This window comes from Parasteatoda tepidariorum, chromosome 2 (assembly GCF_982258835.1).
Source record: "Parasteatoda tepidariorum strain Cologne lab strain chromosome 2, Ptep-v5.0, whole genome shotgun sequence".
Lineage (NCBI taxonomy): Eukaryota > Metazoa > Arthropoda > Arachnida > Araneae > Theridiidae > Parasteatoda > Parasteatoda tepidariorum.
The window spans coordinates 98285257-98346204 of NC_141756.1; the positions used below are offsets into that span (position 1 = coordinate 98285257).

Here is a 60948-nt window from a genome sequence, read left to right on the forward strand (position 1 = left end):
CAGGTACCTAATATATAGGAAACTTTTATAATTATAATACTTCCTTATAGAAAGTGTCCCTTAAAATCAGAACAAAAAAAATTACAAAATATCAACAAGCATTTTTAGAACTTATATATAGATATTTTAAGAAAAATGTCACTTTTAGAATAAACTGATCTTACAAAAATCAATATAAGTAAACATTTTTCTTTTAAAAACTTTAGCTTTGATATTGAGTGTGATGGGAAAGAGCTGACAGTGGCAGCTAATGATTTATTTAATGATGATGGTGACGATAAGTCAGAAAGGTATAATCATTCAATTTGTTCATAAATATTTTGATAATAATTATTTTAAATGTTTAATATAATTTTCTATGCATCTGAATTGCGAAATTGCAAAAAGTTCATTCTTTTAAGCTTTTTTTCAGAAATTATTTGCCTGATTTTGTTTCAATTTTAGATCTTGCTGTTATTGTTTAACATCAGCAAAAATTTGCAAATCTTTATATTCAATATTTTTTGGACTCTTATAGAACTAAAAAAACTATAATTAATGCAATTAAATATTAGGAAATAGCTTTGATTAAATCAGTTTTACAAATCTGTGTAATTTTTCGATTCGCGTAAATGGCTTGAAAGATAGACAAATATGCAAAACAAAAAATTAAATTGACATTAAGTGATCCAATGCTTCAGCCGCTCTTCTGAAAAAATTATTGAGACGCTATTTTTGAGTTTGATGTTCACCACCTCATGCTCTGGGGGTTAAGAATTCTTTAAAAAAACTGTTTTTTTTAGAAAATGTACGTTTATCTGTCTATATTTAAACTTTAAAATATCGTCTGCGAAAATAATTTATTAGCCTATTTTATGCCAATCCTGCAAACCTTAAAGACTGTATATGATACGAAAAGATCTGGCCATAAGATCAAGCGTTGTTCAAGCATTCCGTTCTGTTTTGTCTGTAAACTAAAAGAAACTCTGATTATTAGTTTCAAAAACTAACTTCTGTAACAAAAAAATGTACTTTTTGCATAGAAGTTGGCTTCAATTAAATTCACCCTATTCAGAACCCGAATTCTGATTGCATTACTGCATTCGTGTGGGCTCACTTATACTTGGACCTTTTATCTTTGAAACCCTCTTCTCAAGATCCTAAAACAAAACGTGCTCTGTTATAAGTGCATGGTACGGTGAGCTCTTTCGATGACAGATCATTCACGGAAATGTTTGCGTTAACGGCACGGAACGGTTAGCAGATGACTGTCTTTATGCAAGATGGAGCAACTCTTCACATAGGAAGCCAAGTTAATGAACTGTTTCGTGTTAACTTTGGCGAGGATCGTGTAATATACAGAATTTTTTCATCTGTCTGGCCTCCTCGTTCACGTGACTTAAATCCTTGGGATTTTCGGCTGTAGGGATTCCTATCCCTATACCTAATTTTACGTTTTGGGACCGTGTTTAAGGCGGAGGAATTTAGAACCCTACACATGAGTTTAAAGCCATTATTGCATGTCATGTTGCTGAAATCCCTCGAAAGTCTCTTCGCGCTGTCAATGAGCACACTATAATGCACTTTCAACACGTAACACTGAGCGCAAGTTGAGCACATTCTACATTTGAATAAAATTCCATGATTCTGAGAAGTTTTTAAGTGTAGTTAAAGTTTGAGCTGTCCTTTTGTTGCAGAAATCATTTCCCCATATTCGGTCCATAAATACCAAGTTTCATCAAAGTTTAACGGGTTCCAGAGGGTTCTGAATGTGGTCACTTCATGTGTCTGCACCCTGTATTTAAGAGAATATTTTTCGTTTCTTATTTTAGTGATGAAGAATGTATGACGGAGTTAAAGGCTGAATTGCCTTTGTTTGATGAGGAAGATGAAAGTGATGATGAAGTGTTTGACTGTGAAGTCGTAAATGATGTAGTAGTCGATGAAAAAGTTGAAGACGACTTCACAAGGTATAGTCATTAAAAAATTTTTATAGTAATTTAATATCTGTAAAAATAAGTTTTAGTGATTGAGTTATTTTTCAACGTATCTCTAATTGTACTTTCGTTGTTACTTTAGAATTAAAGTTTATAAATATTTAAATGAATACACTTGTGCTTAATACAAAAATGTACAGTACCGCTCAAAAGTATCAGTACACCTAGAAACTTATAAAAAAATGGCAAAATTCAAAGTGTCATAACTTCTTTAAAAATGATCAAAAATGCTTCTGCTTTAGCTCATTTTGAAGCTTAAAATCTCTACTTTTATGTATTCTAATTGTTTTTAATTGATATATTTTGCAACTATGTACAATTACACTCTAAACAATCATAGAAAATTGTATTAATTTTTTGTGAAGTTTGACGCGATGTACGGGCACAAAGGGGCCGGATATTGTTAATTTTTATTATACCATTAAAAAATTTGGACTTTTAGCTTTCATTTAAAAAAAAAATTCCAAAAAAACATGTTTTTTGACGAAGTTATTGTCAAATAAAAAAAAAGTTTTTTTTTCAGAATTTAATGATTTTTCAGCAATTATAATGAATTTTAGTGTAATTATAATATGATATGAAAATTTTTTAATTGAAATAAAATAAAATTTAATATTTCACGATAATATTATTTCATAATTTATTATAACAATTTTAACTTTTTTTTTCGGAAAATATAATAATGAAATAAGAATCAACGTTTACAACGTTGTGTGCTGCAATTATAAAAGCACGGGGAGGATATTTTGAAGAAAGCAAAATATGATGTAAAATATTTTTTCATTATTACATTTTTGTTTTCAAATTTTTTCTGAGAAAAATACGAAAAAATCAATTTCAAAATATTAAATTATAAACGTTGATTCTTATTTCATTATTATATTTTCCAAAAAAAATTTTAAAATTGTTGTAATAAATTATGAAATAATATTATCAAGAAATATTAAATTTTAATTTATTTTAATTAAAAAATTTTCATATCATATTATAATTACACTAAAATTCATTATAATTGCTGAAAAATCATTAAATTCTGGAAAAAAACTTATTTTTTTATTTGACAATAACTTCGTCAAAAAACATTTTTTTTGGGAATTTTTTTTTTAAATGAAAGCTAAAAGTCCAAATTTTTCAATGGCATAATAAAAATTAACAATATCTAACCCCTTTGTGCCCGTACATCGCGTCAAACTTCACAAAAAATTTATACAATTTTCTATGATTGTTTAGAGTGTAATTGTACATAGTTGCAAAATATATTAATCAAAAACAATTAGAGTACATAAAAGTAGAGATTTTAAGCTTCAAAATGAGCTAAAGCAGAAGCATTTTTATCATTTTTAAAGAAGTTATGACACTTTGAATTTTGCCATTTTTTTATAAGTTTCTAGGTGTACTGATACTTTTGAGCGGTACTGTAGCTTATTATTTTATGAATCTTGTATCAACGGCACAGACTAACACACATGATCTTATTACACATGTAGAGAATAGATGTATACAATATATTGAAAAATAGAATTTCTTGCTTTGGCAGAAAAAATGGATGATTAAATTATTAACTTAACGATACTTTGTTTAATAAGGAAATTATAAGTGTTAATACTATTAGAATCACAAACACAGCTGCTAAAAGAATTTGTAAAATATTTAGAAAATTCTTTTAGAAGATTTTCAGAAGCAAACAAGGAAAAGGCTGGCATAAAGAGTGGGTAAAATACCTTCATATTTCCTTCAGAATTTTTTTTTATTTTTATCTTCAGGATTTTTAGAGAATCTTCAGGTTATCTTTAGTGGGACACTAACTTAAGCTACTAATTTATTTAACAAAAACATTGTATTTTACTAGTAAATTTAATTTGTTTTTTCCTTCTTTTTTATCTTTAGTGATGCATGTGTTTATCCAACTTACCTATTCACTGAAGAAATGATAGCGAAATTGTACAAGTTGGATAAAGTGCATGAAAAGGATTCCATCGCATATGGTATTCCGGACAACAGGTATTTTTTTCTTCAAAACTTTTGATTATGCACAGTGATTCAGAACAGAATCAGAACAGAACTCGGTTACTTACAAACTTAAAAAGCATATCATTAGGATTGAGAATTGCATAGTGACCCATTGCCGGAAATGCCGCCGCAAATGGTGCCTCCTTATTATGAATGGGCTGTAAATGTGTATTTGAAATGGCAATTTTGTTTTAATTTTATGTTTTGTTGTAATTATGCTAAAAATTTTGATCAAATAAGCCCAGGAACAGGTGTTTTGTTATAATGTTTGGGCTACCAACTTTGTGAATTTAGCGTGTTCGTCCCCACATTATTAAATTAAGATGAAAAGGTATTTTGGGACCAATTTTTGATAGTCTTAGCAAGAAACGTATAATAAATATTGAATTAAGTTTATTTATATAAAAAAATACCGTTATGGATGAACATGGCAAACAGCATGAAATATATTTTTGTTAGTTGTATGAGAAATCAATTTAATTTCAAAATCCATTAAATCTAAAAAAAAAAAAATTTCGCGGTAAGTGTCATGACTGCGAATTTAAGTTCATTTTTATTATGTAAATTAGTTGGCAACACAATGTTGTGTATTTCGCAATATTTTGCAAAATAAATTATAAATCTGCCTTACTTCCCCAAATCGACTGTCGAATTAAAAGAAATTATAATCGACATGCAATTGCTGACGTCTTAAATTTTACATTGAGAATTGATCTGATGGTTTATTTTTCAATTTATATGTAATGAAAACTTTTTTCTAAATAAGCTCTGGATGTAAAAAACTATCATGATTCCGTTTCAAAGGACTGATCAGTTATAATTTAAAGAACTGACAAATTAAACAATGAAATAAAATTAAATTAAAAGGACAGATTAATGTAAAATTAACCTAAATAACACTTTAAAATACAGTCTATAAGTATTGGTGAGCAAACCAACTGCAATTGCACTTACAAGATAAATTTGAATACCTCATAATTTAAATAAAAATCTATATATCAATTTTAAAAACGTTAGAAAATTAAAAAAGAATGTAACAATTACTTGATGTCTAAGTAATATACCTAATGCAAGTAATGTTCCCAAGTTTTAGAAATTGAAATGGACATTTTCATTTAAAAACATTTAGAATTATGTGTTTTAGAAATTTAACTGAATTAATTCATTGTTCTTCAACAACTAATTAATTGTATTTCAACAACAAAATTATTTCAACAACAAAATTTTTGACAAGCTGCTGTATAAAATGAATATTTTTTTTAAATTTCAGATTGGAAAAGCATGATGGTTTCTTCATAAGACACATAAGGGATTATTATGACATCAGTGATATTGATCTTAACATCACAGATTATACTGAAAGGAAAATCAAGAAAAAAGGATGCTTCAATTTTTTCTCGAGAATTTTCAGCCGAGTTTTTAAAAAACAATAAAAGAGATCAATCTGATGTCACACCGTTAACCATCTTCAGAAAGTTGCACATGCTATTTCCGACAGAATGTGACATATTATTGTGATACTTGGAAGCATGTAAATTATTTTTCCCGAAAATGACTTTTAAATAATTATATTGCTGAGAGTCTGGAACATCTGCAGAGTCCTGCAATTGACATTCTAATAATTATATTGCTGTGATTGTGTAATATCTGTAAATTATCTTTCGCAGAAAATATAATATTTGGCAAGATTAAAGTGTCTTTTATTTATATTTAGAGTAAGAAAACATGTGTCTTATTTACAAGTCATCACTTAATCATAAAAAATACTTCTTATTTCGAATATATTATTCCAGGATTTAACACATGGATAGTTAGTGTAATACATTTAAATGTTTGTTTTTTTTCAATTACCTCAACATGCATTTCATTTCAAATAAGATCAATAGAAACTTGCATACCAGCAGTCATAGCCAGCTAGTTGTTGAAGAGTTAACAGCCACGAGAAAGGAAAGAAAAATGACTATTAATTACAATACAACTTTTACTAAATAATCAACTCAAGAAGTTTAATTTGACTTCATAATATAACATACCCTCGAATAACTACGGAATTCAGAAACGTTTTTTATAGTGATAGAAAATGTTATATTAATATGAGGTTTTAATAAATTTAAATTTTTAAATTAATATAATAAATTAAGATTTTTGTCCATCACTGCAAATAAATAATTTAAACGAATATGTAAAAGGTAAAGTGAACAAATGGTGATGATCAAATGTTCCGTTAAGAAATCAAGAATAATTTGGTTTGCTTAATTTTTTTTTGTTTTAACTAATTACCACACGAAATAATATTATGTAGAAACCTTAATTGTTACAGAGTATGAAACAGAGCAAAACCTGTAAAGTTGACTACACCTTGAGTTGATCACCTGTCTAAGTTCATCTTAATGATCAATTACAAAACAGAAAAAAAAATTCCTCCTTCATAAGTTGACCACTTGTCTAAGAAAGTCACCAAGTTGTTGATCCACAAGCAATCAACTTACACAGGTTTTACTCTAATGCATAACATAAGTATCCTTATTATATGAAATTATCATCCACATAAATTTGCTCAGAGCTAGCTGCTAATTTTTATATCTATTCGAGCTTATCTCTTGCTACTTATTTTTTTTAATAACTATTCGAAAGGGAAATATTCCTCAATGGGGCTAGTCGAATTTCTTTTTCAATTGTTATTTTCTGAAAGCGATGTTTAAGAGTTTTAGAAGAGCAACGGCTAAAACCCCTAAATCGCTCAAGGACGAAATTGCGCATATAAGTACACTCACACCTTTTTTCTCCGTACTCAGGATACGCATTTCTTATTGATATCCAAAATTATCAATTTACATTGAAATATTGTTGTTTTTTAATAGCATAGATTAACAGTGAAGTCTGTTAAGTCAACCATTTCTGTTAATTGATGACCTTTCTAAGTTGATCTTAATGATCTATTTCAAAACTGGCACAGACAATTAAATTTCTCTTTTGTAAGTTGATCACCAAATAATTGTCCCACGAGTGGTCAACTTACACAGGTTTTGGTGTACAATTAAAAGTTGTAGTATTTCAAGTCATGGAAATCTCACTGCAACCCATGATGCAGCGGCACACAGTTTAGGAATCAATTCAAGTCTCTTCTTTTGCTCTGATCAAACAGAACAAAATTCTTTTTTTTTTTCAAACTGGAAAAAGATGCGAAGTTTTTAGAACGTAATCTCAACAAGCGCGCCGAAAACAAAAACTAGCACTAGCTCGTGATCTACAGGATCTATGGGAGAGCAGTTAAACCTGTTAATGTTGACCGCTTGTGAGACAACAATTGGGTAATCTATTTAGATAAGTGGTCAACTTATAAAGAGGGATTTAATTGTTCCGCCACAAATTTTATAATTGGTTATTGAAGAGTCGTGATGGCTCAGGGGTTAGAACGTTCGCTTTCCAATCAGGAGAAACAGTGTTCAAATCCCAGCGATGGCTTTTTGATACGAATTCCGCATCCGGCTTGCACCGACCACAGTGCTGACGTAAAGTATCCTCAGTGGTAGACAGATCATGGATTAGAGTCCCCTTGTCGTCAGACTAACCGTGGGTAGTTTTCGTGGTTTTTCTCCCCATGCAATACGAATGCGAGTTAATTCCATTAAAAAGTCTTCCTGAAAGCAAATTTCTTGCAATACTTTATTCAGGTGTTCCCGATGTCTTTTGAATTGGGTTCGAAATTACAAGACTACGGAGTTGAACACTAATAGCCGTAAACTCAAAATTGGGTCTGCAGAGGTGGTCAAATTAATAAGTTTCACCGTAATTTGAAGCAGAAATTTTACAGCGCTATTTTCTTTCTCTTTTTTTTGGGGGGGGGGGGCAGAACGCGTGAACATTTTTCCTTTGTTATAAAAATACCTATTTAATTTTTAAACAGTTTAACAAAACAACACAGAAACAATGCCTCCCTTGTATAGATAGCAACCCCTCATAGATAGACAAGAAAAAGACAAAAATGGTGTTTTTATGCAGGTAATCTACACATTTCTAACTTATGCATAAATTCAAGTTCTGAACTTTTAGTTTTATCGTTTCGTGAATTTGGACACTTTTGATTAAGCAACAAAAAGACTACATCGAGTACAATACTTCATTTGACTACGTAGCAATAGCAATATTTAAGTTTCTTCCCATTTATTTCTCAGCAAACACCAGAAGTGCGAGGTCGTGCAACTTTTTTTCCACTTACTTAGAGGAGGGTAAAACTTAACAATCTGTAAGTCAGATAGATTTTTTTGATGTTTGGATAATTTTACCGTGATATATTAATTATTCACAGAGAAAGAATACACAGCTAAAAGTGGTATGATAAGTATTTTTAATTCAAAAATTTTATTACTGAAACATAAAAAAATAAAAGTAATACAAAGTTGTAAATTCGGTTTGGACGTTTTAAAGTGTAGATGATGTGTTTAAACTTGTGTGGAATGTTAATCACAAGTATCAAAAGTTTTGGTAGAATTAACCCAACTGGGAAAATTATTTAGATCAAACAAAAAAACTCCTAAAGTGTTGATCATTGAAACTTGTACTGCACAGCATACTATGCTCATAACATTCCTGATTTGGTCTGAAATGAAATAAAGAGTAATAAGTGTTAATTTTTGAAGTAATTTTGTGCAATTCTTGCTGATGTGTTTTAATATAAGCAGGAAAGGTGTAATTTAAATTTCAATTATAATTTAAAATTATAGCTTAAATTATAACTTAAAATACAAGTTTCATAACAAAATTAAAACAATAAAATCGATGCACAAGGTGTACCGTGAAACTTTTGCACAAGCTTCAAAAAAAATTTTTATTTCGGTAACCAATTTTCTAATTGAAGCAATTTTTTTCTTAAAAATGTAGAGATTTGTTGAATTGCTTTTTACTCTTCTGACACAAGAAAAATAAAATAGTAAATATTTCGCAGAATAAGAAAGTAAGTAGTAAGATTAACTTTTCATTAATTTACAGTTTACAGTTAAATCTTTAATAAAAGTAGTGTCACTCCTCATTAACAAAAATGTATATTTTGTACTATACTTTTTTTATGAAAAATATTTAGTCATTTAGGAAACGAGTTTTGACGATAATAGAAGAATTTACATGAAATTTCTGTGAAAATGCTTCAGTTTCTTTCAATTTCTGAATACTGGACTGAAAAGTAGTTCGATATTCGCAATATGAATCCGTCACTTTATTTCAAAAAGAAAAGCAGATGAAAAGACGGATAAATTCAAAGAATATAAAAGCATGAATTAGAAATCGTAAATTCAGTTTATTAAACAAACTGAAGACTCTTCAAACAGTTATGCTTACAACGAGCATTATTCATGTTGGCAGTATCGACGACTTATATTGAAATGATCTCTTCAAAAAAAATAATAACTTAGATGAAAAAAAAATTTAAAATACATTAAATTGTATAAATAACATTTTAATGAAGACATTTTCATAGCAGTTTAATCATAAGTTTAAAATAATAAAATTAAAGGATAAATTTTCATATGAAAACTCATTGTATACTTGCCCAATCTTTAATATTTTTTTTTATTTTTATATTAGAGGTCAAGAAAAAGCTAATATTTCAAGTTGACTCTATGGCTATGAAGTATTTCGAACAGAAGAGGTTCTCAGAGTGGAAAAATTTAAGTGACAAAATTATTCATGAGTGTCATGTTCTAGATTGTATCAGTATTTCATTAAAAGTATTATTATATTGATTTTAACTGGATGATTATAAATATACTCTTGGAGCCGTGGTTGCTCAGGGAATAGAGCGTTTGCCAACCGATGAGGTGGCCCGGATTCGAATCCCAGGAATGGCTGGTCGATACGAATTCCGTACCCGGTTTGCACCAACCTGAGGGATGACGTAAATTATCCTCAGTGGTAAACGGATCATGTTTTAATGCCGCAAGGCTAACCCTTGGAGGTTTTCGTTGTTTTCTTCTCCATGTAATGCAAATGCGGGTTAGTTCTATCAAAAGTCCGCTACGAAGCCAAATTTCTCCCAATACTTCATCCAGGAGTTGCCTTGTCTTCTGGTTTGGGTTCAAAATTACAAGGCTACGGAGTAGAACATTAGTAGTCTTAAACCCAAAGTTGGGTCAACATTTTAACGACGGTTGTGAAATATAAAATAAAATGTATTCTTGGGTATGTATAAAATGTATTCGCTGCTACGATGAAGCAGCGTGGAAAGTTCGCAGGAGGGCGGTGCTGTAGGCGAAATTTGAATGAAAAGAAAGCCTTGAAGTTTGAACTGCGTCAAGGTAAGTATAAATAATTACTGGGCAACGAACGTTAAGTCAAGTTATAAGCCAATATTATTTCAAATGAAAACCGATTGAAAATAACTAACCAGTTTGGCTTATTTCTGAACACATGATAGAGTTTATTCAGGCTTAATATGTGTTAGGGATATCTCTGCCCACAATAGATAGTAATGTTAAGCTGATTTCTGCCTACACTACGAAATTTTGTTCGTCTGATTTCTGGCCGCTATACGGAATAATGTACGACTCAAATGAACCTCCAATAACGAATAAGTATAGTTTCTACTATTTCCTACCAAGTTAATTTAACTGGGGAAATATAGTTAAGCATGTAACGTTACAGTGATGTTAATTTCTAATGTAAGGAAAATGAGCTTATAAAGACTAATTTTGGCTTAAATAAGTCTCTAACCTATAATATTAACGGGTAAATACAGTGCATAGCTAAGAAAGTTCAAAAGCGAAGCATAAATTGCAAAACTAAACCTAGCAAAACTATCTATCTTAGACAGAACGATATGTGCAAAGTCGAATTCGGGAGAACAAAAATTCAAGAAACTCAAATAATCTAACTTACTAAGAAACATAAATTGAGTTATCGCTGTATATTTAAGTAGAGAAATTACTACATATCAAGAAAAAAAAACTGAGTAATCTTTTTGATATATATTTTTACACAAGTTAGACTTGTTGTTTGTAAGAAAAACTATTCTTTAAGCTTAAATGATTTAGTAATATTAGTCATGTAGTTACATGGTCTTTGCCAGCTCGATACCTTAATCTAATTATTAATTTGATGACTTTAATTATCAAGTATCTATTTATCAATACATTGGGATCATCTTTAGTGATAATAAGAATTATAAAAATATTTTATTTGATTGCTTAATATGGCAAAACGTTTTATTCAAGCCGATTGTTTACCATTCTTTCCAAATTTCGGTCACCCAACATGCTAACACTTTTCGAATCAAACTAACTATCTTCTATAATATCTAGCTAAATATGCAAAAAACATTTTGTGGCACATTTGTGAAATTGCCAATAAGTGAGGAGAATCATATAATACATTAATTATTTTATATCATGGACTTAGATAACACAATTATTTTGATAAATTCATCAAGTATTATAATATCTTTCATCATCCAGCATTTTTTTCCAGTCAAAGGTAAACTCATTCAACACCGAGATGAAATCCAATAATGGGGGCAGAAACTACTCAAACTATACCATGTAATTTGAGCAGAATTCAGAAGAGCAAAATTTGATGATATGAGCAAAAAGTAGAAGGACAAAATTTTGTCATGGGTGCAGAAATCAACCAAACAAAACTATATAATGAAGGCAGAATTCAGCCGAAAAAAACATGAGGGCAGAAATCGGCCAACAAGTCTTTGTCAATGGGGGAGAAATCAGCACATCACAACTTTATCATGCGTGCAAAATAAGCCAAACAAAACTTTGTCATGTGTTCAGAAATCAGTCGAACAAACCCTTATTTTGGGGGCAGAAATCAGCCATTTATTCTCTCTTTAGCAAAGAAAAATAATTCTTTATTCCCTTTGAAACATTAAAAAGAAGTTAAAATAATAATATAAAGTAAAATAAATAAATAAATAAAAATTATCCTAAATTTATCCGTTTATTAGCTACTATTCGCTGTTTCTCAAAGAAAAAATAGTTATTTTTATATACAGAACAGTTTATTCACGTTAAAATATCGAAAAATATATTTAAAAAATAATATTAAAAAAATTAAAAGCATTTAAAAGTCGATCCTCGCAGGGATTCGAACCCAGGGTCTCCGGGACAGCAAATCTAACTTGCCCAAAGCGTTACATGCCATCCCCACGAATATTTAGCTTAAAACACCTCCTCCCGGTTAGTCAACAAAACATATTTTGGATCATTGCGGGCCCACTAATTAGTCTATAAAAAATTGCTTTAGTATTATTGTTTGTTACATTAAACTCTAAGTTCATGCTGAGTTTGCAGTTTATAGGTTAATATTATAGGGAGTTACGGGGTTTCATGTGTGCGTGCCTCCTGATACGAATTTTGTCCCTTTTTCAGCCATTATTCGCTCTTCAGCAGAGAAAAATAATTATTTTTATATATAGAACACTTTATTCAATTTAAAATATTGAAAAAGAAGTTAAAATATTAACATTAAATAAAATAAATAAATAAAAATTATTCCAAATTTATCCGTTTATTAGCTACGATTCGCAGTTTTCCAAAGAAAAAATAGTTATTTTTATATGCAGAGCACTTTATTCACATTAAAATATCGAAAAATATATTTAAAAAATAATATAAAAAAAATTAAAAGCATTTAAAAGTCGACCCTCTCAGGGATTCGAACCCAGGGTCTCCGGGACAGCAAATCTAACTTGCCCAAAGCATTACCAACTTCGCCACGCTTTACATGCCATCTCCACGAATATTTAGCTTAAAATACCTCCTCCCGGTTAGTCAACAAAACATATCTTGGGTCATTGTGGGCCCACTAATTAGTCTATAAAAAATTGCTTTAGTATAATTGTTTGTTACATTAAACTCTAAGTTCATGCTGAGTTTGAAGTTTATAGGTTAATATTATAGGGAGTTACGGGGCTTGATGTGTGCGTGCCTCCTGATATGAATTTTGTCCCTTTTTCAGCCATTATTCGCTCTTCAGCAGAGAAAAATAATTCTTTTTATATATAGAACACTTTATTCAATTTAAAATATTGAAAAAGAAGTTAAAATATTAACATTAAATAAAATAAATAAATAAAAATTATCCCAAATTTATCCATTTATTGGCTACTATTCGCTGTTTTCCAAAGAAAAAATAGTTATTTTTATATACAGAACACTTTATTCACATTAAAATATCGAAAAATATATTTAAAAAATAATATAAAAAAATTAGAAGCATTTAAAAGTCGACCCTCGCGGGGAATCGAACCCAGGGCCTCCGGGACAGCAAATCTAATTTGCCCAAAGCGTTACCAACTTCGCCACGCTTCGCATTCATTTTTATTGAAATAGAAGTTAAATAAAATATATAAAATAAAATATATGAATAAAAATTATCCAAAATTTATCCGTTAATTAGCTACTATTCACTATTTTCCATAGAAAAAATAGTTATTTTTATGTACAGAACACACTATTCCAGTTAAAATATCGAAATATATAATAAATGGCTGATTGGGCTGATTCAAAGACTTGTCATGTGGGTCGAAATCAGCCGAACAAAACTTTCTCGTGTGGGTAGAAATCAACCGTACTAAATTTTGTCAAGTGGGAAGAAACCAACTAGACGAAACTTTGTCATGTGGGCGGGAATCAGCCAGAAAAAAACTTTGTCTTTTGGCCATAAATTAGGGCGGTAAAAATTAGTCATAGGGGCATAAATCGGCCGAACAAAACTTTGTCATGTGAGAAGATATCAGCTTCTCAGAACTTTATAGATTAATTTATTCTTCTTGACAAAACGCTCTTTTCACACTTTTAAATTCGCATTCTGTCGTTTAACCTATTTTCAGCTCCAAATGATGCGTTAATTAACATTTTTGACTTCCTCCTCTTTTATGGAAGAGTGAGAAATATTTTTCCTCGACCTACTTAATAGACCAATTATAATTATTAAGATTTCCCTTATTCCATAAAACGAAACCTTTTTTCGGATTTCAAGATTTTCCCTAAATTTTATTGAGGAGCACTTCAATTTTGTGTATTTGATATTTATTCTCAATTTATAATGGATAAATAAATTTAATTGACCCTTTTTAAAATCCTGTGCCTGTTTTTCCTGCCCGCACGATTGTCACCTTATAAATGCTTAGGGTATTTAGTAATTACCCCGCCACTTTACATATAAAATAATTTTTAAAGTTCTTATCTATATTGAAGTCTAAAAAGTAATCAGTTTGACTGACCTAATCTTGCGTTCTTCTTCAATGATTCATTTAGAATTTTTAGCAATTTTTCAAACATGAATAATGATTTGGAAAAAAAAAGGGTATATTTCATTTAATTTTTATTTTTGATATAGATTCGAAGGGCTTATCATCGATCGATCATCGAGCTTACGATCATCGCTTAAGTCACAAAAAGTGATCAATTTGATCTAATCTTGCCTTCTTCTTCAATGATTCATCGGGTGATATAGCAATATTTTAGAGATGAATAGTGCAAATTCTTGTCATGTGGGTAAATAAAAAACGGGAATATTTTATTTAATTATGATTTTTCTATTTTTGATATGAATTCTAAAGACTTACAACAGGCGGGGTTTACGATCGTCATGTAAGTCGCATATTTAAGCCTAAAAACTTTCATACGTCGCATATTTTAGCCGAAATATAGGAAGAAAAAAATTATGATGACAAAAAATAACTTGGACACATGCAATACAAAATTTCAAATTTCATTAAAATCTTACAAACTTAAAAAGAAAAAAAAATTCAAAGGAACTTGAAAACACCTCTACTAGTAATATGTTTAAAAATCCCAAGTTCTTATGAACTTAAGCTCGAAACTTAGTCTCTAAGATGGATTAACGGATATTGGACTTAGATATGGAAATAAAAGGGTAACAAAAATCTTCCTCAAAGCGGAATTCTGAAAAAAAAAACTTCTCACAGCATTAAGTGACTTTAACTGTGTGTCATGTAGCACAATCCTGTTGGAAGATCATGTTCTTGTTTAAAAGAAAACAGAATATACTATTTATCGAAAAGACTAATTAACGCAAACCTTGAAATGAATTTTAACACTAAATAAAAGAAGAAAAAGATTTCCTTCGTTGTCCCATAACAATATTAATTAAATTTGACGCTTCATTTTATAACTCTGTGAACTATAACTCTGCGAAGATTTATTACGCTGTGGAATATAAAAGTGGTAATACCTTTCTATTCTAATTTAATTATGAAAAACTAGAAATTAAGGGGAAAAAAACAAATTTGTTTTATGCTTTTTTTTAGCAAATAACCGAACACTGAAATAAGTGCTGTATTTTAGCTATAAGATAGAGCAAAGAAATTTGGGAGCAATAACTTAAGTCTTCTTTGTTATTCTATATATTGTAGGGTATCTACCACTACAAAAATACAATTACAATTCACTAGTATATAAGACGTGTTAACTCGATTCTATGATAGAGTACCTTTTCATAGATGAAGGTTGACATTGTCGATAACAACTCTCTCCCTATATTGGTGACCCGGACGTGATGTGAACACGCCTACCTTGACAGTTACGCCTACTTCGATTTGAACACGCCTACTTCGACGGATGGTCCACATTGAACAATGGACTTGCTACTTGTGACTGCGACATTAACCACCTCCTCGCACTGTTGCTACTCAGTCTCGATTAAACGCAACGTCGGTCGGCATACACTCGACTTCTAAAGGCAACATAGGAGCAACCACGACCGTGAACTTAATACAGCGCTTACGAACAGCAAAAGTACGGTGATGTTAATACAGCTCTCCCGGCTTCTCACAAAACTGCAATGAATCTACTAGTGGTATCCATTCATCGAATTCTATCACAGATATAATTCTGGTGGGGGAGTACTGTAGGGTATCTACCTGAATTATATCTGTGATAGAATTCGATGTATGAATACCACTAGATGATTCATTGCAGCCATTGTAGGGTATCTACCACTACAAAAATACAATTACAATTCATTAGTATATAAGACGTGTTAAATCGATTCTATGATAGGGTACCCTTTCATAGATGAAGTTTGACATTACTCTCTCCCCACAATATTTTGAACCTGACATTTTGGAGAAATTATAAATTAGTACATTATTTTTAAGCTTAATTCATAAAATGTCAATTCATTGTATGCTTACTTATTCAATATGCAAATAAAAAGAAACTTATTATTTTTTTGTTGTTTTTTTTTTTATTTTCTGTGATATTCAATTTACATATTTTAAACTATTGTATCATAACAATGTTCTAAATTGAATTGCACATTTCGAAAAATTGTAAGACTTTCACAGCAATTATGTCTTTTATGACGTCAATTTTTTTTTTTTTTTTTTTTTTGCAGATGGAAATTTTTCACAATGATGTCAGCTTCTTTGAAGTCTAATTATTTTTCTGTGATACAAAACTTTCACTTTAACTTCTGTGACGTTCTGTTGTTTCTGTGATGATCAAATTACAGTTCTTATATTTCCAGCCGAACATATTACTAAATTAAGTTGCATAGATTGGCAGATGTAAGGCTTTTACAACAATGTTATCCTTTATAGTGCCTTTTTTCTATCTTGGAATTTTTTTTTTTTTTTTTTTTTTTTTTTTTTTTTTTGAATTTTCATTTTACAAACAAAATGCACCATTAAAATTTGCAAATTTCGATAGAAATAGGGTGCAAACTTTTTCTTAGATGTTCGAAAATGGTATGTTCAAAATTTAATTCTTTTTGAACAACCTGCTAAACACTCTTGACAGGAAAGCGAAACAGCCTTTCTTTTTTATTTTGTTTCCAGCTTTTTCATCGCTTCCGCTGTCTTCTATGGCCATGTATTCCTCTTCATCACTTCCAGCTCTTAAGCAAGACTCACAAGAGTCATATCTCCAATATCTAAAATTTAAAGAGAATATTTTCGCATTACTATGAAGTTCAAGACTGTATTTCATGTTAAGTAAAATTATCGTTTATATGCAAAATTTTATAGAGAATAAATTGTGTTGAATTTTGGATATAATTTCGAGCTCACTGGTTTTCTAACAATACAATCTATTTTTTACTTGTTACTGGAATACTATTTTTTCATAGAAAGTAAATTTTGTTTAAATTCAGCTCTCCCAGATGTTTTGCAAAAAGCAATGTTTTTGTTTCATGAGCTTGTTGTGAAAGTAGAAAATATTGTGGAAAGTAAATTGTCTTAAATTTCAGATAAAATGATTTAAAAATAAAACAGTGCTTTTGTTACACAATCTAGTTTTAAAAATACTAAATTTTGCAGTTACTAATTTGAGTTGAATTTTAGTTGAATTTTTCAACATACTAGTTTTACATCTTGTTTTATAAGTTTATATTTGATAAAAAAAAAAGTTTGATTATTTAAAATTATATGCATTAAAAATTTTAATGTGAATTTTGTTTCCTTTAATATGTGATTATGAGTCGACAGTTTGTTCTTCGTTGAAATCGTACCGGACAACAATTGGAATTTTTCAAAATTTAGAGATCTTGTTTCATAACAGGGCTTTAAATTTTTATAATGTTTTCGAATTCGAAAGTCTTGTTTCATGTTATTTTTATGAAGCTCGATTAATGCCTTGTTTTAAGGATGTTTACGATAATTCTTGTAATTAGAGTTTAAAAGGAAATTTGCAAAAAAAAAAGTTTTTTTTAATGAAATATCAGCGAACAGTATATCAGTGCATCATTATCGGCGCATCAATTTTCAAATATTGTTCTTACTTTTAAGGATTCATTTGATTGCAAATGTATTTTTTTAGTTGGAAGGCGAGAAAATTTATGATGCTATCAAGAAATAAATATTACGAAAAAAACTGCAATATTTCGCCTTTACAGAAAAAAAAAATCTCTATTGCTTAACTGTGAAGTTTTTTTGTAATAAAAATACAATGTACAATTTTTTTGTTTTGTATTTTTTACTTCTTTCGACAAATCAATAAAATTATCTTAATTATCAAGTTTATTGCCCATGCAAGAAACAAACTAATGTCTCAAGAACATATACTTTTTCGAGTCATTTATAATCGTTAAAATTTTAAGTTTTATCAAGATATGAAAACAGATATTATGCGAATATGAAGTATTACTATAAGTAAAAGGAAATGGAAATTTTACATAGAAAAAAATTGAAGCAATACATATGTTTTATGACTGAGTCTCTAATTTAAAAAAAAAATCTTGAAACAGTTTAAATACCTTTTATCCGGAATGCCATACTCGATAGAATCCTTGTCATGGACTTTATCCATGCTGTACAGTTTTGCAATCATTTCCTCAGTAAAATAACTGGAATACACCTTTTCATCTCTATCACTAAAAAGAAAATTAGTAATGAAATTTAGCATATTTTCTTGCTACATAAATTTTTTATTGAAAATGGTGTGTTTTGTAACTGTTTTTAGATTTTGAAACACAACCAATTGTTTCATGACATCATTCATGCTTAGTGGCGAATTAGATCTTTCTGATTTAGTATGTTTTGGTTCAATCACATATAAGGGCATCGTTCCCAAGTTTCGTTATTATTTTTTGAGATAACACAGAGATGATTTTATAATTTCAAAATTCAGAATGATTTACACCAGTCACTTGCATGTTCCATAATAATGCGCATCGAATAATTATTCTGCGTCATTTTAAGTAAATTTATCATGAATTTTTCTCAACATTGAGTCATTTATAAAAATAAAATTTATACGAACTAAAAATATAACGGAAAAGTCAATTTCTTCCAATTTAATCTTTAAAACAATTTTTTTAAGTAATACGAATAATATTCAAGATGTGCTACAATTAAGTTAGCAATACAAATAGTTTTGCCAAAAACATTACCACGTAATTAAAGGACATACATATTAATTTACCTTTTCATTTCAACCACCTCATCTTCGTCATTCATATTATCTCCATCAAATTTATTATCCATCTCATTCTTAAACTCCAATATCATTCTCTCTCTAAAAAAGAAATAATTCTCATAGAGTTTTTTTTAAGCTCTAATTATAAATTAAGTTACGGAATCTGACGCAAAAGCGCGGTTTCTCTTAATAAAAAAAACATTCGTTTCATTCAATGTATTTGGATTTTTGACTTTCAAAAAAGTAAGAACAAGTAACTGAAAATAAGGTTCGCTTGGTTTAGTCAGGAGAACTGTCTGAAATTTCAACACTTTTATTGCGTTTTACTTTTTGTTAATTTCACTTCTTAAAATAATCTGGAAACATTATTAAAAATAATAACTTTTTAATATACCTTTCCTCAAACTCATCTTCATCTTCCTCAGACATAACCTCTGCCTCTATCTCAATCATATCCTCATCACTTTCAATGCTAAAGATATAAAAGAAAACAATTCTTTTAATTTGAAAGGTAAAAATAGAAATTTTTAAGAAAACAAATTTTTTAAATCTAATATTTATGTTGTATATAAGTTTAGTTCAACATTTTCAAACATGGACTTTGTAACAACTGCTTATAACTTCATTCTAAGCAGCAGAACATTTGCTTGCTAAGAATTATGATGCTTTCAAATTATGTTTAAAACAATGATTTCATTTTTAACGAAATTATCACGGGCATCGGTAATTTCCATATTCTTTAGGTAGCAGAGCTTTCTGTAAGACTTAGAGCAGTATTTATGTTGTGCATTATATATGTAAAATGTATCTAAAAGAAATGTTTATGCATATTTTTGACAATAAAATAGTTGTCCTAAAATATCCATCAAAAAACAATATCCTTTATTTATTGCTTTTTTCTAAAATTAAAATTTTTCATTTTTTTGGAAAATGGACCAAAAATTCATCTGGGTCTATTATAAAGTCGCGTTATATTTTAATATTTTTGACTCAAATTTTTAAACAGACTTGTTGCTAAAATAAAAACGATGTTTTCTTTTGTGTGTACGAAGGGAACAAAATAAATTAATAGTAACATTTTTCATTGAATTACATTTCCAACTCTTACATTCCAGTTCCAGTTCCTAGTTTCCAGTTTTTACATTCTGTTTACATTTGCAATTTAGATTAGCTACGAGTGCATCCTTTTCCGAAATAACGAGGAAAAAAACTATAATAAAAATTAAAAAGTTGAAATCTGATATTGAAGAGAATCGCTACTTACTCAACATCGACATCGTTCTCATCCACTTCAGTTTCCTCATCATAAGCTAAAATATTTGTTGAAATAAATCTTATTTAGAAATAAATTAAATCTCTCATTTAAGAAAATATATTTTTCCAAAATTTCAAAGATACATTAACGCCATTGTGAAATAAAGTTTTAATATATTGCAACACTAACTTTCGTCTTCGGCTATTTATATTTAAACTAGTTTAAATACATGCAGAATTTTCAAGGCATATTAATGCTGCTCTATCACCAACAAGTGAAATTGTTTAGCCTTCATTGTAGCAAACGCTACTGACATCATGTTTTTAAGTTTCACACTAGTTGTTTAAAAAAGGTTTCGATAAACGAATCTTACAACACTTAGTTTCTTGTTGGTGAATCATATCTTTGCAAAAGACCTTATTCTGTTACAGAATCTTTTATTTTTCTTTCCAAAAACAATAAAATAGTATTTGCATCTTTGCAAAAATGTCTACAGAAGATAGTATTAAAAGGACATTATGGTAGACAAGACATATCCAACATATTTTGGGAAAAGTGACACTTCTAAATTATTCAAGATAGTAAAAAAAAAAAAATTTTAATGAAAAGAAGTACGCTATTTATAGACTGATTATTAGAGTTCTACGGATCCTTTTTATTATGAATGACTTAGTAGATGGCATTTAAAAAAACAGTACTGCGTAATAAACAAAGTTTGAAACGTATTTTTTGTTAATAAGAACAATTTCAGAGGTTCACTTAAGTAATTAGTTAAGTTCAGTTAAGTAATTAAAAATCAAATAATAGCTTGAAACATTTAATTCTAAATAATTTATTGAATGGTCAGTACTCGGTGTGGTATTTAAATTTGTGGTTCAACAACTATGTTAGGATTGGTTCTACAAGATGCTTATAAATTTTGCATTAAGTGAATAACTTATTCTTAAACAATATTGTGATTTTATTACGTCCATAAGAAAAACTGAAGCCGCGCTTCTTTCTGTCGCTATTAAAATCACGGCAAAATAATGAACAAGATTTTTAAAGATGCAAAATTTCCTAAAGATGGCATTTTTCCCCCTAAAATTTAATTATCCAATAAGTTTTCCCAAGTCACTGTTCAAAACTCATTTTGATAGTCTGTCGCATCCTTCCAAAAATTAGTCTTCTCTGGTTGAGTAAGAAATATTTTTAGGATGTGTATTTGAAAGTAACACTTGGTTGCAAATAAAAAATTTTAAATTAATTAATAGTAATTTATTTAAATAATATGAAAATTATTTTTTTCAATAAATTGTAACATTACTCTGTTAAAAACTTTTAGCACGGTTGCCACTCTTTGGCTATCACTCAATAGACTATGAAAGAGTTTTAGTATGTTCTGACTGATTCGTTTCATTTGGTTACGAATGAAATTTATTTCTAATCTTCTTTAAACTTATTACAAAATAATTAGTAAAGAAATCTTGTTCTGTTGTACAGATATTAAAAGCAACTTTGTGTATCTCAGCTAAAGCAGTGGTTAACCCAACTGTGTCCTTTCTCAAAGACTAGCTATTTTTACAAAGGGGTAACGTGTTACTAAAGAAAATAATATTTTAGATTTAATTAAAAAATTATATTACTTTGCTGATTACGTTAGCACTTGTTGTAAAAAAGGCAAAATTTTTCCACAGAATGAAATGTTCCGTATATTATTAATAAATGTTTTTAATAATATATGTCATAATAAACCAAAGTTTTAGCGAATTCAATTCTATCTTTCATGCTACTGCAAGATTTTAAATTTTGGGATAAAACTTGATTTTAATATGTCCTGTTTTATCAAATAGTTTCCTTCGGATTAGATTTTCTATTCCTTTCCTGTTTATAAAATTGTTTAACATTACCATTTTGGCAAAGGTGTACTAAAGCAGTAGTGCCAATAAACTTACCAAATTAATACCTGACAATAAATTGTCAAAATTTTATCATCCTTTATATAGTTCTTTACAGACATTTTTTTACTTATTAAACTTATTAATTATTCAAATAAGGTGAAAAAATGCAGCATGATATAAAATATTATTTTTATATTACAAACCAACGTAAAACTAAAAAAGTATAAATTTTTTTGAAATGTTTATAATCAATTTTATGAAAATACGAAATCTATACTTTGTTTATGTTTTTACATGTCTCTAAAAACATTTCATTAATTGATTGAATATTATATTGGACCTGAGAATTTTTATTGGACTATCCTTTATGTTCAAAGCTGTATCAGAATGAATATTGAAGGGTCTCTTAAAATCTATAAGAAAATTATAATTTACAAAACCGAAACTTTTTTCTCATATTTATTAAAAATTCCAGAGAAGCATTTATACTGTACACAAGTTTTAGATAGTCCTTAACTGTTCTAGTCAGGTATCCATAAATATTTAAAATTACAAAAATATGAAAGATATGATTTTTATACATACGATTAGGTCTGGGATATTTCTCCCGTTCCTTCTCCCAATTATTCAAGAGAGCAAATATATAATATTCACTCATTTTATCAATAAGCGCCTTTTTGAATTTTTACTCAAAAAGTAAGTAGTTCACTTGAGAAATCTCAAATAAGAATGAGAAATGAATTCTTTTTTATACCTTTGTTGACGGATTTAAAATATTGCTTGTCAACAATGTTTTAAAATCATACTCATTGTTCAAACAATGGCATAAATAAAGTTTTTCATGTATTTATGTAACAGTTTATTAAACTGATGTATTGTTGTAAATATTTTTAGATTATGTTAAATTGTTTAGTACAAAAAAATAATAATGGTTAAATGCTTCAAAATATAGTTAAGTTATTTCACTTTTTACACTATATATTTCATTTTAAATACGGCAGTGACGTCATTAAAAATATATCGGGGTAACCAAAAATGAAATTTCATCAAAATTAAAATAAAATTATCACCAAATCAAGGGGGCCCCCGATTCTACACCACTAGAGCCGATAATATTAATATTCTTATGATTAAGGGCATAATTCTAAAGATTTAGCACATGTTAAACGTCAGGGGTCATTTTCAGAGAAATGTTAATTTCCTAACGTCTTGGTTTCAAATATTATATTCCATAAAAGGACAAAATATTTTAATCTTTAAAATTTCACTCTTCAAGTCCTACTGAAGTTTTTGATGTTTTTCCACTCATTGACTAACATAATCTTGATGCTAACCATCTATAATTCCATCATGAATCATTATATTTTTTGACGGTAACCAACATTAGTAGCCATCACCCCAATGTAGGAATTCGGACTGATTTATGATGGTCCAACATACGAATAGCGAATTCAGACAGATTTATGATGGTCCAACATACGAATAGCGAATTCAGACAGATTTATGATGGTCCAACATACGAATAGCGAATTCAGACAGATTTATGATGGTCCAACATACGAATAGCGAATTCAGACAGATTTATGATGGTCCAACATACGAATAGCGAATTCAGACAGATTTATGATGGTCCAACATACGAATAGCGAATTCAGACAGATTTATGATGGTCCAACATACGAATAGCGAATTCAGACAGATTTATGATGGTCCAACATACGAATAGCGAATTCAGACAGATTTATGATGGTCCAACATACGAATAGCGAATTCAGACAGATTTATGATGGTCCAACATACGAATAGCAAATTCAGACAGATTTATGATGGTCCAACATACGAATAGCAAATTCAGACAGATTTATGATGGTCCAACATACGAATAGCGAATTCAGACAGATTTATGATGGTCCAACATCCAACAGTGAAGGAAAAAGTAATAAGTTTATTCAGTCGCGTAAATACTTTTATAACTTTGTAAGCAATATAAATGTGAACCGACACTTTATTTCAAAAAGAAAAGCCGATGAAAAGATAGATAAATTCAAAGAATATAAAAGCCTGTATTAGAATAGGTTCTACGAGTGGGAAAATTTAAGAGCCAAAAGATTTGACAGACGAAATTTGAATGAACAGAACGGCTTGAAGGTTGAACTGCGTTAAGGTTAGTTTAAATAAATACTAGGCAACATAAGTTAGGCCTAGTTATAAACCAATATTATTTCAAATAAAAATAGATTGAAAATAACTAACTAGTTTGGCCTATCCCTGCCCAGAGTATAAAGTTCATTAAGGCTTACTATGCTAGGTTAGTCTTTTAAAGCTTCTGCTATGTTTGATAGTTTTGCTAGAAAAATTTCTGCCCACATTACGCTATAATGTTAGGTTGAGTTCTGCTTACATTTCGAAATTTTGTTCGGCAGATTTATGTCCACAATATGGAGTAATGTACTGCCATTCCGAAATTTATGGATTATGTTATTTAACTGGGCAAAATATAGTTAAACATGTAACGTTACAGTGATGTTAGCTTCTAATATAAGGAAAATGAGCCTATAAAGACTAATTTTGGCAAAAATAAGCCCCTAAACTATATTAACGGTAAATTATAGTACATAGCTAAGCAAGCTCTATGAGAGAAGGATAAATTGCAGAAATAAGTCTGACAAAACTACTTATGGTTTAAGAACGAAATGTGCATTCTAGAATTCGGGAGAACAAAAATGTAAGAAATTAAAATAATCTAACTTAGTAATAAACAGAAATTTAGTTATCACTGTTTATTTAACGGGAGTAATAGCTACATATCGGAAAAAAATGCTGAATAATCTTTTTGATACATATTTTTACCCACGTTAGACTTGATTTGTAAGAAAAACTATACTTTGACCTTAAATGATTTAGTACTATTAGTCATGTAGTTACATGGTCTTTGCAAGCTCGATACCTCTCTCTAATTATCAAGTATCTATTTATCAAACAACTGGTCATTAGGGTCATCTTTAACTAAAGATGATCCTAAGGACCAGTTGTTTGATAATAAGAATAGGTATAACAATATTTTGTTATTTGAACACGTAAGACGGCAATCGTATAATACGACCTGATTTTTTTACCACTCTTTCCAAAATTCGGCCTACCAACATACTAACGTTTCGAACTAAACCAACAATCTTCTATAATCTCTTTCTAAATATGTAAGAAACTTTTGCTAGGACATTTATCAAAATGGCAATAAATGTGGAGAACCATATAATTCATTAATTTTCTCTTGTCAAACACTTTGATAGCACAAATGTCTTGATAAATTAATTATGTGCAGTAATAAAAATTATTTTTTTCTATCGTTTGAAGTTCTTAATTAATGAACATAAAATCAATTAAGTTCAATAACATTTTTATATGATAAAATAACTAGTTTCTGATAAATATTGCAGAGAAAATTGTGAAAATCATGAGCATTTTGTAATTTAGAACGAAAATCAACACGGTAAAGAAAAGTCTCTTTTTAAATTAAGCACTTTTTACTAACCCCGAATAAAAAATAAAAAAAACCTTAAAAATTTTTAAATTTAAATCAAAAATAAGTACCTTTAAGTGCTTTTTAAAAACGCTACGCACCCTGTTTTTTAAAGGAAAAAAACTTAACAAAGCGTTTATTATTTCTTAATAAAAACTGCAGAATTTTGTGCCAGAGAGCTTAAGGAGTTTTTTTTTTTAAAAAAAGCTTTCTGCTGACTTTTTACTTGTGTGTAGCTTTAATAGGTAGCAAAAATACTAATATTGGTACAGTCTATTTTATTATATTTTATTTTATTACCGTCGTTGAGCAGCCGACCCAATTTTATGGGTTTACGACTGCTAATGTTCAACTTCGTAGCCTTGTGATTTTGAACCCAATCCAGCAGACAAGGGAACTCCTGGATCGAATATTGGAAGAAATTTGCCTTTGTGGAGGATTTTTTTTGATGGAGCTAAACCGCATTTGCGTTACATGGAGAGAAAGACCGCGAGAACCTCCCACGGTTAGCCTGATGGCAAGGAGACTCTAACTCATGATCCGTCTACCACTAAGGATATTTTACGTCAGCACTGTGGTAGATGCAAGCCGGATGCGGAATTCGTATCGACTGGGTTTCTACAGCAAAAGTTATTTTTTAGTTGTATTTGATTTCGCTATTAATGTATTGAAGGTTAATATTTGACGTGCATAAATGATATCTAAACAGTTCAAAAGGATGATATAATTGTGTCTAATTATTTATTTTTACAAAGGATTTTTTTAAGTATTAAGTTTTTTTGTTCTTTTTACCGGTAATTATTCAGTGTATCTAAAGTCAGATTCATCTTGATGCCTTTTTTTTTTTTGGATCGTGGTCCAATAGATGCGACTTTTTGAATAGTAATTAGGCTAAACGCTTGATTTGTTTCCTTTTTATATTCATTTCAGCCAGATTCTGCCGGGAAAAAAGAGCCTAACTATCAATTTTTAGGGAGATGACTTACAGTCTATACAAAATGTAACTATATAATACTGCCCAGAATATTCTCTTATCTGCTGCGGAAATACTTCGTTAAATATGTTAATATAAAGAGATTAAGTCAGAGAAAAAACCTATTCAGAGAAATAAGCGAAAACGTCTTAGCAAAAAGGAAAAATCTGTTATAAGTATATTTGTTTGTATTGTAGATAATTTATGAGGGAGCTAGGTATAGAATGTTTGTTGTTCAAATATTTTATGTCTTTCCAGGTTCAATACATGTAAATACAAAATTGGTCCTGTATTTCAAGCCTGTAGTGGTCCTATATATTTTTACATAATGTGGTCTTAGAACGGCTTCCGATATTGGACAGAGATTGAGGTGTATAAGTTTCGTAATAATAGTTCCTAGAATGGCTTAATATTCTGGATAAATATTTATTTCTATATAGGCCCCCTATAGGTCTACCATATAGGCAACTAATGGGGTATTTATATTTTTTTGTGCTGGAAAATGATTTTGAATTGAACATTGAACCAATATTACATTAATTTCTATATCGACTCTTATAGTTGTAACACCCAGAACGTTACCCAAGGCAAGGCGGCGTTACGTTTGGCAAGTCGGCTAACCAAAGATTTTGGAACGACAATGTTTTTGTTTTTTTTTTATTTACGAAAAACTAACGTTTTGGAAGAACTTAAATATTATGGTTTTTTGGACAAAAATTATATGAACTTGAAATTAATCGAACAAGAAAGTGAATAAGAAAACACAAACAACCTTGTATTTGGATTAACTTCTTAAATGTAAGATGTTGTCTTAGTTTTACATATATTTAGTTTTTTTTTTTTTATAAGAATAAGATATTAATCTCTAGCGTTTATAATTCTCAGAATGCCTTACCTGAATTAAATTAAAAATTATAATTTCTGTAAAACTGTTCTGATAAATTTAAAGCCATCTTAATTAGAGGTTTATTTTTAATTTACTGATCAAAATAAGTCTAAACTTATAGGGTTCACCTAAGACTAATTTCTAATGGTTGGGAGAGGTTAATTTTATAGAACTTAAACTATTTCAGATTTAAAGAGTCTTGAAAGTTTAATCAAAATTTATTAGCTTTTAATAATAGACACTAGTCATTTTTACTACCTGTGACTTTGGTTTTTATAGTGTTTAAACTTGCTGCACTCTATCTATACTTAACTAATTTTGCAAAATGATTTTTGATAATATTAAATATTCGAAACTGTAAGAAATTGAGAGCTGGAAAATGTTCAGTTCCAATGCTTAAGTTTATGAAGGAAACATGGTTTTTCGGAAACATTTAGTTACGCATTTTGTATACCTAAACGTTAATTGCATGTTTTGGCTTAAATTATTTCCAAGCATTTTTATATTATACATGACAGGACATGCTCAATGCATATTTGAGAAGATTCATTTGGGATAATTTCTATGCGTAAATTTTCACTAAATTTTTGTCTAGAATTTTTAGTCTTTAACTATACAACACTCTGTTTAACGAAGCATTTAAATTTCGAAGATCTCATTAAATGATGTGAAAAAGTAAATTAGTTTTTAATAAATGTTTCGAATTCAGAGGAGAAACGTTAAAAAGATCCTTTGAATCTTCAGGTTTTAATATTTGTCTGTTTAGTCTAACTCTGTCTTGAGGGTGGGGGGGGTGGGGTTATCGCCAATGTCAACCTTTGTCTATGTAAAGGTACCCCTACATAGAATAGAGTTAACATGTTTTATATACTAGTGAATTGGAATTTTCGTAGTGGTAGATAACATTAAAACAAATAATTATTTAATTAAACCATAATTTTGGAAGTTTTTCTAGGTCACAATCTTAGTGATTTAACTACGAAAATTTTAAAACTTTAACTAGGATATTAAACGCATCTTTTTTTTTAATGAAGTAAAATAAATGTATCGGCAATGTTTAGTTTCGAAACAGTTCTTGCACTTTTTGTAATCTTTATAGTTATATTGTATCTTGTATTTCTCTTTAATGTAAGCAATCTGTTTTCGCAGAAACTGAAATGTATATTTTGTAAAAATATCAATGTGTTTTGATATGAAACAATGTAATTGTTATAGACGCAATTAAAAGAATGTTTTGAAATGTGGTTGTATTAATTAATAAAATACCTATTACTTGAAAGAAGTTTTAAATACTAAGCACACTTTACTCTTTAAAAAACAAAGGAAAATAATTTACTTGTAAGCACTTGCAAATGGGTTGGATGCGAAACTCTTGTATGGTCGTTTTCAGCATCCAGTATAAATGTATACTTTTGGGGGTGAAAACTGAAATTTACTTCAAATCTAATTTTATCTTATTCAAATTTAGTTTAAATGACGAAATCAATAATTCCTCATAATTTATTAAATCTACGTTAGCTCTTGTAGAATAATTTTGAGTGTTTTAACAATACAAACTTTAAATGCGCTGCATTAGTTTCTGAATATATTATTCTTTTGTGACGAGACTTTCAGATAAATGGCGGTTCCAGAAATCTAGAGGACTTCCTGACCTCCTTTAATTTAAATTTGAAATTTCAAACTTCTTTCGGTTTTACCTTGAGTAGAATTTCAATATGGCTCAGTAAAAGCCATATCTTGGCTTTGTAGACGACATTCAGTCCATATTAATGAAAGAGTTAAAGCTAAGGGCATGCAGAAAACTTCGAATTTGGGATTAGGTTTAGTCAGAATGTCGGAAAATTTACAAAATTATCTGTTCTTAAAGTGTAATCATTACATGTTCTTAATCCTAAATTTTTAACAATTTTTTAAACTGAACTCAGATTTTTTTTTCTCATCCTCATTACTGAAGTTAGTAATGTCAATGGCATAGCTGAATAGAATCTTTTGGAGTCTGCTGAGAAGTTCTTGCTTATCAAGTAAATGTCTGTAAAACTCTTAGAAATGAGTAATTGTTTAATATCTTAATAAATCTTAATAGTATCTTAATAGTAATTGCTTAATAACCTTAATATCTAGATAATTGTACTTAAACTAGTGTTAATCTATCATTCGATTAATACAAATTGAAAAAAAAAATTCCTTTTATTTCAAAGAAATTATCAAAACTTAAAGAAGTAAATTATTTCAATAAAAAAAATATGGTAGAAATTATGTGTCCTCTCCACCAACAGCCTTGTTGCAGACATGTGTTGACACTCTCCGTTACTATCTTTAACAAAATAAAAAATATAGAGCGTAATAGAATGCAGAAAAACTTAAAAAGCAGATTATGGCATTGACCTGAATTTCTACAAGTGAGCCGTGGTGGCTCAGGAGATAGAGCGTTCGCCTTCTAATGAGGAAACCCGGGTTCGAATCTCAGCAATAGCTTGTTGATGCAAATTCCACATCCGGCTCACACCGACCATAGTGCAGACGTGAAATATACTCAGTGGTAGACGGATCATGGGTTAGTTCCCTTGTCTCCAGACTTTCAGTGGGAGGTTCTCGTGGTCTTCCTCTCCATATAACGCAAAAGTGGGTTAGTTCCATCAAAAAGTCCTCCACCACGAAGGATAAATGTTTCTCCCAATACTTGATCCAGGAGTTCTCTTGTCCTCTAGATTGGGCTCAAAATTGCAAGGCTACAGAGTTGAACATTAGTAGCCGTATACCTATAAAGTGGGTCGGCTGTTCAACGACGGTTATAAAATAAAATTTTTGCTTGTTATAACGGAACATTCGACGACGATTAAAACCAATCTCTAAAGATAACGAGTGTATAACAGCGCTACCACCTTGGGATAACTCATTTTGCTAGTTATGATGGTGCTGTGAGTGAGGTAATGAGAGCGTAGCGAGAATTTATGTAATCCACAAAATTGGCAGGAGTCAGTAACAGAAGTCAGGACTCGCTTTTGTAGGTCAGAGTCCGATGAATTTTAAGCCCGAGCTCGAATGCAATGCGCATCGAGCTAGAGCTACACAGAACAGAACCAGAGTCCATTGGAGCCTGAGATAAACGTCGGATAAAGACCTATCAAGGAAATTATTTATTTAAAACCTTTTATCGTAATTAAATTTTTACACTTAATGACTGAACGCAACGTGTGTTTAAAAGTAATAAAACAAGTTAATGAGCATTTTATCTGGAGTCAAAGCCAACCCAAGCCCGAAACCTACACTGGTGGACAAAATTAAGACAACATCAGAATTGGACACAGCTTCAATGGGCTAATGTTCTCCTCACAGATGAGTCCAGATTCAGTCTACAACCTGATTCTGGACGGTTATTGATATGGAGGGAACCTGGAACCCGATACCATCCCAGCAACATTAACGAAAGGGACCATTATGCTGGTGGAGGACTCATGGTTTGGGCGGGGATCATGCATGATACCCGCACACCACTCCATGTGTTTGACAATGGTTCCGTGAATGCCCAGAGGTACAGGTAGGAGGTCCTAGAGCCCTATGTGCGTCTTTTCAGGGGCGTTGTTGGCCCTGAGTTCATTTTTATGGACGACAATGCGTGACTACATAGGGCTCTCATGGTTGATGAGTATCTGGAAAGCGAGGATATTCGACGAATGGATTGGCTAGCCAAATCCCTAGACCTAAATCCTATTGAACATGCTTCGATGCTCTTGGGAGAGCTATGGCGATGAGCCAACCTCCCCCCAGAACCATTCTGGAGTTAAAAATTTGTGGAGGGTCTTCCACAAGTCCTCCTTAACTCCCTTATTAACAGCATGCATACTCGTTGTGCATGCTGTCAGTCTGTCAGGGGGGACCATACACCATACTAGAGGCAACACACACTGTACAAGCCTTACTTTTATTGTCATCTTTTATCCTTAAGTTCAGACTAGATTGGATTTATTGGCAATAGGTCTTGCCAGTGAATGGCACTTTTATTTTTGTTTTGCATACTTTATTATCATGGAATAAGCTATATCCATACCAAATTTCATTTATTTATATTCAGTGTTTTTTGAGATATTTGGGAAAATGTCTTCCATCTCTTAATTTTGTCCACCAGCGTATTTAGTAAACTAGCCTGAGCCCGTCTCGGTCAGTATTCTGTTAGGCGACAGTTCAGTTATCTTGAATTAAATCTGTCATGACTCTATCATTTCCCAACCGATGGATTTTGTTTTGCTCTTTATGATTTTTTATGAGTTTTAGATTTCAATATAATTTAAAATTTGCTTTAAATATTAAACTGAATTTAAATTTCAGCTCATTAAGGAACAGTTTATGACATAAAAATTTTTCTATTTCTTTTTGTACTAAAAACCACAGTAGGCAAAGTAATGCATTTTTAAATAAAATAATGAGTTAAGAACTAAATTTAAATTAAGTTAATATTTTTTCAAGTAGTTTCTTCCTCCTTTTTGTATTTGGTTTTGTCCTAGCATTTAAACATTAATGATCATTTCTATGCTCAAATTCAGCTATATTGTTACAGATGTTTGATATCCAATACTATGGTGGCAGTTTAATTTGCATAAAGAAAAAAAATTCAACACACGGAATGAGATATTATGTGTATTATTTAGCTTTTATCTTAAGTGTAAAATGAAAGATACAATTGAAGCTTATGTTATTTTAAAAATATTTGGTCTACTACTTCAAAAATAATTTTCATTTAATGTTTTCGTTGCTATAGAGACCATTGGCTTAAAATTTTCACCAAAACCGTTAAACATTCCAGCAACATCCCGTTGCGGGTTATAGAGTGTCAAAAAGGTTGAAACTTCATAATTTTGAGACAAACACCAAAATGGTAGCAATGCGTCCAGCACTGCACAACGATCGCCTTTACTTCACAGCCAAACTCTTACCCATCGTTTTGAAGCTGGGTAGACTTTAAAACACTGCCAAAGATCAAACCCAGACTTTCATCATGACAACTTAGTGCTTTAACCACTCTACTAACGATTTTCAAAATATTTACTAAAGTTAATAAAAAAAAATTTCTCAAAACCACTAAATAAGTAAATGAATAAGAGAGTCAATTCGTTTAGCAACACTGAATTAAAATAACGATGGATAAAATAAATTATTATATATAATTATTTAAGATTAGTATAGTGTAATGGGGAAGTGGAACCCATATTTTGCCGTAAGTATGGGTAAACTCCTAGAGAAGGCTTAAATTTAAAGAGTCAATTTCCCCAAAAATGAATTTTTTATTAAGAAAATATTAATATCCTCCTGTTAATATACGTTTTACTTAAAGTAAAGTTAAAATAATTTCCTCTATGTCACTTGTATCCTTCGAATAAATAAAAGTGTATGGAAGAAATAAGTTTTTTTAAGCTTAATTCTGAAATCGATCATTAATATTATTTTTTTTTTCATTTAATTTAGAGTAACCAACTTATCAAAACATTTTCAACAATACTTAACTTTGAAAATTTGATAACAATAAACTAATAAAGAGTTATAAAAAAATTTTATGCAAGATATTATTTAAACAATTGTTCACATTGTTGCAAACGAAGCATCTGATTAAAAAAGTGTTTTTTTTTTTACTCATTCTTGTTTGAGATTTCTCAAATGCTGGTTGTCTTTTTGTGAAATTAAAAAGTGAGAATTATGGATAAAAGCGATTTATATCGTTTTGCTCTTTTGAATCATTGGAGAAAGGAAAGGGAAAAATATCCCCGACCTAATCGTAAGTGTATAAAAACATACTTCCCAATATTTTTTAAAACTTTTCATTATTTATTGATATGGACCTACAATATTGTTAAAAAGATATGAAACTTCCTTACAGACATAAAATTTTTCCCGAAACCTAAATTTAATGAAGATTGAGAAAATTTCGTAAGCATTAAAAAAAAATGGACAAAAAATGTTTGAGCATGTTTTATAAATGATATTTTTGTCTTAAATTGAAAAAACAACTTTATGGCTAATTAAATTAAGTTTCTCTTTTTAAAATGGGAAATCCAATTTAAATTTTGGTGCACTACAGTATTAAATAACAAATGAAGAAATATTCAAATAAAAATTTGGAGGAAAAACAGGTATAGAATTGAGTACCGCTTGGATTGGTCACTTCAATCAGAAGCTTATACTGAATGTTAAATCTGCCATTTTCCAGTTGTTTCTATCCAGATTTCTTACTTCCTTTTTTGCACTATTTCTCGAGAAAAAAAATCCCAGTTTGAATCAGTTTTTCCTGGTTTCTGTATACAAACATAAAAAAAGAAGAAAAAACTTCCAAATAAAGACTTGAAAAGTGGCAACCAATTGTAACTTTTGACTGAGAAATATAAACATAATATAGATTTTATGTTTATCTACATCCGATTCAAACGTTTAAAAAAATCAAAATATTACGCTAGAATGTTATTTACCCCCATTTGAGCGTTATTAATTCTTAATAAATAAAAACTGGTGTAAATACCTATCCGAATGTGTTCAAAATCTATTAACAATTGTCTGTTATTTCAAGTTAATGTCGAATGGAGTATTTGCACACTCCTTGATACAAGTAGTTAAGTGTAAACTACAATAAATAATTAAGCTTACACCAAGATGAGATGCTTTTTATCCATTTGTAAAACATTTTCGTCAAACTTGGCATACATTTGGAAATCACCAAACGGTAGATATATTTTTGTAAACAATCGAAAAGTAAAGGTAAAAGTTTGATTTCGATATTGTAAAGCTGAATGAGATGCATCAAATTAATACCAGATGCATTAAATTATTTTCGCATTCAAAAATACTGATATTGGAGCAATTTGATATCGCCAATAAGTGTCGGTGAGAGTTTGTTGTGTTCTTCCAATACCTCCTAGAAGATAAGGCCTCTGCAAGGGTTATGACATCTTCCGTACTAACCATCACTGCGCAGCTTAGTAACCCGAATATAGAAAAAACGAACTTATTCTTGGATTCCCAAAAATCGCCAATACTGATGCCAATGCTGCTTCAATAATTTTGGTAATATAAGTTACTTACATTGTGGTAAAGGGATCTAAATCTACTAATACTGGTTTTTAGTATAATCAGCTTCTTAAAGCTCTCTTAAAGGGATAAAATTGCTTTAATGTGGTAAATTTTGACAATGATGAGTGGGTCTTTTGGCAATTACACTTCGTCAAATGACACTGATTATAGTTAATATTTATATTGAATTTTAAAAAGCGGGTTTTGCTTGATATAATAACGTTAAGTCACCGGGAAGCTCCAAGAGTAAATATATGTTAAAATTATTAAAATAAAAATTAAGGAAAAAGTGAAATTATTTAAGCTTCAATAAATGTGTCGGTATATGGTTTTCAGTTCTGCCCATGATTAAGCAGTGTTGATTAAATACCGTTTATTTATTATTTACATTTTTACAGCGTACGAAAAACAACCATACCGCTATTTTTTTTAAACATTTTTTTTTTTAATAAAATGGAGGTTTCCAAAAATACAAACCTTTTTCAAAGAAGATTTTCTACCTTTTTTATGAATTTTTTTTATTATTGAACAGAATAAACACTTAAGAAATTATTTTAAAACTAGTTTTTATTTAAATTATAGAATTTAATTTTAATTAATATTTCAGCATATGAGGATGGTAGCGAATTCGAAGATGAATTCGATTTGGATGATATTGAATTGGATGAAATTGATTTGTAAGTAGTTATATCCCTAAAGTTTTATGCCTTTTGTCATGATTTTATTTCTTTCTTTTTTTTTCAATGAAAAGGTACCCTTTTGAATATTTGAAAAATTTACACAGAAAGCAAGAACGCTATTAAAAACAACGAAACATTCAACCCTTTGTGATCGTATTAAGTTCATACATGGGTGTCATACTGGTAGGAATTAATTTTCAGTACAGTAATACATGATATCCAAAATGATGAAGGAAAATATATTTTATTAATTCTTTTTTATACTTTAGATATATGTAACACAATAATACGTTTTAATTTTATGTAAAAATTATATTTTATAGTTCTCGCGTGGTATCTTTCAAAGCATTCTCCAATATGAAGCACATGTTTTCGAGAACATATGAGTCGCAAAAATGATTAGTTTGGCGATTTCCCGCTTTAATTTTTCTGTTTGAACATACAGAACAATCCTTACTCTTTACATCTTCACAGTGCCGCAATATATGTAGTTTGCATCACGCTGCGGCTAACATCTTTGCTGTGGTGGCTGAGCTCAGACATATGACTGTAATGGTGAAAAAGCGTTGGTGGCTGATCTAGACATACAGCTGTCTTACTGCTTACATATTTTGGTCACAAAATACTACTGCTGGTGAAAATAGACTAAGACATGATATAAACATAAAATAATGAACAGTCTATTTCAATAATGCTCACCCAATAATAAAATAGCAAACAAAAACATATTAAAATCAAAATTTCTTAAGATACACCGTTTTATTTTCCACACAATAAACCTAAAGAAACTCTGGAAGTCGCCTTCAAAGATCAAACAAATCATTAGAAATCACACATTTTTTTAATGAAAATCTATTACCTTCAGACAGATTTGAAAAAATATATTCCTTTTATAATTTCAGTGATGAGGAATATATGATGGAGTTAAGAGCTGAGGTGCCATCATCTGATGATGATGAAGTTAATGATGATGAGGTTGGGGATGATGATGATGAGTGTGATGAAGTTGGTGATGAGGTTAAAAATGAGGATTATAATAATAATGAGGGTGATGGAGTTGAGGAGCTGAATAGGTATGCTAATTAGAATGCTTACTAATGGCAGTTCAATATTTTAGTTAAAATAATCTTTAGTGTTTGAGTTATTTTTCAACGGTTTTCAGATGACAATTTTGTAACTATTTTGAAACAAAATTGGAAGTGACTACATATCGGTTTTTAAATTTTATTAATCCCTGTGAATCTAAGGTACGGATAATTTAAAATGAATTTATTGAGCATGAGTAAAATTAATGCGTGCAGTTATTTAAAAGATTAAAATCTTTGCATTGACAAAAAAAAAAAAAATTTCAAAGGCTATTACCTTAACAAGAGTATACTTACTAAAAATAAAATAATTAAAAATGCTAATGCTGAAGGAACGACAATGTTACTCGTATAAACCAATTTTCTGAAAAGGATTTAATAATTCGTAAATAAGTACATTTTTATTCAGTAGTATAAAGTACAAACAATCTAAACAATTTTATACAAGAAAATACATTTATTTTGAGAAATAAAATATTAAAATAAATTGCAACTGAACATATTTCTTGTAGGTTTTATTTCATTATTTTATACTTTTTAAGGTATTTTCCTTATAACCATGAGTTATTTTTTCATAGTTTATTAACTGATTTCCGGAAAAAATAAACAATATATATTGAATAAAAAACGAAATCTCTCTTTCATAAGTTTCGAATAAAAAAAGAATAAGGCTAATAACTAAATACTAAACAAAAATTTTTTCAACTGAAAAATCTTTTTAAATACTACGCCACGATTTTGGAATTTACTTATAAATGCTACTGTAGTTATCACCCCTACAAAGATTTACAATGGCCATTTTCTTATTTAATAAATAATTAACACAAAATATAAAATAAATAATTACACATCGTAGCAGTTTTAAAACATCTGTGATCGTTGTTCGGTTAATAAATTCTCTCTCTTTACAAATATATATCTCATCTTTAACGAAAACTTTATTGAGCAAAATAGCTTTATTGAATTTTAAGTTATATATTTTTTCCTTTTTTTTTTTTTTTTTTTTTACTTTTAGTGAGGAATTGACTTACCCAACGTTCCTATTCAGCGATGTACAGATAGCGAGGCTATATAAGATGGATGTAGTGCACGATAAGGATTCAATCGAATTTGGCATTGAGGACGATAGGTATTTTAACTTTTTCGAAACATTTTAAATATCGACATTGTCTTCGAACCTATGTAAAGTAATGATGTTCATTTATGTTCATTAATAAATATATATATATATATATATATATATATATATATATATATATATATATATATATATATATATATATATATATATAAGTTCAAAATGAAGAATAAAAACAAAGAAAAATTATAGACATATGAAAAAAAGGGGGTGGGAAATAATAAGTAAAAAAATAAACAACATTTTATTAAAAAAAAAAATGAAATGTTAATTAAAAAACCGGAAAAAAAACCGGAAAAAAAAGATATAATCTTTTCTTCAGCCCACACGATTATATCCACAAAACAGAGAAACTTATTGTTTTTCTTAAATATATATATATATATATATATATATATATATATATATATATATATATATATATATTGTAATGTTTGGCAACTGTTTGGTGATCGTTCAGGCGCACTTGGCGCATTGTGTCACCCCTTCGGGGGCATGCTAGGAATCGAGGTAGAGGTATGTTTATCTTGGTCGGGAGAGGTTCTCCCTTGGTTGTTTAAGAGCTGGATGCTCGAATATAAAAATAATGACTAGTTTCTTTTAATTTTTAATAAAGTTAAGTTTATTATTATATCAAATCTGGTGTGATTATTTGTATGGAATATAGTCATTACAACACGCTCTCTTTCGAGAACCAGAGATTTGCACCGATAGAAAAGCAATTTCGGAAGTAGAATAAGAAGTTAGTTGGAGAATTCTGATCTGAGAGAAAAATGTTTAAAAACGTACGAAAAGAAGATTTGGTGACAGTTTTGTCAGAGATAGGTGAAGAAGCCAGTTTGGAACTGAAATTAACGGAGCTGAAACATATGTTGCAAAATAGCAAGGAATACTTAGACGATCCGGACTTTGTTAAAGAAATACTAAATACTACAGTAGAAAACAGGAAGAGAGCTGAAGAGACAGAAGAAGCGAAATTAGAAGAAGAAAAAATACGATTAGAACGGGAACACGAAATTGAGCTGGCGAAGATCCGAACGACACGAAGTATCGAAAGCAGAAGTCCAACCCCAGACGCTCAATGCAGCCGCGGAGAAAGCGAAATTTCCCTGGATAAACTGATAAAAGGAGTAGAAACCTTGACGATTCCAGTACCGAAGAAAGCGGAAGCATGGAATATGTTTTTCGACTCCATCGAAAGAGCATTTAAACATAAGAATGTTCCGGACGAATTCAAAGCAGAGATATTGTTGAAATTAATTGGGGATAAAGCGGCCAATGTTCTTGTTTATATCAAGGGAGAAGATTTAAAGGACTATCAAAAAGTAAAAACACTGATTCTGAAGGAATATGAACCGACCCCCCAAACCTGTTTGGAAAATTTCCGAAGAGCAAAACGATATTCAGGAGAAACACACATCCAGTTCGCTTCACGAATGACCGCAACATGGGATTATTACTGTAAATTAAGAAATGCAGAAGATATTGATACACTTAAAGAACTAATTATATCCGATAAGATATTCCAAACTTTAGACGGAGAGACAGCGTCCCATATCACAATACGACAAGGAAATACATGGTTGAAGCCTCAGGAATTAGCTAGAGAGTGTGACATTTACTTTTCAGCGCGAAGAAAATCTTTTGATGAATACCGAAGTGAAGGAAAACGCCCGAGATTTGGAGACGCAACATATTCACCCGAAAAGTATGTTCCCCCTCAACTGAGAAAAGAATATCCGAGACAAGAAAACAATTTCGTCAGGCAAAGAGAATGCTACATTTGTGGGAGCTATCAACACATTGCGAGAGACTGTTCCGATAGAAAGAAAAAGAATGAAATGACGGGAAAGCGAAATGAAAGGGATCACACAAAAATTTCAAGAAATTCGAATAAAGTATCAAGCCGAGAAGAAGCGGTGGTAGCGAAAGTAGATTCATCTCATCTACGGAGTGACGTCAGAGAAACCATTATTAAACCCCTGCAGAAAGTTAATGTTTTTATCAACTCCGAAGAAATCGAAGCAATCGTCGATTCTGGAACTCAGATTTCAATTCTACATTCGTCATTCATTCCGGATGTAAAGGATAGAGATGGAGGGAAAATTTTGTTAACTTCTGCATTCGGACAACAGATTGAAGCAAAAGTTTGCCGTACGCCGATTTATCTAAGAAATGATGGAACTAACTTATTTAATTCAGTGGATACCTTTATTGCTGTGACGGATGAATTAAATGTGCCTTGTTTATTAACTCCCGAAATACATGAACTGTTGATCAACCCCCCAGAAAAGAACATGGATTCCGACATCGCAGAAGAAAGGCGTCAGAACGAAGAAGAAAAAATGTTCGTTTTATTTACTGAAACAGAAAAAGAGAAACAAAATACGACAGAAGAGAGAAATGAAGAGGTGGAGGAGAGGGAGAAGGGCATTGCATCAGTTGCCCCTGGCAACCAGTCAAGCTTTGGGGAGTGGCTAGAGGATAATGCAACAGCCAATCCCATCGAGTCTACTGTATCGACAGCCAAACAGCTGTTCATAGAACAACAAACGTGCCCGACTCTACACGAGGCTTGGAAGTTGTCGAAGGAAAAGAAGGGAAACTATTTTATTATGGACGGACTCTTGCATCATGAAGAAAAATTGTTTGGAGAAAAAATACGCCAATTAGTTCTCCCATTAAGTAGAAGACAGAAGGTACTTGATCTAGCTCACAACTCGGTATTTGGATGCCATATGGGCATGCGGAAGACAAAAGAAAGAATAAGGTATTCCTTCTACTGGCCTGGAGTTTCTCAAGATGTGGAACACTTTTGCAAAACATGCAGCGAATGTCAATTAAGAAGCCCTGAGAAAAGGTCGGATAAAATTCCAATAACCCCAGTAGCAAGACCTGGACTGCCATTCGAAATAGCAAACATCGATATTATTGGGCCCATTGATCCACCCTCTGCCAGGAAGCACAAATATATTTTATGTCTTATAGATCAACACTCAAGATGGCCGGAGGCCATTCCTCTGAAAAGCTTAAGTGCAAAAGCTACTTGCACAGCTCTCCTCGAAATATTCATGCGAACAGGAATCCCGCATACTATTGCAAGTGATAATGGTACAAATTTCGTGTCAAGACTGACTAAAGAATTTCAAGAAAGATTGGGTGCCCATCCTAGATTTTCAACCCCTGGATACAGTGCTTCCAATGGACTAGTTGAACGATGGAATAGGAGTTTACAGCAGATGCTACATCATGTGATAAGGAGCGACCCATCTAACTGGGATAAGCATATCCCATTCCTGTTATTTGCTTATCGGGAAATCCCCAACTGCACCACTGGAATATCACCTTTTCAATTAATGTATGGAAGACAGCCAAGAGGACCTTTGGCAGTGCTAAAATCATCATGGTCTGGTGAAATACCCATTCCTCCAAATTTGAGTGAATCAGCTGTCGAATACTTACAACAGTTGAAAATAAGAATGGAGCAAGCTGCAGAACAAGCTGAATTGATTGCAAGTGGAAAACAACAAAAATACACTGAATATTTCAATCGAAGATCCGTGCCAAAAAGTTTCAAGAATGGTGACCTAGTTTATTTACTTATACCGGACTCTAACAACAAGCTTTATGCTAGATGGAGTGGTCCTGGTGAAATAGTGAGTCTTATTCCTCCTCACTCGTACAAAGTAAGACTACCAGATGGAAAAATAAAACATGTTCATTCCAACAAAATAAGAAAATTTCAAGCTCGTGTCAACGCCGTTGGAGTGATATTCGAAAATGAAGAAGATTTTGGAGAAGTCATAACTCTACCAAGAAAAGACTTATCAACCCCTTTGGAGTATTTAAAAATTGAAGGAAATTTAGATCTAGAAAATTTGGATAAAACTCAGAAGAATAGTTTAATGACCCTCATCAACCAGCATCAAGCATTATTTACAGGAAAAGTAAAAATGGCTAAAGTGGAATCCCACAAGATCAGATTGATTCCAAATGTAGAGAGAAAGAAACCACATGTATATAGGATCCCAGAAGCGTTGAAAACAAGAGTTGATGCAGAAATAGAAGATTTGTTAAGTTCAGGACTAATAGAGGAGAGTGAAGCTGAGATAGCTCACCCAGTAGTTTGTGTAAACAAGAAAGATGGAAGCATCAGACTTTGTGTTGATTATAGAGCTCTGAATGCGGTTACCAAAGCTGACGATTTTCCGATGGAAGATGCAGTGGATCTAATGTACAATATAGGAAGAGCCAATGTAATAAGCACGCTTGATCTTCTCAAAGGTTATTACGCCGTTCCTATGGAGGAAGAAAGCAAAGAATTTACATCTTTCAAAACTCACCGTGGGCAGTATCAATTTAAAGTTCTCCCATTTGGATTAAAAAATGCCGCTGCCACTTTTCAGCGAGTTATGAACAAGTCACTAAAAGAGTTCAAAGAATTTTCAAGATCATATATTGACGATATTGCTATTTTCTCAAAAGACTTCGAAACCCATCTTCAAGATTTAGAAAAAGTCTTTACAAAATTAGAATTATTAGGATTTACCATCAACGTGAAGAAATGTTCTTTTGCGAAACCTCAAATAAAATATTTAGGACACGTGATTGGATCAGGAAAACATCAACCTGACCCGGAGAAAATAATAGCCATTCAAAAATTGGAATCGCCAAAGACGAAAACTCATCTGAAAAGCCTTCTAGGACTGACGAATTACTACAGGGAATACATCCCTAACTATGCAGACGTCGCATACCCCCTCACCGAACTCACGAGAAAAAAACAACCGGAAATGCTTGAATGGAGAGAAACACATGAGTCTGCTTTCCAACGGCTCAAGGAGAAATTGGCGAAAACAACGGAATTGATTACCCCAACCCCCAACGAGCATTTCATCATACACTCTGATGCTTCACAGGTGGGAGTAGGTGCCTGCTTGTCTCAACGGAAAGGCGACTCAGAAGTACCAGTGTGTTATGCCAGCCAAAAGCTTTCTAAATCTCAACAGAATTGGCCCACTATTGAGCGAGAAGCCTATGGAATAGTATGGGCATTGAAGAAATTCGAGCCTTGGATATTTGGCTCCCCAATCAAAATTGTGACCGACCACAACCCACTGGCATTCATTGTTAAAAATGCTCCCCAATCGTCTAAGCTCCAAAGGTGGGCGCTTGCCCTACAAAAATATAATTTAAGTATCGAGCACTGTCCGGGAAGAAATCTTAAAAACGCAGATGCCCTCTCCAGACTCCCAATCTCAGGTGATTAAAAATAAAATAAAAATAATTATGAACTGCCGAGGTCAATGCAGACTTGGTCAGTTAGTGTTAAAAGTTATTTCATGACTCTTATATTATTTTATTAGAGACTCTAAGTGTTTATATGCTTATATTGATATTTACTTGTGGATAAATTTAAAATAACAGATATTTGAGGTAAGTGCTTAATTAATTTGAAAACATATTTTAAAGTAAGATCTTTATAATTCAAAAAAAAAAAAAAAAATGAATGATTTAGTGTTTGAAAAATAGTAAATTTCATTGTTTATATGCATAATTGTAAGATATGATTAAAATCCATGGAAATATAATTATTGAATTGTAATGTTTATACATGATCTTTGAGGTGTCATGGTTTAAAAATATTTTTTTTTATTTTGGTTTGTAGTAATAATTGTTTAATTAATAATATGTGTATTAAATATTATTAGTATTACTGTGTGTCAGTAGATTATAGTTAAAGTGGATAATTATTCTTGCATTAGATATTATTTTATAACTATTTTTACTAAAAAAAAAAAAAGGTTATATAGGATTGAATTGTTGATTGCTAGCGTTATAGTGTATAATTAATGATAACTGAGTTTATATATGAGTAGTTTGAATATCTCATCTGTTTAATATTCCTATTATGTTTTCATTGGAAATATTGCATAATCATGTTTATCGTATGTATCATTCTGTATTATTATTTTTTTTTTGATCGCAAACAGTTGTTTTTTTTAATTTTCAGATTAACGATTAATTATTTGTAATATAATCATTATCTTAGGGGGAAAGGTGTAATGTTTGGCGATCGTTCAGGCGCACTTGGCGCATTGTGTCACCCCTTCGGGGGCATGCTAGGAATCGAGGTAGAGGTATGTTTATCTTGGTCGGGAGAGGTTCTCCCTTGGTTGTTTAAGAGCTGGATGCTCGAATATAAAAATAATGACTAGTTTCTTTTAATTTTTAATAAAGTTAAGTTTATTATTATATCAAATCTGGTGTGATTATTTGTATGGAATATAGTCATTACATATATATATATATATATATATATATATATATATATATATATATATATATATATATATATATATATATATATATATATATATATATATATATATATATATATATTTACGCTTTAATTTCATATTTAATAGTCTGGCAACTAATCTGGCACGTTTTTCTTCATTTTGGAGGGAATTTTTGCTTGATGTCATATTATTTTTAAAAAGGTTTTTTCTCTTTTTTTGTGCTTCTCACATTATTGTATTGATGCATTTTACTTCGGCTGAATTGATTAAAAAAAATTGTCCGAAAAATCATTTTGAATATTTTTAACTACTTTTAAGCAATTGGGATAAATTGATTGATGTAAAAGTTTTAAATCAGGAAAAATTTACGAAGCTTGTTGTCAATAAATCTGAAAAATAAAATCTCCCTAATAAATCCGTCACGAAATTGTTTCTCATTGCCGTAAATCATATAACGGTTTTGATCATTGTAGAGTAAAAATCGAATTTTTTAGAATTTGTGCTTTAGAAAATTTATCTGAACCTAAATGCCTTTTACTCTATACAAAAAACTTATAATTCAAAATGAAGCTGTTGTAACAAAACAAAAAACTGTATTGAACTTTCTAATAATGTGGGTGTTACTTTTAAATTTTAGATTGAAAAGTCGTGATGGTCCCTTCCTAAGAGATGAAGTAGACTTTTGGCAAAGAAGTGATATTGAGCTGACCACCAATGAACCCTCTGAACAAAAAGAGAAAGGATGCTTTCATTTTTTCTCTCGAATGTTCAGGAGATTGTTCAAGAGAAAATAAATCACGACTGGTCTGAAAGAAAATCAAGACTTGTCTTAAAGTAAATCACTGCTAATCAAGAATTTAATATGCAAATATTTAAACTGCTGTAACTCTTTAACATCGGTACATTGCTTATCAAATAAAATATAATATTTGCTACTCCAAAGTGTATTTTATTTACAAATAGAGTATGACATGCGCCGAATTTACAATCCCTTACTAGTAAAAAGTAATAGAACATATTTTTTATCATACCATGATGACATTTCTTTCGACCAATATCCAATTTAATTTTAAAAAGGCAATGGACCTAAATTTGGATCCAAACAAGAATAATTATGATATTAATATAGAATAGCAAGACATATCTTGTACTGCAACTTTCAAATCATTTATGGGAAGAGAAACTGTCCTTTTAACCTATTATTTCGAAACTTGATCATATATCGATGCAATAACATACAAACTACCACATCGAGCCGCGTAATTGCAGACGAACTAAAAGCCACGGTAAATGTAATTCCCCATAATGTGATTTTTAGAGTTGTGTTACACGTGCAGATAACGTTATATAAAAGTAAGTTAAAAATTACCAAAGATGCTTTAATTATGTTTTTTAATTACATTTAAATTGTGTTCAGTTCATTTGTAAATTGCAATTAAACTAATGAACGATTAAAACAGGTTTCCGACGGGTAAAAGAGAACAGCGAAAGTCTGAAATTGTCAGGGAATTTTATTTCAGCTCCAAAAATGAGGAAATAGGCAGGACAATTTGCATTTTTTTTCACAAAAACCTGGAGAATTCCTATTTTATACCTGAAAAATAACCAGTCTTAAAATTGTTAACAACAGTAAGTAATTAGTTATTGAGATTTGAGTTAAACAATTCTAAATTCCATTACAATTATTCAATTACAATTACAGTTAAATTCTATTCAATTCTATTACAATTATTTGTTGCAAAAATTTTACATTTTAGTCAAACTGAAATGTTTCCATACTCATTTAATGATATATTTTGATTACACAGAAAATCTAATATTTGCCATTACAAATAAAAGAATCAAAATTTTCAAATGAAAAATTGCATGACATAGATAAAGTATAGTCTTGATTTTAATTGTAATTTACCTGGAATGCCTGGAAAAGTCAGAGAATTTTTTTTCTGAAATAGAATGGGTACCCTGTTAAAAAGACGTTATACTCTTGCCTTTCATCGATGTCTAAAATTTCTTATAAGTATATTTTAGCAAACCTTTTATAAATAAAATAATAACTAGAAAAGTTTAGTGTCATAGTGTTTAGTGTCCAACTTTCCAAGTGTCAAAAAATACACTTGAGGTTGATTGATAATAACCTGAAGTGTAAAACTGCTAACCACAGGTTGATAAATAAATACCTCTACAAGTATTAAAATCTATACTTGAGGTTGAAAAATAATTACCTGAGGTCGATAATAATACACCTCACGTTAGTAAAATATTATATTTCCAACTGTTAAAAAATACACCTGAGGTAGATTTATAGTAATATCTTGAAGTGTAAAACGACAGATCATAGGTTGATAAATAAATACCTCAACAAGTATAAAATTAGATACCTGAGGTTGAAAAATAGTTACCTGAGGTAGAACATAATGCATCTCACATTAGTAAAAAATTTACCTGTGCAACTGTCAAAAAATACACTTGAGGTAGATAATAATAACCTGAAGTGTTACATGAAACACCTTAGGTTGTTGACTAAATGCTTCCACAAGTGTTAAAAAATGTACTTCAGGTTGATAAGTAATAACCTAAGGTTCAAAATGAAGCACCTTAATGTAGTAATTATCTACCTCTCCACAGATTTAAAATTAAACACCTCAGGTTGATAAATATATACCTCTGGAGGTATTCATTTTGAGGTATTCATTTGTACCCTTTTCAACCTAACGACATACTTAAATAACAACCTCCTTTATACCTTTAAAAAGTACCTCATTTATATCTAAATTTTTTCGTAAGGGAAGGAACCGACTGTAAATTAATAATAAAAATAGTGTTTTTAAACACCCTATGCAAAAAAATGGAGCAATGAATTTGTAACTTGCAACAGTTATTTTGGTCATTATATGTAATAATTGCTTAAAATTTCGTTAACTTAGTTTAAATATGAATAGAAATAACGATATTTTTGTAAGAAATTTACTTTTTTTGTTTCATGTTTTTCTACTATTAATTTAAAAATATTCAATTTAAACAAAATTTTCGGAGTTATTTAAAATTAATTTCAAAACTCTTGTTTTAAAATTCGAGAAAAATTTGCCTAAAACTGGTAAAGATATGCGTGATTAAAGTAGTTCTTTTATGCTGCGCATGAGCGTGAAGAAAAATTTTTTCTCTTTCCCTTCTTAATTTTGTGGTGAATTTCATTAGGCAAATAATTAAAAAAAAAGTCAGATTTGAATATCTTAACAATTTATGAAGCTTCAAGACATTTTTTTAACTTGAATTCGCATTTTTTAAAAGAAAGCTAAAATGATAAAAGGTTTTCCGCAAATTTTACTTTGTACTATTAAACAAGATTTATTAAAAATGACATCGGGGATAATAAAAGTATCTTTTCTTTTTCATGTTTTCTTTCCTTATGCAATAATATTTTGGTGTATGGACGTTTTTTGTAAAGTAATCATCATTTGTTATTTAATTTTGTCTTATGATACAAAATAATATTTGTAAAAAAACCCTTATGATTTTGTGTTTCTTTTAAAAAGTTCACAAACTACTTGGAACTTTTTAAAATTTTACGACATTCAAATCGGACTCTTTTTAATTAATCGCTTATAAAGTTATGAAAAAATTTCCGCATAAGCGCAGTACTAAAAACTACTTCAATTTTTTATATATTGAGCAGTTTTCAACGAATTTTTTTTTCAAATTCCAAAGCAAAAATTGTCCCGCAGTGGACTGATTGCTAAGACGCGGTTCCCAGCAAATCACCGAAGTCAAGCATCACTGGCTGCGGCCAGTGTGCGGGTGGGTGACCACTTGTATCAGTCTGCGTAGGGACCGAGGGTGTGCGGTATCGGTCCTCGTTAAACTGTTCTACCGTAAAGTGCTCGACTTCGCGTGCAGGTCGTCGGGCTACCGAAGTGGGGGTGCCATCCCCTCTGCAGAGGATCAAAATTGTGATGGCATGTCTCCAGATCATCCTCAGGGATGTTTCCCAGACCGTCGCCGATAGCCCATTGTGCAGCTCTACTGCGACGTAAATGAACTACAACAACTACAACAACAAAGCAAAAATTTTGTAATTAATTTTTAATTTCTCTAAAAATTTTGCTTGAAATGATTGAAGAAGTTATAGCAAAAAAATGGAAAGCAAAAAAATTATACAATAATTTTATAAAAATTTTATAAAAGATAATAGTTTGAAAAGCTGTAAAAAGTTTTATTATTGTATTTGTATAATTAGAGGCTTATTTCTTTCTTTTCCTTACATTTAATTATATTCATCCCTAATATTGGCCATCAAAATGGGCTATAGGTGGCGCAAAACAGAACTCTCTACCTATGGCAACACTTCGCTTGCTTTCCTCACTAGCATGAGGAGAGTCATAGGAGAAGGAAGTACGTCAGTTTCTCTCTTGATTTTCAAATAGATCAAAAACATTCAAGTCAGGAAACTATACGGAACTAAAAACTACATTGAACATAGTTCTAAAAGAAAGCGTTGTGAAAATTTTAAAAAATATTTGTGACAATTAAATACGAAAAATATTAAGAAGGGGAAAATACAACTGAAAAGAGGAGGAGTGAGAAAAGGGAAAGGCATGGAACCGGTCTTTTCCCCAGATGGCGTATTCGAGCGTTGCGATCTTGGATTTTTACTGCATTTTTTTCCCCCTTTCAAAGAAAAAAAAAGAGCTCAACCGGATTTTCAACGAACTTTTCTTTTTTAGAAGAAAAAAAAGGGGGGAGATATTTTTAAAGTAGAAGTTAAAGTGGTTTTTTCGGCATCACTATAATTATCATTCGTAACTGTTAACTGTAAGAAAGAGCCGGCCCGGGAAATAAACTTATAATTTTATGATTGGCAGCAGCAGGAGTCTAGTTGCAGTGTCTTTGCGCTTATAGGATTCAGCTTTCCCTGCATTTTGGTTTGTTACCCGCTATTGGGCAATAACATTATACTGTTTCAATATTGTTTCTTTTAATAAAACAAATCTAGTCGGACGACCGCAACAGAATCTGTACTTCTAGCGTTTTTCTTTTCTCTAAATTTACAAAATATCTTGAAATGGCTGATCAGGTAATATGTCTTGCTAAGCCTACTTTCAAAAGCATTTCGCTTATGAATAATGAAAAAATTTATGTCCAACATTATTTTTATTGATTAATATGTGATGTTTTGTCTAGCTATTCTTATCTTTGTCAATTAGTTCGAAATTTGTAAATCCCCCGTCTATTTCGCCCTATAAGTCTTTTGTTCTATTGCGTAATTCACTAATATTAGAGTTATTTTAACTATTCTCACTCAATTTCCTTTTATTTAGATTAACAGAATTTATATGTTCCGTATACAATTCTTCTTCATAAAAGCTCTTAAGTAATTTAGAACAATGAGTTCTTACTCATTCATATGTTAAGTTACTTCTTTTTTATCGTTATTATGGCGAATGTACGACTTAAAATTGCTAGCAAAGCTGTTGCAGTTTCTTTATTTCTTGTTCTTTTTAAAATTGTATTAATATCAATCTACAAATTTTTTTTCATATGGTATTCAAGTTGTGATTTAATTTTTTAAACTCAGTTGCCAAGTATGCTAGTGCAAAAGAAAAAAAAAAGTACTATTTGCTAAACTAAGGTTTCATAATAGTTGAATTCCAAGTGGAGCAGAGGGGAAATCACACGCTTATTTTATTTTAAAATATTTATTAAATATATCTGATTACTAAAATTTGTAAGAATATGCTACTTTAGAGAGGAATTTTTAATTGGTATAAAATAATAAAAGAGCCTCATAATTAAATTGCAAGTTGATCGGAAGTACTTGGAACAGAGGGGGGGAATTAAGTCCCACATTTTTGACAAGCACTTGTATATATGCTAAATTCTGTGATTTAGATCCATTCTAAACATTTTTTTTTAAATTATCACATTTCAATATAAACTGTTATCAGACTTTTTAAATTGCAAACACATTTTAATTGTATCCGAATAATAGAGATGTTTGACAAATTGTTAAAGGGAAATATCAATGTCGAATGCCATCTTTCCTGTGCATGAAACCCTCTTTGCGGTACCTCCGACTCCATCAACTGCACCTTTTCTGCGAATTGTGGCAAAAAAATGCTAATTTATATTATTGAATGAAAAAGTAATATTGCAAAGTGTATATTTCTGTTTGAATTGGGATGATTGCCCATCACTAAAGTCAGTTTCTTATAATGTAGGCTTTTTTTTTTTTATGTTCATCAAATAAGAATTCATTGAAAGTGAGGATTGCATATTTGTTGTGCTACATATAGTCACTGGCTGTGGCATAACCTACTATTTCTTTTTCTTCCATTCAATCTAGTCAGGGTTGGCAAGGTTTAGGACAGAATGAATTAATCCACGGTTTAAACCGTCCTGTCCAAAACCCTTTTACTCAAATTATGTCATAATTTTATCTGAACAATATTTAAGAGGTAAAATAAACATAGTACTAATAACATATTGATAATTAAATATACTAGAGAATATTTGTATTAAAAGTATAATGTTTTATTAATATTGTTTGACACTTCAATTTAAACAAAGGAAGATTAATCAGTAATCAAGTTCAATTGGTCCTCTCATTTAATAGTACATAACTGAAGTTTGGCCTTGCCATACAAGTTAAAATATTAGGGACTAAGTGCTTGGTTCATCATAAACAGGTTTATTTATCTATAGTACTATTCAAGAATACTTTTATTTCATTCATGTTTATGCCCTTCAAAACTGTTAATACATTTTTCAGTTATTTTGTATTTTCAATTTAAACTAATATATTTATATTTAAAAACAATTTTTTTTTAAATAGATGTCTTTTTTATCATCCTGTGATGCAGAAATTATAAAATTTTTTAAAAAAAATATTGTGAAAAATAAAAGCTTAATTTTTGAACAAATTTAGTATTTTTTTTTAAGAAAAATTATTATTTTTTAATATTGCCATATTTATCCTTATGCAAAAATATTATTTATCAGTATTAAAAGCATATTTATATTTAAAGGATTAGGTATTCACTTTTGTTGTTCACTGAATTGTGGAGTTTCAAAAATTTTAAACCTTTTCCTATTATATTATATTATTTTCTTTTAATAAGTTATAGTAAATTGTATAAAAAATGTCAAATATTTATTGATATATGTAATTATTATGTGTACAATGGTTACACCTATAGAATTTTTACCTTTTACCAAAGTTCAAGGTTTTGGACACTTTAAGACAGTTTAGGACAGTATTACCCAGTTTAGTACAGTAAAACCCTGTTTAAGACAGTAAAACCCACGTGTCCTGTCCAAAACCAGTTTAGGACGTCCAAAACCCCAACCCTGAATCTAGTTGACGAAACCAAGCAACAGCAGTATATAAAGACTACGTGTGAGTCCAATTGTCTGACTGTACCTCATTTTGAGTGAGGTGGCTGAAATTTACATGTAAAACTCATTTAATGGGATTCTGTCTAAACTGCTTAAAATAGTCAGATTGTGTTTATTTTTCAAGGCAGTGTAATATAAATTTTTCTAATTGACCTTCAAGCTCATCAATTACATGAGACAGTGTGCCTTGACTGAAAAATTGAGCACATTCCTTGCTACTGTTATTTTTGTTTCATTGATACCACTTTACAGGCTGTTGTAACTGATGATCAAGAATCCTTTTAACACATTTTAAAAGGAGTTTTTCACACATATTCTTTATGTAGTTAATTGAGCAATTGTCACAAGGTACTATATTTAGTAATTATTAGGTAAACAACTGTGGTTTTAACAGTAGATTCACATTTTCATGAATAGCACACACACATGTAGTGCTTTATATAAGCATGAAATATGGATGTGGCATGATACACGTGCATAGCGTTTTTAAAAGGTGTTTATTTTTTATTTGTTGTTTCAAAACCCTTAAAGGTGCTTTTTTTTTTCATTTGGGTTTTGTAAATAGTGCTTAATTTTTTATCTTGAGAAGAGATTTTTTTCTTGTCCGTATCGGTTGTCGTTCTAAATTATAAAAAAAAAAAAATTAAGATTTTCTCTATGTTTATCAGAAACTAGTTTTTTCATTGTGATTATATAAAGTTTTTGAAAATGTTTTGGAATTTTATTGAATTATGACTCCTGTAAAAGCTAGGGAGATGTAGCATTATTATAAATTGAGTCTACTTAAAAGTGATTTGTCTTATTTGAAATTTAAGAATTAAAATAACATGTTTAAAAATCTATGTAAAAGGCTAAAAACAAAATTAAAAGCTGATCGTAAAACGAAATGGATTAACAATGAAACAGTCAGAAATAAAGTGTCAAAACGTCATCATTCGTGTTCAAAATTTGGGTAAATTGTAATTAAACTTTTGTCTTTGAAATTTTATTTAGTGGAATACTTCCTGTCATTTATAACCCCTACAGCAAAATGACTGGCATCGCAGAATGTATGATTTTCTATTTTTTAGTTCCAAGTTTTTCCGAAACAAAAGTTCAGCAAAATTGGTGTTCTATTCTTCATTTGCATACCTATGCTCCTGATTTTTCAGTTTACCTTTAACCTGTATCAGTCACTCATTTATTAGATACCACCTCGATTGCTAACTCTGTGAATTTTGTTTTTTTACATGAGTTTAAGGTGCTTGTGTAAGTTTTTTTCTGAGCATTAAGAGTACCTTAATTTTGCTTATAAATTGTTATAAAATCTTTATATTAAGAAAATGTTAATGTAAAATATTATATAGAATGATACTTCATGATTATTCTGTCGACCTGCACATTGGGGTTACCTGTTGATCTGTCAGGTGTGATTGTGCTCCGGAAAAAATCCGGATTTCCGGAATTTTCGCTAACAGTGATTTGGAAGTTTCCGGAGATCTAAGGTCCAGACGTTTCAAAATATCAATTATCACAGAAGTTTCCGGAAATCAAATTTTCAAAGGTGGAACTTAAAAACACAGTTTATTTTATTTGTTTGTAAGGGAGAGCCAGAGAGATACATTATAAGCTTATATTCATGATTAATATTCATATTTTTATCAGTAAATAGTTGTTATAATCATGAACTCAAGCAAGAAAGACATATTTGTAAATTTTAATTACTTCTCCGGGTCATCATAGCTATGTGTAAATGGTATAGGTATGTGTAAAATTTTAAATATATTTTAAGTAAACTAAGAAATATAGGAAAAAACCTTGTTTAAATTTTTTTCAATTTAAACTGTTTTTGTTTTTTTTAACTCAAGAAATTTTCCGGAATTTTGACTTGGGCTCACAATCACCTCTAATCTGTAGACGCTCACAAAAATGCGCAGATCCTTCACCGCCATCATGACTTTAAATCAATTTCCAAATTAAGCATTCTAAACACATTAAATTTATCAAATGAAACAATAACAAAACAATATAAGTGTGAAAAATGTAATAAAAAGTATCAAAACAAATCTAAAAAAAGCTTAATTTTTTTGTACACATTGAATCGATGAAAAAGAAGCGGTATATTTCGATACTCGAAAGAAAATATATATAAAAAAAATTATAAGGCATAAAGACAATTCTTTAGCCATCAATTGTTATTGTTTTGCAAGAAAGTTCGTACAAGTAAAATAGCGTTCAAAACATTTTTTTCTGCAGCGTACATTAGCTTTAAATATTTTGTCACAGTGTAGAAATGTAATAAAATAATAGCTTATATAATTTATTTGAGTGTTAACATGTTTATTCTTATTGGATTCTTTTTCAAAAATATTTAGGTTCAAAAACCTGAAGGTGATGGTGGCTCTGAATATATTAAGCTTAAAGTTGTGGGACAGGTTTGTATGCATTCAGTAATAGTTTTGAAAGTTTTGTATGGTATTTCAAGATAGTGTTTATTATAAGACTTTGAACTGAAACAATTACAAAATTTGTTAGTGGGCAATAGTAGCATTGCCACTTTTTTGAAAATATGTTTATAATATTCCTTTAGAGCATTTCTCAAAAACTGGTTACATACTTTGAGAAAAACCCATTGAAATATTACTTTTTTAGGATAAAATTTTAAGTAATTCCTCAGTTAAATTCATGCATTCTATGAATTAGTTTTCAAATGAGAATAATTCTATAATTTTGAGAATATTGTGCCTCGTAGTTATAACTTATTAAAACTTTCTTGATTTTAAAAATGAGTACTTGTAATAATTGCCGAAAAAGACGTCGGAAATTAATGTGGACTTACAATGGAATCGTAGTGAATCAAGCGCATGAAAAAGTGATTAAGATGTAAAATTTGTTATCCTGACGTCATATAAATTACATAGGAATCGAGAAAATAGTCGAAAAACTACAGACAGCTGCTGAAAAACAAACCATAAACTATGTGGATTTGCTGTAGAATCGATCTAAATTGAGAAAGTCAAAAAATAATTCCTTAAATTAAAAAAAAAACTCTTTTGCAGTAATAACATTGTATATAAATTATGAGGATTAAAAAAAGGTAGGAATTGTGGGAAACGACGTCTATAATAATGGATTGGTAAAAAAATAACCCAAATTCTAAATTTAAACGTGTTAAATCTTACAAAGATATCGGGAAAGCAGTTTGTGTCAATGCATTATCTAGTACTATAGAATCGACACGATCTTTCCAGGTGACCTAATGCCATCCGGTAGCGTGAGATTATAATGAACATGACTGTCGTAACAGCATCGTATTAAAAATATTGGATTTTGAAATATAAGAAAAAGGTCCATAAAATGCCTGTCCCATAAATGCCTAGAATGAACTCTGAATGAAAACTGAAAATTTTAACCACTTGAGAATAGCCCTAACAAAGTAAATTTTTGTAATAGTCATTACAATCACAAAATAGTAATTGCAATTTTTAATAGCATGCAATTATTATTTAAACAGTGGCTTAATTTTTTCAAAATGAACTATGAGTAGGAAGTTTTATTAAGGGATGGTGGCTTATTTCTCAAATGAGTATGTTTATTGAGATCAAAGTGGCTCGACCTTCATAAAGTACTTAAGGCGAACACTGTCGTTATAATTCGTTTATGTCTTCATGGAAAAAAAACATTGTCGACGAAAATTCACACATAAGCTTGGATGTAAAAGGCCCTTATGTTTAAGTAGGGGTCTGTCCAGACTTTTTGTGAAAGGTTCGGTTTTTGTGAAGTAGTGAAAAAATTACTCATTCTTTCAACCAGGGTCCGCTCTTATAAATTTGTGCAAATAGGGTCCAGTTATTGCAAAAAACTTTTTTAAGGAGTTTTTAAATTGTAAATAGATACAAGATTATGCTCAACACTATAAAATTATAATTTAAAAAAAATTAAATTTTCAAAAACAAGCAGTAATTGCTGCTTCTAAATTAGAGATGCAACATACGAATATTTGGTATTTAGCCTATACTGCTGAACGCAGAATAATGGAAGAATCGTCTGCGGAAGACAACTTAATTCTTTTACATCCATCTTTCTTGTTTTCTGCCCTGCTTGATTAACAAAACAATAATGAAGAAAACAAATTTTTGAAGGGTTCGTTTTTAAGTTAAAATATTTTGTGAAGGGTCAGTTTTTATGAAAAGATATTTTATGAAGAGTCTGTTAACGGACCCAAATTTCTTCTAAACAGACCCCTGTTAAGGGTGTACTGCATTTTTGTCTCCCGTCCTTTTTTAAAAATAAAGTCAAAACTCTGGATGATTGCTACAATTGATGAAGATATCAAAGATCGGCTGTATGTATGGAATGACATGAAAGGATGGATGATGGATTAAATGAAAGTCGCATTCCAAATGTTATTTAGACAGGGTGAAAGTTAACATCAACTGTCCTTTTCAAAATTTCATTTGTAATGAATATGAAATGTTTATCTGTGTGCAACCTTTTGTGTTTGACCAATAAGAGGCTCAATTGATTGACGATAGTATGGACCTCCTTTGCCCGACCACAGTAAATAAATAAAAATATTAATGAATTCACATAGTGGCAGAGCTCCCTGAGAGACTTATACATATTTAGCGACTGTGGCACGTGAATATAGTACAAATGATTAGATGACAGAAAAAATATATAACATAATCATAACCTACACATAACAGAGCTCTGTGCTCGAACTCCTCTTCCATAAATATCTTGCGTAGTATATTTAACCAAGGGAAAGAGAAAGAAGACTGATTAAATCTTGGCCTTTTAAACAGAGTTTAGTCTTCATTGACTGGAGTTGTAACAGGCTTTTCCTGTGAGGAAAACATTGTCTTCTCAAGCTTTGTTTTTTACTGCTCTCAATGAACTCACGACGACATAATGTGACTTGACAATTAGCATAGATTCGGCTGATTTAATGAGATTGTCGATCATATTTCCAACATCAATGCCAAATATCTGACAACTATTTTTGATGATAGTGTATGCAGGACATGCAACTATTTTCGGCATGAGGCTGTTGCAACTATTTTCAGGAAAAGGAAACTATATGGCGATTGTTCTGTACTCCTAGCGATGATTTTCAACATAAATTTGGTTGAGAACCTGCGGGAGCTTCTCAAAACACTGGATTTTTTTTAAAAAATTTTGAATTGCAAATTAGAATCCCCGCCTTTTAATTCCTTTAATTTGCACAGACTTGACTGTTAGTCTATTTCGTTCGTAAGATTATAAGTCTTTTTCAATTGTTATTTCTATGAGATTCCGCATTATTTTTTTTTTAAAAAAAAAAAAAAAAATCAAAGTAGTCAATTTCCTAAATCTATGTATGTATTTATTAATTCAATTATTGTTAAAAGGGAAAAATTTTCAGAAAGTATGTTTATATAAAAATTATCATTTTTGCCACTAACTTGACTAAATGGATCATGGTGTATGGATATGGCAATTAAGACATTTAATAAAATTTTAGTCATATTTTTGTTCTTATTTAGACAACTATTTTCATAGTTTTTGGCAACTATTTTGTTAATTTTTTTTTCTATGGCAACCCTGTATGTGTAAACAGTGTTTTCTACAGGGAAAAACGGAACGGAAATTTACTTTCTCGGGTGTCTGTCGAGGCCAAATTTACTGCCGTTTAACAATACCTTCACAAGTTCACCTTAAGGAAAAACGGTAGTTTCACAAATTACTTTTTCTTAAAATTTTATTTTTGTACCCCTTAGGAAACTATAAATCCATTTTTTACCGTATTTTTGTGTTGATCTTTTAATATAATTTTTCACGAATGATTTCCAAATTTTCACAAAATAGGTACCTATCTCTCAGAAAACTTAGACCCCTGTTTCTATTAAACAGTATTTCACTTATATTTGTATTTAATCTACAGTAACGCAAAGTATGCCTTATCCTCTTTTAAAACTTTGTTCTATGTCTTACATTTATTTCTTAACCAAGTCCCCTTTATTTGTAGATTCGCATGAAACTAAATGCATTTATATAATGAAATTTTCTTATAGTATATAAAATCTCTTATAGTGTATTCATTGAAATGTTAGCATTAGGAAAAATAAGTGTTTAGTAAATAATACTATTAAGTTTGATCATAATGTTGCATTTTCTGCATCTTTAAAAGAATAAGTGTTACAATGCCTCTTTTAAAATGCTTGTATGAAACTTTGCTACGAATTTTTTTTTTTTTTAATGGATATGTTTTCTTCTGGTGAATGAATTAGCTGAATATGTTTTAATAATATTTAGTATTAAGAGTTTTTGCTTCATTGTATTTCAGGATTCTAATGAAATTCACTTTAGAGTGAAAATGACAACACAGATGGGCAAGCTGAAAAAATCATACAGTGATAGACAGGTACTTTTTGTTTTTGGAAAAATTTTCATACAGGTTCAATTTTATTTATAATACTAGTTTACATTCTGATTAAATTAAATTTTGTTATATTTAAAAAAAAAAGTTTAAAGTTTTACGGGGGAAAGTTCAGGATCAAAATTTCTTTTAACCCTGTGAACATTATTCTTTTATGGTCTCTTTTTTTTTTTTTTTTTTTTTTTTTTTTTTTCCTTCCAGAAATATGGCAGTGTGAAAAAGTGCATAAAAAATATTGATTTCTAATGTTTACATTTTTTTGGTTTAAAAATTGAGAACTATTTTTGTTTCTGTTTCTATCTAGCTTTCCTTTTTAGAAAAAACATACGTTTTTATAAACCTATTTATTTAACACTGTTTTAAGCGAATTCCTGAAGTTTCTACAACGAAAGTTCGTTATACCGATATTATGAATTTTGACATTAACCAAAATTATTTTCTTACGTGGAATTTTTCACATAAAAGAATAATAAATATAGCATTTAATTATAGTTTTTATCTGTTTGTACTCTGCATGTAAAAAATATCAAATCAATTTTTTAGAATCTTCCAAAATCAAATTAAAAAGAACAATGGATTTATTATCACTTGTGCTCCAAATGCATGCTCCAAACTTTTCCAAATTGTGCACATTTTCAAGCAACTGAACTGGAAAATCACTCTTTTATTTAGCCACATGTATTTTTACTTCTTTAAGCATAGATGGGTTGGAGTTGAGTCTTTTCAAGGTGGTCCCTTCTGAGTGATTCATCTCTTTTGACATGTCCCTTTCATATCTGAAACTTATTATTTTGAATATGTAAAAAAATTTTAATTGTGAGAGAAAATAGGAATTGTTGCTTATTTTCACTGTCGTTGAATCGGATTTCGTAATATTGGTATTTTTAATTCATTGTTTCTATGGGGATTCAGAAAATATTCATTACATTGAAATTTTTGCTAAACCAGTATTTGACGGTATGTGTTTATTGCTTAACTGAGAATTAGAATTTGAGTGATATGTGTCAAATTTATTTTGATGTTTTATCTCATGATAGGGTGTGCCAGTTACCTCTCTCCGCTTTTTATTTGATGGGCGAAGAATTAATGATGATGAAACACCAAAGCAGGTATTTATACTATTTTCTAGTTCATCCGTTTTATGTCTTGTTTATAATTTTACCATGTTCTTAACTTAGATGCAGTTTTGTGTGCTTGAAATGTTAGGCGTGTGACTATTCCGCGAATCCCAATACTGTAGGTTTGTGGAGTTCTGCTAGTCTATTTCCAGTCTGACAAAATTTTCTTATCAAAAGTATAGATTTCATACGTATGCATATTTTCATTAACAAAACACTTGTTCTGCCCATACCAACGCCCTCTGTTTTTCTTCCTAAGATCTCTTTTATTCAAATTGGTGAGAAAAACAATTTCGGATAAACTTCGAGAAATCAAGATTGGGAGGAAAAGAATCCCATATTAACTTCAGCTAAGACTACTGAAGCAAACAAAAGATTATGAAATTGATAATTTAAAAATTATTCCAAACTGGCAAACATTTAAAAGGTTGTTGGCTTAAAAAAACTAAGAAAAAAATTCAGATTTGTAACTGAAGAATTATTTAATCAATGTGTTAGATGCCCCACTTTTTTATTTGGCTACAAATAGATCAAATATTATTTTAATGTAGTAATGGATTATTAGGGTTTCTTTTTAAGCCTATTTGAAATATGATTTTTTTTATTTTTAGAAAAGAGGCTAAACTGATCTAGATCTCAGTCTTGCCATCACTACCTTCATGTTCAATATTTTACTCCAAGTTTGAATGTATATATATGAAATTAATGTATTTTAAAATATTATGAAATTTTTATTATGAGTGTTTTATTTATGAAATGTAAAATTTGCAAAAACACGTTTTTGATAACTTTTCTTAGCTCAATTTTATGCAAATATATTGTTGAAGCCTCGGTGGTAAGAGTAGAAAGTGAAATATGTCTTACTAAGAGAATTTTTGATCTTTTTAGCAATTTTATTTTTAATTGCTGTTTTTAAAATTTATATCAGCTATGTTAAAAAGTAGATATTTTTTATGATTTAAATTAATATTCATGAAAAGTGACATGAAGGTGAATTTTTTTATTTGTTTTTCGACACTCCTATTTTTTCCTCGTATTTTTTTAGTCCTCCTATTTTCCTTACTATTCCGAAAATTTTGGCTACTGTCCCTGAAGGTCTCAAAAAATTTAATCATAATTTAATAACAATAGATTTCATTTTTATTCTAAAAGCTTTCGCACTCCTTCCTAATGAGAACGTTCAATTTTTTTCTCAACCAAGTTAACCAATCACATATTTTTCTTACAATCGCTAACAGCAATGTTTGTAGACAAATTTTTACGATTGTTGCTTTGACACTAATTTTCTCTATTTCATTTAAATGTTTAAAAACCAACGATGTGTGTTTCCTTTTGATTGTAAAAATGTACAGGACAGGGGGGGGGATTTTCAGATTTCAGTGGGAACCCCCCATTAATATGATTTGTGTTTAAATTGTCCCCTACGTAATACATTAGGTTGTAATTTTGAGTTTAATTGCTTCTGCTTGTTTTTTCAGTTGGAAATGGAAAATGACGATGTAATTGAAGTATATCAGGAACAAACTGGCGGGAAGATGTAAGTTGCAGACTGAAATTAAAAGCTGCATTCTTTTGTATGTAATCATCTTGTGTAATCATGAATGAACTGTCACTTATTGTTTTTAGAGCATTGGTCATCAATTTCATATTCACTTTGTTTTTTGCTTTGGTTATGTCATACGCAAAGAAAAGAATAACTTTTTCCATCTTTGCTATTCTTTACTGTTTTAAACTTATATTTAAAAAAAAAAAAGAAAGAAATTTAGTGTTTTCATTAATTCCTAACGAGACAAGCTATAAAAGTTGTAGTGTCAGTGAAGTTCCAGTTATCTTTGTAAACTATATAAATGATCTGTGCTTAATTAAAATTTCATTTTAAAGCTGAAAATAAAGTCTTCATTCTAATGGCTGTTTCTTTTCTTGTGGCATATATATCCTTTTTAAAATATCTGACATGATTGTATCTCACCCATGCAGTGTTTTCATTATTAAAAAAAAATGGGTGAGAATTTTTTACCCTTTCTCAAAAACAGGGTGAGGTTGAAAGTTAAGTGAGATTTTTAAACTAAAAAAACACATAGGCTTGGAAAAAAAATAGTTTCTTTTATTTTTTAAAGCATTGACTATTTTTGCTGCTTCGTCATTTTTCTAAGTATTTGTCCATCTTGCATTAGTGCATAAAAAATTTGAACGTCTTAAGGTATCCGAACACGTTCGTAGGATTTTTTTAAAAATATTAAGTTTCAGAACACTTTTATGTTTTTGTATTTATTATATGTAAAAACTAATATTAAATAAGAGAAATTAGACATTTATATTATATTTTGTTTTTAAAAGCTAAATAACAAGAAAAAAAATGATGTTTTTTTCATAAAACTTGTGAAAGGATATACTTCAC

At 30.1% G+C, this 60948-nt stretch overlaps 3 protein-coding genes across 3 annotated transcripts; 2 read left to right on the top strand and 1 right to left on the bottom strand.

Annotated features, from left to right (window-relative positions):
- Positions 1-16552: 16552 nt before the first annotated feature.
- On the bottom strand, positions 16553-18964 carry LOC122270487 (uncharacterized). Its single transcript, XM_087156181.1, has 3 exons — positions 18875-18964; positions 18207-18323; positions 16553-16886 (listed from the first exon to the last, which is right to left on the bottom strand). Exons 1-3 carry the CDS (start codon positions 18958-18960, stop codon positions 16715-16717), a joined length of 375 nt encoding a protein of 124 aa, XP_087012307.1. The 5' UTR covers positions 18961-18964; the 3' UTR covers positions 16553-16714.
- Positions 18965-38111: 19147 nt separating this feature from the next.
- Positions 38112-44434, top strand: LOC147815938 (uncharacterized). The gene is made up of 4 exons (XM_087156661.1): positions 38112-39663; positions 39709-41017; positions 41075-42502; positions 44278-44434. The coding sequence occupies exons 1-4, from the start codon at positions 38112-38114 to the stop codon at positions 44432-44434; spliced, it is 4446 nt and encodes a 1481-aa protein (XP_087012787.1).
- A 3867-nt stretch (positions 44435-48301) lies between these two features.
- On the top strand, positions 48302-60455 carry LOC107442802 (small ubiquitin-related modifier). The gene is made up of 5 exons (XM_043046241.3): positions 48302-48711; positions 53387-53446; positions 57340-57417; positions 58470-58541; positions 60029-60455. Exons 1-5 carry the CDS (start codon positions 48700-48702, stop codon positions 60089-60091), a joined length of 285 nt encoding a protein of 94 aa, XP_042902175.1. The 5' UTR covers positions 48302-48699; the 3' UTR covers positions 60092-60455.
- Positions 60456-60948: the final 493 nt, after the last annotated feature.

Coding starts and splice junctions, on each gene's coding strand:
- LOC122270487 (XM_087156181.1), bottom strand. CDS start 18,960: ATGATATTGGAGTTTAAGAATGAGATGGATAATAAATTTGATGGAGAT. Junction 18,324..18,874: donor GAGGTGGTTGAAATGAAAAG/GTAAATTAATAT, acceptor TTTTCTTTTTAG/TGATAGAGATGAAAAGGTGT. Junction 16,887..18,206: donor TATGGCATTCCGGATAAAAG/GTATTTAAACTG, acceptor TTTAAATTTTAG/ATATTGGAGATATGACTCTT.
- LOC147815938 (XM_087156661.1), top strand. CDS start 38,112: ATGTTTAAAAACGTACGAAAAGAAGATTTGGTGACAGTTTTGTCAGAG. Junction 41,018..41,074: donor AGTCTTATTCCTCCTCACTC/GTACAAAGTAAG, acceptor CAACAAAATAAG/AAAATTTCAAGCTCGTGTCA. Junction 42,503..44,277: donor CAATCGTCTAAGCTCCAAAG/GTGGGCGCTTGC, acceptor TTTAAATTTTAG/ATTGAAAAGTCGTGATGGTC.
- LOC107442802 (XM_043046241.3), top strand. Junction 57,418..58,469: donor AATCATACAGTGATAGACAG/GTACTTTTTGTT, acceptor ATCTCATGATAG/GGTGTGCCAGTTACCTCTCT. Junction 58,542..60,028: donor ATGATGAAACACCAAAGCAG/GTATTTATACTA, acceptor TTGTTTTTTCAG/TTGGAAATGGAAAATGACGA.